General features: G+C 31.5%; 2 protein-coding genes across 2 annotated transcripts in view; both read left to right on the forward strand.

The window, feature by feature from the left end:
- The first annotated feature begins 18823 nt into the window (after window positions 1–18823).
- Window positions 18824–29102, forward strand: LOC114749508 (TMV resistance protein N-like). The gene is made up of 3 exons (XM_028937999.1): window positions 18824–19326; window positions 26870–27996; window positions 28528–29102. The coding sequence occupies exons 1-3, from the start codon at window positions 18824–18826 to the stop codon at window positions 29100–29102; spliced, it is 2205 nt and encodes a 734-aa protein (XP_028793832.1).
- Window positions 29103–69530: 40428 nt separating this feature from the next.
- The window catches only part of LOC114749509 (TMV resistance protein N-like), a 5282-nt gene continuing 2723 nt past the window's right edge, over window positions 69531–72089 (forward strand). Inside the window, exon 1 of the mRNA XM_028938000.1 lies at window positions 69531–70039. Within this exon, the coding sequence (XP_028793833.1) occupies window positions 69531–70039 (509 nt within the window). The remainder of the gene's footprint in view (window positions 70040–72089) is intronic.

Genomic DNA, 72089 nt, shown 5'->3' on the forward strand with positions numbered 1-72089 from the left:
AGAAAAATTCTACTTGTCCTTGATGATGTGAATCATATTGAGCAACTTGAAAATTTCACTCCAAGGCAAGGATGGTTCAGCAAAGGGAGCATAATAGTGATAACAACAAGGGATAAGCATTTGCTATCATCATATGGTGTATCTGATAGTGCTATATATGACATTGAATTCTTGACTGATAGTGAGTCCCGTGAACTTCTCATTCAAAATGCCTTTAAAGAAGGGCAACCTGATGAAATTTTTTTGAAACTTGCTACAAACGTCATTGAATATGCTGGAGGCCTTCCTTTAGCAATCAAAGTGTTAGGTTCATTTCTTTGCAAAAGGAAGATAGAGGAATGGGAATATGCACTGGCTAAGTTCAAGAACTATCCTCCAGAGGACATTTCGAAGATACTTGAAGTGAGTCTTCACGGATTAGATGACCAGGAGAAAACCATATTCTTGGATATTGCTTGCTTTTTCAATGGGATGGATGAAGATCATATCATACACATTTTAGAAACGTTCGATAAGGATCTTCACACAAAATTGGAATAAGGGTTCTTATTGAGAAATCACTAGTAATTAATTATGAAGGGCGTTTATGGGTGCATGAAATTTTGCAAAATGTGGCTAAGCGTGTTGTCTATCAAGAATCACCTGGTGATGCCAGCAAGCGTTCTAGGATATTGTCCTTGGATGATGCCAATCATGTATTAGGAGGAAATAAGGTGACATTCCAAAGTTCTTGTGTTTGTGCACTCTTATAATAATTTATTGCATGACTTTTATACATTTTTACCTTGACTTGTTTTATAGGGGACAGAAGCAACCCGGGGAATAATGCTAACATTAGAAAAGTCATGTGATGCATTTTGGCATCCTGAAGCCTTCTCAAAACTGAGTAATCTCAAGTTACTTATCATTTCAAGTCGCTCACATGTTTCACATTGCCAATTGAATCTTCGGCTTGGACTCAAGTCTCTTTCCAAAGAGTTGAAAGTCATAGAATGGGAGGGCTATCCATTATCTTTATTTGCCAAGTCAACCTCAACTCAATCATCTTGTTGTGCTAAAAATGCAGCATAACAAGTTAAACAACTTTGGACAGGAGGAAGGTAATCACAATCCTTTTATTTAAATTGTTTGTCCATAATTTAATAATTATAATTATAATTATAATTAGTCTCTGGCTTTTGATCTATTCTTTTTTCCTTTTCCCTTATTGTTAGTCTCTTCGAAGCTTGAAGTCCATTGATCTATCTCATTCAAAATACCTCATCGAAACCCCAAATTTTGATGGAATTCCTCATCTTGAAAAGTTGATTCTTCAAAGGTGTTCTAACTTGGTTAAAATTCACCAGTCTCTTGGGCAACACAAGAAACTTGTCACTGTTGACTTGAAAGATTGCAAAGAAGTTAAAACGCTTCCAGAAAAATTTGAGATGAATAGCTTGGAGACTTTTATTCTATCGGGTTGTTCAAAAGTTAGAAAACTTCCTGAGTTTGGAAAGATATGGCATGTCTATCGAAGCTTGATTTAGAGAAGACTTATAGCCAAACTACCTCAATCGTTGGGCAATTTGATTGGTCTCGTTGAATTAAATTTGACAACTGCAAAAAGCTGGTCTGTCTTCCATGTAGTGTTAGTAAGTTGAAAGCTCTAAAAGTTATAAAAATTTCTCAATGCTCAAAGCTTTCAAGGCTGCCAGAGAATTTGAATGAAAATGAAGCTTTGGAAGAGCTGGATTTGAGTGGGATTGCTATACAAGGGTTATCATTTAGTGACTACAATAGAAACACAATCTTCATCATCATGGAGTTGCTTATCCCTTCTTCAAAGGCCTTCAAGCTCAAAAATTTTATGTTTTGCCGCCGTTTGTCATCTTGACAAAATTAAGTTTAAGAAATGCAATCTCCAAGATGGATCACTTCCTGATGACATCAGCATGTTATCATCTTTGGAAATTTTAGCTCTAAGGTGGAAACATTTCATTGACTTACCATCTGGCCTCATTTCCAATCTTTCGAAGCTTAAGGGTATTTTCTCTGGAACTGCCCAAGGCTTCGGTCTTTGCCGCAACTTCCGTCAAATCTATTTAATGTAGGGCTCAAGGTTGTTCATCAGAAACATTACGGATGTGACAGATCAATTATGGGATTTCATTGAATCATTTCAACCTCAGGTTTATTTTATTTGTCTTTAATTGTTCTTTCACCTCTATCATTTTACTTCTTTAACACGCAAAATTGTTTCTTATAGGTTCACAACCACTTAAATATGAAGTCAGCAATTATAAGAGGGGATTCAGAAATTGTGAGTTTTTAGAATCACCTGTTTTTTTCTTAATTTCTTTGACAATAAATATAGTTTATTTTACTTGTACGTATATATTGCCATTTCTTACGTGTTAATCAACATACTTCTGATACAAACAATCTGTTTTTTTTTTTTTTTTGCCCCAGTTTTTTTCCCTCCGTCCACGTTCGCGCTCATTAACAATTCCAGGCAGCAGAGTACCATCATGGTTTTATAATCAAAACTACTTTTGCGCGAAAGAATTCTGGTGCTGTCCAAATGTGTGTCGTTCATAATAAATATATCCCCTAATTATTGTGGTTCACGTGAATGGTGGGGCATAGCCATATGCTTAGTCATAGAACGCGATCTCGTATTTGGAAAGGGGGGATGGAATTTGTTGGAGTTGCAGATTTCCTAATGATGAATTTCCAAACTCGTCTCGTTGGCATAGTCTTTATCTACATCCGGCTAAGAGTCCTCTGCTTTATATAAAATATATTCCTTATTCCTCTTTGGTTGTCAATGGACTTCAAATGGTATTTTTCTCTAGGAATGCAATGAAAAACAAGTCACCAAGGGTGAAAATAAGCAAGTGTGGGTGGCGAGCGGTGTGTAAAGAAGATGTTGAAGCATGGCGAAGAACAGGGGACGAAGGTTGTAGTATCATCAATAACTACGTGAAGATTGATCCAGACATCAACAGTGGAGGTTATAGCCCCGGCTGAGACTGATCACATTATTGTAGAAGTGGATGGCGCCTATTCTCATTTAGATGACAAAGCAGGTTGTGGAGGCATTCTTAAAGATGGCAACAATTGTATGAAGGAGGCTTTTCTTCTGAAATTAAGTGGCGGAGATACCCTCACAGCAAAACTATGGGGTTGCTTGATGGGTCTCAAAAGAGCTTGGGACACTGGTATTAGAGGTGTTGTCTTGAGCAGCGACTCCACCGAGGCTGTTCGATTGATCAAATTTGAAGTCCCTGAGATGCACAAGGATATTGCTCTCATCATGGAAATCAAAGGGATGCTAGAGTGGGATTGGTTTGTGGTATCCAGGTCTTTCACAGAGACGGCAATGGCATTGCTGAATTACTTGCTAAAAGAGCACTTCATGGAGCAATGGGTCTGCAAATACTGGGGCCCCAGGACAATTATGAAAATTACAGGCCACTGATGTTAATACAACCTGAAGTTGAGAAAGATGGAGGTTATACTCAATGCTCCAGACATCATGATCAGTCCGTTGTTGAAGAAGATGAGTCTATACTTCCAAGGTACGTAGATCAAGCCTTCTGGTTTTAGATTAAAATTTATATTTTATATTAATGCATGCTTGATGGATATTTAAAATTTTCCTGGATACATTAATTTAAATAATCTATGAAGAAGGTTTTACGTCATTTGTATGTATTAAAGACTATAGAAAAGGATTCAGGAGGAAGTGTTAATATATATACGATCCAATGGCCGTTGGTCAACTATCCATTATGCATATTCACTGTTCTTGTTTTGTTTTAAGCAAGTGCGAATGGCCTGTGTTGTGTAGAATGTTCAAAGATGGCAAAAATCCTGTAATGGCCTTAAAAGTAATGTAAAAGACCGTCTCTGATTTTAATATAAGAGTTAGTTGAAGATTGAATTTGGTCTTACATGTGAGACTGTAATTCACTTTGTCTCCTAAATTTATTATTTTTCCCCCCTAGAAGATCCCTATTGGTCATAAGGCGTCGTTTCCATCAAAGGATAGTTCCAGTGCATATGATTAAAAAAAGTAATTTGAGAAAGTCAATACATATTTGTTATAATTAAGCAACTTAACTAATTTTTTTAATCTCTTCAAATTAATTATTTAGGTCTCATACTAAAAATCAGAGGTATTAATTATTTAATATTTTGAGTATGTGTTGTAAATTTTTAATAAGGTCGATTGACAGTCTAGGACAAACATTTTTCATGGTTTGCTGTGAACCCTACCGATGTATGAGAGAAATTTTTATCATTTCAATTACCATTTTGTCTTTACACACACACACACACTTTGCAATCACCATATTGTCCTTTTTTGCGTGTATATATATGCTTTCATGATATTTTTCTCGGCTTGTTACGTTGAAGGGAGAGGAGAAAAAGGGAGAGGAGAAAAAGAGAGAGGAGAAAAAGAGGGAAGCAACCTATGGAGAATTAGAGAAAGGGGATCTCAGTCGCACTTCCTGTCAACCTCCATCCTTCTTATTCACCGCCGTCGGCCTCTTCTTTGCTTGCTGTTCTTGAGAAATCATCGTCATTTTTCTCCTCCTGCTGTTGCTGTCTGTCACCTTGGTGGTGTGGGGTGAGCAGTTCGCCTCTTGTTTCTTCTTTCCAAGTAAGGAATATAATCATCAAGAGCTGCTTCTTGATGATTCGTTTGAAGCTGGCATTGCTCTGTGTGTGTTCCTCTGTTCCTCCACATCTCTGTTTTGCTTGTTAGGCGTGCCCTCTTTTTATTCTTCTTTAATTGTTTCTGTTAGTGTTAATGTTTGAAATAGGAGAAACGAATTGAATTTGGGTGTCTCAACAAGGAAGGCAAAGCTTTTTCTCCATTTAATGCATTTTTTTTCATTTGGACTTCACTTAATCTATTCTCCTCCTTTTGTCACTTTCTCTATTTCTCTATATATTCTCTTTTATCGTTTTTATTGTTTATTATAAGGAAAAGCAAAAATATATTTCTTAGCTATATATTATTTTTAATTAATTTTAACTAATTTCTAGTTGTACAAAAATTAATTATTTAAATCTTAGAATAAAACAAGACAGAGTACCGATTAAAACAAGGAAGAAGTTCTTTCCGTAAGAATTTATTGTTGCATCGTGTGAATGTGACCCTCCTACAAATGCCATGTTAAGAATTCCTCTTTTTTTTTTTTAATTTTCTTTTAGGGGGAATTACTATGAAATTCCAAGTAAGGAATATAATCATTAAAAGTCCTAATAATAATATGAGTAGCTTGTAACAACAGATAGTAAATGATAATTGCTTACTTGTTATTAATACTAATGATAATTATTTGTTTTTTTTAGACCTCATTGTAATTCTTCCTTTCTTCTAATTTGACAGTTTTCTTTCAAATAAAAATGCATCGTATACACTGGTGACATTTATATCTTCTTGAGTCATAAGCTGAGGAGTGATGTTGATCAAAATTTGGATATCAGTTTACGAAACTCAAGGAAACAGTACGAGATGATCAAGATCGTAATTACAATTTTCCCCTAGTCCAATCATGATTCGATGGCAAAGCCTTATTGTGCATCAAGGGAAATAATCCATCAATAAATTTTACATTATTCCTTCAACATGGATGCTTAAATCTCTCAAGTTTACGGAGTATGATCATTTCGCAAACTCAAAACAAGAAGCAGAGTTTCAAAACTCTTATTATTTTGCACATAATGTTTCTAATAAATTTTTTATTATTAGGCTTATTTAAGTAAAAAATAATAATTTAGGATAGAAAATATGCATGCCTAGCTGCTATACATAACTCTATGCACAAGTTGATACTGTAGATGAATAATTTCTGCATAATTTTTTTATTCTGAGTAGAAAGGTTTGAAATAGTAAATGTATAATTATATGAAAATGTATAATAAATTTAATATAATTTCCACACAAAACTACTCTGCAACATTTTTTGCCAACAAAATATTTTTTTTGCTTGAATCAAAATCGTGATCACTTTCACAACAAATTAAGGGTAAATGACTCAAAATTTGAAGTTTTAAATATAATTTCCACAGAACAAAGGCTAGATATTATTAGAGGGTGCAATGATTTTAGCTTGAAGCGTGTCTTTAATAATGATTGATGTGGTGCTTTGTCTTCAAAACCGGAGCAATATATGAAGCTGCCACTTATCCCCCATCCCATCAAGATATATCTATATACACTTACCTATATAAAACGCTCTCATAGGTTTAAAAAAATAAAAGGATTAATTATGCTTAAACGACACAGGGAGTAAGAAACAAGGACACAAACGTAAAAGGCAATATTGCTTCATACATCAAGCCCAATACCACTGTAGAAAACAACCTAATGAACAACAAACACCCACTAAAGAACAGAGTAAAAGTGTAAAAAAAAAAAAAATACTTCATCCATTTAATCTAATATAGGTTCTAAGCTAAATCAGGCTCTTGCATGCGAACCTATTCAATATCTAAAACACAAAGGAAAACTAGCGGCTACAATCATCCCCATAAGGTAGTATTAAAAATTTTCTAATCCTAGAGTCCCTATGTCCACTGTTTAGCTTGTTAAAGCCCTCAAACTGAGACTTCAAAATACACTGTATTTTTTAAGTCCCAGGTTAAAATTTGTAAAAGCTGATCATATAAAATTTGTAAACGTTTATTGTAAGTATCAACTTAACTCTGATTATCATCAAATAAGCAATTCTTCCAAACAAGATTTTCATAACTTCCATGTCTGTATTGATTCATGTTTGATTATTGGTTTTCATAATTTTGTGAGATGGATTTAGCTCTTCGACATATAGTTATCACTGTTCGCGGTAACACCGGCAAAAAACTATTGATTCAAGTCACGTCCTATGGACTTTAAAGGAGGAAGGAGATACACACGAAAGCTCAAGTGCAGGAATCATAAGCCTCCATCTCAAAACACCTTATATAGGTCTGCCTTTAATTCGCACACTAAGGGGGGGGATCATCAGATTTCCACTGCATTTGCCTTTAGTGGGGTAAGGGGTGTGCAATCAGTTATTCGATTCGGTAACCAAATAACCAAACACCGAATTAACATATTTGTAAGCACCGAACCGAACCGAACTTCTATCACTAATCGAATAGGAATCAAATTTTGGTTCGGTTCAGCTGGTTCATTCGGTTAATGCCAAGAAACAAAAAACCAGACCAAACACTAAACCGGTGAGGTAATAGTTTAAGGGTTAGTTGTCGGACCGGGGTCAACTCGGGTCCAACCGGTCATATTAAAATAATATAATTTAATTAAAAATAACAAAATATAACAACACTATCAATCACTAATAACAAAATATAAGAAAATATGACAATAATTTGATTGTAATAATAACAAAGTATAACAACATTGAGAATTTTGATCTTTATGGTTCATCATTAATTAAAATTAATAATCATTGATACCAAAATTATCATTAAAATTCATTTAAATCTATAGAGGTTGATATATTAGGAGCTGCATGAGAAAAAATAGCACTAATAACAACCTAATTATTCAAACCGGTATTACCAGTTCATAGTGGTTTTTACTGGTTTTCACTGGTTCACACCGGTTTGACCGGTTCAACTTCCTCTCGGTTTAGTATATAAACCGAAACGATCCATTAACCAGTTTACCGGTTGAACTGGCCAGTCCGAACCAGTTTTTTGTTTGCTAGTTAATGCTACTAACTTTTTCCCTTGTTTAAACCCGCCTTAAAATCGCAAGTGGAGGGAGATGAGGTAGTAAGCACAACCACAGTAACAGAGACTATAGAGAGAACAGAAACGTCAATATGAAGATGAAATAGAGAAGAAAAGTGGACATGAAGCGGTAAGTAGAGACACCGCAAAGAAGAAGCGCAAAAGCATCAATATATTGTTTCTAGAGAGAGAGAGAGAGAGAGAGCACTACTATGACAACAATAAACAGTAAGAGGGCAGTATGAAGAGTAAGAGAATGTGAGGGGGAGGGCATTCTACCTGAGATCGACAAGAAGATGATGGTATTGTTTTTGAAATTGAGAGGACGCTAGGAGGAGGTTGTGGCAGAAGAGAATGAGAGATGATGCGCTATCTTACATTAGCTTAGGGTTTGAGATATATTGGGCTGGGTTTAGAAGTATACTTTGGGCCTATTAGTTGATTGCTAACTTATTTTCATATTATATATAATATTATATATCTTGGCAAAAAAATGTATAAATGCACACATATATTTTGGTTTTTTTGGTTTAAAACCATTTTTTTAATAAACCGAACCAAAAACTGAACACCAAAATTTAATTAAAAATAAAAAACGAAACTGAACACCGAAATAACCAAACTGTAAAACCAAAAATACATTTGGTTCAGTTCGGTTTTGCTCAGCCCTACCAATGGCCCATGGTTGTGCTTGCTAGATTCTCCTTCTCTTCTAGGCCTATTTATTAGCCCAATAACACAAGTTAGTATCTATACCCTTGTGTTCTTATACTCTTGAGCAATATGGGACTTGTTCTTTTTGACACACTCATGTCATATATCCAGCAATCACTTTAGTCAAGCTAGGATCTATTTTCTTCCTTGACAATTCATTTAGATCTCTATTTATGATAAATCCTGATTTTATATTGATTTTTCATATCTTATTTGAAATGTTTATCAATTAAATTGGGCTTAATTGCATTTATTATGATTATTTTGGAGTAATTGTGATTGAATGAAAATATTGCTAAAAAGGGCAAAAATATCATATTTTTATGATTTATTTTAACTGATTGATTTTTTTTTTGAAAATATATGATATCACAATATCTTAAATTTTATTATAGAAAATTTGGGAGAAATTGAAGAAAAAAAGCTGAGAGAACGAGCAGCGGCTGGAGACTGAGGCTCTTTCATCATCTTCTTACATACGTGAAAAACCATACACAGTGGGAGGCGGCACTGCCACATCACGGACAATCATCATCATCATCTTACGAAACCACCACACCCACACACCAAAATCTATCCACGCAGACGCGACCTTATTCCTTACTACCTTCATCATCGTCTTGGACCATCACCACCGTCCATCACCTTCTTCTGGAATGACCTTCATCTGCGAGAGAGAGATGGAGACAGAGCTGAGATAGCGAACAGCAACCGCTGAACCAGCGACATCCTCCTTTCCCTTTTTCTCCATGGCCGCAATGCATAGTGAATTTGTTATAGCAAAATTCAAATCCATGTGTAGCGAATCCCTTTGAGCTTCTTGGAGATGGAGGATTCGGTTTGAGTCTCAGAGCTAATTAGGAAAATTGTTATATTTCAATTCCTTTAATTTAATTAAATAATAGATTTTCTCAATTAGGATTGACATTATTTGATTAAATTTTCTGAGATTACTGGTCATATTTCTTAATTTGGAATTGAATTTTTGTGATTGGTATTAAATTCTATAGTTTGAGATTTATATATTTATATCCGGTTTGAAGTTCTGTATGCTTATATTGTTCTTTCATAGTTTGGATGAATTTTATAATTGTATGGTACATGTTGAATATCTCAAGTCGAGTGTTTTTTGCTAGAGACTCTACTTTTTTCAATGGTATTTTTAATTGGCGATTGTAGCTAGAGTTCTAGAACATCCATTAATTAAGATTATTTGTTTCTATTTTTCAAGCATTCTCTCATATTTTCCCAAAATCCAAATTTTTATCATTTGCTATCTTTTTAATTAATTTTCTTTCAAATTCAATTTCAAATTATCTTTTCATATTTTTTATATAAAATAAAATCCAAAAAAATATTTAGAATTATTTTTAATTTATTTGTAACGTAGTTTTTAACTTTTTAGATTTTAAAATTAAAAAAAAACCCTTTTAATAGTAATTTTGATTTTTAGTTAATTAAGGACCTAGTTAACTTTTTGCTTCAATAAAAAAAAGACTTTGATTTGCATTACTTATTGCATTCTAAATTTAATTTAATTTGACTCTAAAGCGATATTAAGGATCAATTTACTATCTTTGACATGCATTTTTAATTTATTAGTAAAATACTACAAACAGTAAAATAATTACCTAAATGCTACATGTTGAAAAAAATTTACCCAAATACTATATTACAAGTAATTGACACAAACAATTTGCGAAGTACTCGTTCACAACGTTCGCCTCTCACATTTTTTTGTCAAAAAAATAAAAACAATGAAATCGTTACGTTTTGCTGGTAAAAAAGAAAAAAAGAAATCGTTACGTTCAGGCACTAGATTCTCTTTTTCCTTCGGCGAAAGCTACAATTAAGGACCCCGTTCCATTACTTCCAAGCCATTTTTCCCTCTCCTTTTGACTTTTGGAGAGAATTACTGTTAATGCCCCCCCAACCCAAAAAAACAAAAAAAACCACCCCTTTACATTTAAAAAATGGATGGTCCGGATATAATATTTTATAAAATTATTGTTAAATATTTTATAAACTAAAACTTCTTGGACTATAGGTATAAATTGCCTAGAATAAATTTTAATAGTTTAAATTTATTTATTTATATTTTAATAATATTGTATAAAATATTATATCTAGACCCTTTATTTTTTATCCGATGGTGGAGAAGAGATTCTTAGAATATCCAAATCTATAACTCTATTCTTTCAGTATCTACTCCTTCCATTTTTCCCTCTGAATTTAATTAAGGGGATAAAAAAATATTCGTTTGGAAAAATCCACTCCTATCCTTATTAATTTATAGGGAATAAATAGAAAAAAGAGAAAATGAAGGGAGTAGATATTCAAAATCCTTTCTCCATCCTTAGAAGGAAAATGAATAGTTCAACTATAATATCTGAGACGATAGTATTAAAATATAAACAAACTTTTTTAATACATTCACATTAGTCAACTAACTCTTATATTAAGGACCGGAGGTAGCGTATTAATTTAATATAAACTCTCAATACATATAAATAGTGTTTCCTTAATTACATTCAATGTTCTTGTTTTCTTGTAATTGAACCAACTTCAAATATCATTTTACACTGAATATTAGGTCAGTACAGGATAAAACAAACAAGCGTGAATCCAAAGATGAAGTTGATTATGACTCAGATAACTTCAACAATACTAATGAAATCGAGAACCAAAAAACGCTGTAGCTGTTGGGAGTGATGCCAAGGCATATTTCTCGTTGTTTACATTGTGCGATATCTTTTACTACGTATAAAACTGTTATAGAAAGCTACTTTTCATTGCTGTAAAAAATTTATCTCTGCACTAGTGTCAGTTCTGGGTGCATGTTTTGTTTTCTTTCCCCCAGTAAGAATTTCTTGTAGCATATGAATGTGACCCTCCCAACAAAAGGGTTGATTTGTCTTTTTCTTTTTAAATTTTCCTTTTAATTATGTTATTTTCTTTAAAATAAAAACGCACCGTACTCTAATGACATTTATGTCTTGAGTCATGTTTGATCAAGTTCTTGATGTGCTGGAGAAACTCAATAAATTAGCTCCATGCGATGAAGATCATCTCAATGATACTGCTGCTTCTTGATACTATTTTTTTGCCTTGGTCTAGTCATGATTAGATTGCAAAGCAGTATTGTGCTACAAAGGAAATCCATCAACCCATTTTATGTTCCTTCAATATGAATGCTTAAATCTCTCAAGCGTACGCGAAATCATTTTGCAAAATCAAATCAAGAAGTAGACTTCCAAAACTCTTATTATTTTGCACATGTTTATAATAAATTTCTGATTATTAAGCTTATTTAAGTGTACAATAATTTAGGATGGAAAATATGTATGCATAACTGCTATACATAACTATATAGACAAGTTGATACTATATAGATGACTAGTTTCTGCATAATATTTAGGGAAAATTTCACTGTAGGACCGCACAAGATAATTAATCTCAAAGAGCCCCCAAAACTTTCTGAAACCTCACTGCAGGACCAAGGGGCCAATCTGATATTAATTCCACAAACGAAATGACGCCACTACCCTTAGCATCAGGTGAACCAGTCCACATGTGAACGGACTGATTCCACATGTGAATATATGTATTTCTTCTGCAAATTGGCTAGTTCCCCTTGCAAATGCGATCTCCCGCACTTGTTCCCTCATAAACGCATGCTTCAGGTGAACCAGTCCACATGTGAACGGACTGATTCCACGTGTGAATATATGTATTTATTTTGCAAATTGGCTAGTTCCCCTTGCAAATGCGCTCTCCCGCACTTATTCCCTCACGGACGCATGCATCAGGTGAACCGGTCCACATGTGAACGGACTGATTCCACGTGTGGATATATGTATTTATTCTGCAAATTGGCTAGTTTCCCTTGCAAATGTGCTCTCCCGCACTTGGTCCCTCATAGACCCATGCATCAGGTGAACCAGTCCACATGTGAACGGACTGATTCCACGTGTGAATATATGTATTTATTCTGTAAATTGGCTAGTTCCTCTTCCAAATGCGCTCTCCCGCACTTGTTCCCTCAAGGAAATAAGTTTCTACTAGGGGCAGTGGCGTCATTTCGTTTGTGGAATTAATATCAAATTGGCCCCTTGGTCCTGCAGTGAGGTTTCAGAAAGTTTTGGAGGCTCTTTGAGATTAATTGTCTTCTGCGGTTCTACAGTGAAATTTTCCCTAATATTTACTTGGCTAAAAGGTTGATCTTTCTTTGACTTCATTTATAGGTATTGTGTATACAAGTCAGGTGAAATCTCGTCTTAGAGCCATTCAAGAAGCAAGAGTTAGATAAAAGAGCAATTTTCAAAAAACATCCCCGTGCTGAAGGATGGATGTAGTATCAATGAGACCGATGCAGATATAGCTAATTAGTATGCAAAAGTCTTGCGTATTTCTATGAACACAGTTTAGGCTTTTCGCTTTTGCTCTGTTTTTAATGTTGTTTTGTTTTCCTCGTGTATCCAAAAATGAGGGGGGGGGGGACAAAACAAAAGTGGTACTTAAAAGCTTCTCATTATGACTTAATATATCTAAAATCATTGTGACAAGAATTCTTTACTCTAAAAAACCCCAACCAAACAATGGGTTACGAGAGGATGTATTTCAATCTCTTATCTGTAGAAATTGGGCTGAAATCAGTTTTGTGTACACGAGCAAAACAAAACAACAGAAAAAACAGAACAAAAGTTTGGAACTGCCCTTCAAGTTTGTTGAGGAAAAGTACTGAGGTCAAGTTAGTAATACCTGAGTAAGTGTGTCCCCAGTAAGCTTCTTCAAAAGTCCCTGACTTGGATCCTACTTTTCACAATTTTCCATGAACCAAGCCCATAAAAGGACCCGTCTCAAATGTAATGTGAACTCTCAGTCTAAGTCATTGTTAGTGTGCAGGATAACTTAGTAAACATAAAAATAAAATTCACCTCCTAGGGTTTAGTATCAATAAAATCCTGTTTTAAATTCTGGAAAATAGCTTTTATGAGCTCCAGTATCACTTATCCAATTCTTCTAAAGCTTTGATGAGAACACGAAATTCGTAGCAGGACCAACACAGTTGGGAAAAGTATCAGTCTAAACTCATATTTAAGAAATGCAAAATCTACAATGAAGTTTCTAAGCTCAATTAAAATGTCCTTGGGGACCATTATGTCCTCATATATCATTCTTTCTTTCTGCTTAGGCTTTCAGTTTATTAACAATTTGCTGACAATATTAACACTTAGAGAATGCATCACTTAAATGCTCTAGCTACGTATCTAACCATGGTTTGATTAATCCATTATTTTCTCCTTTTTCCTTCAAACATTTTGTGGGAAGATTATAAATCCTAGGGAGATCTGTATCCACATGCGGTGTGTTAAAGATGCTAAGTTAGAATTTCCTTAACTAATAATAAGTCAAGTATAAAGAGTAATATAGTCAAATGACCAATCATATGACTGTGAGTGATATAGCCTAAGTAACTTCTCTGCGCTCCACATTAGACATCTATGTCGTGCTTCACGATTGCATGAAATCTGAGATGCATCTGTCTCCTTAACTGCTTTGCCTATTAATTCCAGCCATGCCTGATAATTAAGGGTCATATAGAAAAGTGAGTATTTTATAGGGTAATATTTTTGAAAAGGAATTAAAACTCTGACCCTTAAAGCATCATATATTCCAGATATATCATAGTAAGAAAAGACCACAGTATTAACACCTTGTAGTAATCCTGGAATGCAGAATACGGAATATCATAGTTTTCCGGGCTTGAAGGAAACTTGGTCCATGTGACTCGATCGCTTGTGAGCTCCCCTCCCCATGGTAAAAGCTGCAAGAAATTTGTGTTCTGTTAAGAAACCCAGATCATTATAGAAAGAAGTCGAAGAATTGCTAAGCTAAACAGATCAAAAGGTGCACCTGATAACTTTAAAGTGGCAAAATAATATGTTTGTGGTTACCTCAGCATATTTTAGGCCAAGAGGAATTAAGCTCCTAAAGTACTTTTCCTTGTAACCCTGCTCATTAATAATATCATGCAATGGGTTAAGGTCCCTGAAATTTTTTATGCTATGCTCCAGAGTTAGTGATCCACATAAAACACTGTAATTTTTTTGCAATGTTTGAGCTTAGAAGTTACGAAAGGGAAAGTGCAAAACTCTTGTAATATTGCCAGTGCCGTCAGAAATAAAGGGGAGGCACAGTGTTATAATCGTAAAAAATGATGAAGCGAACCGAACAAGGTATCAGGCTATTCTTCATGTCTAACAGTTAAACTATTTTGACCAAGTTTTAATATATTACTGCACCAAAATGAACTTAAGTAAAACAAAGGAGCCATATTGCCCAAATTAAGCCCCGCCTGTGAATTTGATATGCTTGGAAGTTAGCACATTCAACTTTGAAAATGTATCAACCACTCCATACAGTACACTATTTTGAAGTAACATAAAGAAGTTTCATAGGGAAAACTAATCCAACAATACTTGTAGTTTTAATATGATTTTGAATTCCTCAACCTCTCTCCTTCAGTAAGCAGTGTGGCAACAAACTCTTCAATTCCCCAACCTCTTTCCCTCCTCCAGTCTTTCAGGAGAGTTGGGTGATACCTTCTTGGAGGAGTTTTTGGGCTTAATAATGGCTTTGTATAATGGAAACAAGCAAAAGTATATAGTTACTTTGTTTGCCCCGTTTTTGTTCATCAAGGGGAAAAAAAAAGAGGTAAAGAATAATATGGCAGCAGCAAATAATTTCTCATGTGGCATATATTCCTTATCCAGTTAATATTAACACTCCAGTAACCTGTGACAGGAGGAGGAGGAGGAATCTTGATTGTAGGGACTAACGGTGCAAATGGTGATTTATAAGCTTCTAAAATATAAGGACCACACTGAAAAACGAGATAAATTGTAAGGACTTTCAAATTAGTTTTTCCTAAAAAGTACTCCCTTATTATAAGATTTAAATAATCAAATTGCATGACTTAAGAAAACTATTAAAAGTAGTTAATAAATTAAAGATTAACCTGCATTCAGCATTCAAAAATAGTTTTTTGGGTGTATCCAGTATATTAAAGTATTTTGTGGTGCATTCATCATTTTAAAATTTTTAAAATATTTTGGAGTGCTGAACGCATCTGAAAAATATATTTTAAGATATTGGATGCACTACAAAATAATTCAAGATGCTGGGTGCACTTGAAAAAAATATTTTAGTATGCTGGATGCACTTTAACTCTAAATTAAATTACTCATAAACCTTGTTTTATAATTGCTTTGTGCCTGCTCATTCTTTATGAATTTGTTTATAGACATATTTTTTCTTCAAGTTTTAACTTGATTATAATCACATACTAAAGCTTGATAATTGCTCATCAGAATTACATACCCAGCAAATTAAAGTGGTCACTGTAACATCCTGAATTTTGGACTTAGAAATATCAGAGTTAGTCTAAAATGGATAGGCTACCAGACCCCTATTGACAGGAGTTCTAGAAATTCCCTGGAATGATGAGACGATTTCTAGGGACCAAATCGCAAAATAAGAATTTTTTGAAACCGTGAGACAAGCAAGTTAGAGATTTCAATAAAGCCTCAAGAACTTGAGTATGGGAATTGGAGATGATTAAGAGCCAGAAATTGTACTAAGAACCTCAGTGGAAGGATTTCTGATGTTAAACCCAAACAGGGACCTAAATATAAATTTGAAAAGTTTTGGGTTAGAAATTGAGCAGTGATGCTTGGGCTCGAATATTTCAAAAAATTCCAAAAAAATGAGAAATAAGATTTTGAGGCCCGTATGAGGTAAAAAAAATAACAAAAATATCCCTAGAACAAATTGATGAAATTCCCAGAGTTTTGGCTAATTATCAATAATGACTGAAATTGAATTATCTAAAATACGAAGAGGCATCAAATAATTGGAAATAAATGAGAAATAAATACTTAAGAAATTATCACAGGTTTTAAAAATAATTCTATTTCTAAGAAAATAAAGAGGTTATAAGTTAAGGTGTTATATCCACCATCCCATAACTTTGTCAGCTTGATAATTGCTACAGGAAGCTTTGTGCATAGGTGTGTGTAAAAGTATTAGAGCAGTATTTGTAAATTAGTTTTCAGCCCCGACATTAAACACCGGAGGTTGTATTTTCCTTGTGAGGCTGCAAACTTATGGCCCCCTTTTTGGGTAAGGAAATAAGACAGACAAACTAGTCTTTGGAACGTGTAGGTGGTTTTTCCCTTTGAGAATGAGAAGAAACTTTAAACTATTCCAAAATATCTTTAATGGGGGCAAGAAAGATAAATATAAAAGAAAAAGTATATTAAAATCTTATATTTAGGATAAAATTGAATCCTCAACTAACTTTTATATTTAAAACAGTTTATAAGTTCAAGAGGTTTTCTTATCTTGTAAAGCTAGTATTTAGAAATTAGATTCTTAAAAAGGGTACATTGTTACGAGTCTGTGAGTTCTCCCGCCTCACTAGCTAACTTGCCGGGATTGGATTTTTTTTTTTTTTTAAGCTTGCACTTAGTTGCTCTTTCTTTGAATGTGAATCCGAGGAATAAATTGGAAATTAAGAGAGGAATGTTCTGGTCTTCGCCTTCTTCCCTTGGATTCCAAAACGAAGCAACATATAGTAGGGGACTTGTAAGTCGTGCAGCCTAGAACACGATGATAAAATAAAAGCAAGTCTTTCCAAAGTCTTTTGGTCGTTCTCTCACACATACATACCTACAAAAGGTAAAATCGAATCTAACAAAGCACTGACGTAGGGTCACACGGTTCTGTCCTTCAGCAAATTAAAATGGAAAACAGTAGTTCCGTCCGTCACACGGTTTGAAATTTGAACGCGCAAAGACTGAAGAAAAGAGAAGACTTGGGCTCACACCCACCATTTTTAGTTCTCATTGTTTCTCCATTTTTCTTTCTATAAAATTTGTAACAGGCTGGTAGATCAGAGGTGTTTGGTTTAGCTTTTCAAAAGTAATTTTATGATATTTGAGATAAATATGTGAGAAAAATTTTGATTTATGTGAAAGCACTTTTTTTAAAGTGCTTCTACGACATTCCGGATACCGGGTATAGCCACGCGCTTAATCAGAGAAAATGATTTCGCATGGTGGATGCAATTTGATGGATTTCCTAATGAAAATTCTCTTGTATAGGATTAGTGAAAGTACCCTTTAATACTTTGCCCAAATTTGGCATTGATCTTCTCATACTTCAGAGAACTAGCTGAACAAATAAATCTGATTTAAATGAGCAAAGTATCACGAATTAGTCTGCATATTCATATAAACAGTTATCCTCCCTCATTTGTAAACATTTTTATGCCTGACATTCCTCTCCATTATTTTGCATATGTCTGATAATATTAAGTGGCATGAGCGGCAAGCTAAAGATATATATGATTTACCAATATAAATAAGTAAACAAATAAATAAAGACATTAATTAATTAGTGACATAGTATACATTTGATTCTTTAACTTTATATAAAGTTTTAATTTAATCTTTTAACTTTAAAAGGTATATTTTTATTTCTATAATCATATAATCATTAATCATAAATGATGATTTTTTACAACAATCATGTTTGTGTTGAAAATTATAGTAGTCTTTTTAGAATTGCACTCTCTCTTGAAAATCATGATAGGTTTCTCTATCTTTGAATGTGAATCTGGGAAGTACAGTGGAAATTAAAAGGGAAATGCTTTGGTTTTCCCTTGCTCCTATTAAGTCTTGTGACAAAAAAGTAAAAAGGAAAACCCAATAAAGCACTGACAGAGGGACCCATGGCTCTGTCCTTCAGCAAAATGGAACACTCTGTATTTTCGTACGTAACGCGGTTTCAAATTTGAGCTCCCAAAGACTGAAGAGAGGACAAAGACATGAGCTCATTACCGCCACTTTCCTTCTCACTGTTTCTCCATTTTTCATTCTATAAAATCATACCAGGCTGCTGGGCCTCATCTTATATCAGGCCGGTGGGAGTCGAACAAATCTTTTGATATTATTTCCTCTTTCAGGTTTCTACTTTCTCCCCTTCTCCTTTCTTCAATTATGATCACCGAAATGACCTGTTTAGATCTGTGAAATGTTGCTTTCAAATTATTCGTGAAGAGTAGATGACTCTTGCGGTGAGAAGAAGCTTGTCTGTTGATGTTTCTGTTATATCTTGTTTTAATATGCCCAATGCCTATCTCAAGGCTTCGCATTGGACTGATTGCTGCACTCTTTGTTGAAGCTCCTATTATATATGTATTATTCTTTCTTTCTTTTCTTTTCTTTTTTTTTGCCTTTATATATGTATTATTCTTTCAGTTTCTTGTGTTTTTACTTTTATACTTGGGTTCAGATTCCAAATCCTTGTGATGGCGCGTGATGCTGATGGAGTTGGCTGTTCTTCAAGATCTTCTGGTTCAACTAAGAGAAGGAAGTATGATGTGTTTTTGAGCTTTCGAGGGGAAGATACCTGGAAAAATTTTACTAATCATTTGTATGCTGCTTTAAAAAACGAAGGATTAAGAACTTTTCGGGATGAGGAAGGACTTGAAAGGGGAGAATCTATTAATCCAAGTTTAGTAGAAGCAATTGAAGAATCTCGTTTTGCAATTATTGTGCTTTCTCCAAATTATGCTTCTTCAACTTGGTGTTTGGATGAGCTTCAAAAGATCCTGCAATTAAAGGAAGAGACAAGTCTTCAAGTATTTCCGATTTTTTACGGTGTACATCCTTCTGATGTTAGGAAACAAAACGGAAGTTTTGCAGAAGCCTTCATAAGGCATGAAGAAAGATTTGTCAAAGACAAAACGCAGGAATGGAGGGATGCTTTAGAAAAAGTTGCTACTTTATCTGGTTGGGACTCAAAAAACCGGTAACTTCCACTTCTCTCATTAATTAACATCTCTCTGTTAAAAAAAATAAGAGGGTAGATATTCAGATATACCCTAAATTATAGTTTAATCAAGGTTTTTTTTTTCTTTTTTTTTTTTTCCATGGCAACCCACATCCCCTTTTATTGAGGGGATTGTGGGATCTATTCCGCTAAGTGTAAGGTATGTCTTATGTGGGGCGCCTGAGTCCCTAAAATAGGTAGGGGTGCCCCGCATGAAGATTTGACTGAAAAATATTATAAATATGATTTGCTTAAAAATAAAATATTTTAATTTATTTTATCTTAATTATATGGACTTTTTATCAGTTTATCTATTTTGAAAACATATATTTAAGTTTAAATTCTTAATTTTATTAAAAATATTTTTAAAAGATATTTTTAATTAAAATTTGTACTTAGATAATATTTATTTTCCAATTTAACTTTTATACTGAATTTCTAGTTTTGATTAAAATTATTTTGAAAAATTTAAGTGTTTTCTTTTTTTCCCATTAATTTTTTCTTACAAATAATTATTTTTTTAATGTTTTTATCATAATGGGATAAAAGCTGAAGTAATTTAATTAACATATATATACAAAAATTATGAATTAGAGTACTTTTTTTAATAAATATATATTTGACTAAATGCGTTTATAAATTCAGCCCAACAAATATATTTTTAAATTTATAGATGTTTATTACAAAAATATGTTTAAAAATTTTAACTTACAAATTTATTTTATTTATATAATCTCTTAAAACGTAAATAAGTATATTTCAATACATGCAATGAAAAAGATAAAATTATACAATTTCGTTAAATAATCAAAATTAATAATTAATAAATTTTATAACAATTTAGAAAGTTTGAAAATATATGAATTAACATTATTTTCGATTATATGAAAAATTATGTTTTTGACAAATATAAATATTTGAATATTTTTTTATGTCAAATAGAGGTATTTTTGGGTAAAACAAAAGTTTAAAAGTTAAATTTAATGGTTAATTAACAATTGACGGGATAAAAATAATGTATAAGATGCATTACAATTTTGAGCAAGTTTTATTTATGTTTTCAAAATATAAATGATGTTTATGTAAGTAATTGAGGTAAAACCAAGGTATTAAAAAGTAGAACGGTCAATAAGTCTGTTAAGACAGTGATTAAAAGGTCAGTGGTTCGGATTTAGGCTCAGCTGGGATATATAAGTGGTAGGGGAAACCATTTTTTCCGGTCGCCTTTTGCAAAGCTAATGTTAAAGTATAACCTGTTGAAGCTCAGACAATTCTCCACTCACTAACCTAACGCTCACAAGGAACAAATCGAACCTGAAACTTAAACGCTCCCCATGAAACTTTCGTAATTGGATTAAAATCTACATAAATATCAAGATTTAGTGATAAAAATAATATTTAAATAAAAGATGTAATATGTTTCCAATTGAACTCTATCTAAAAAATAAAAAACAATTAATATTAGCAGTAAAACACACATTAACAATTAAAAGAATAAATAAACAATTATATAGTTGGGAAAATAACAAAAAAAAGAAGTTAGAAATTGTAGTATTTTCATCTAAAAGTTTAAAATCTCAAGAAAAAAAATGATGCATGATCTGATATTTTACAAATATAGCAACTAATTAAAATGTTCTTGTATCAGATTTTTTACAAAAAAAAATCAAATTTGTCGTTGTCAGTATATTTCTTGTTATTGGTTATTCAATATTTATCATTATTAATTTTCAACTTATTAATAAATAACTTGTTATTATCAGTATATTTTTTCTCATTTGTTATTTAATACTTATTATTACCAATTCACAATTTGTTAATAAACGTTTTGATATAAGGACAATTTATCATTTAACTATATCTACACAACATCAAATCAACTTTTTTTTTTGGGTTGTCTTTTTCTCTATATAATTTGCATAACTTTATATTAGGGGTGAAAAAAAAACAAATCTTTCCCCTGCTTCTCCACTGGGCGCCAACAAAGTATATTACATAATAATAATATGAGTTTTCAATTTGGGAAAAAGACAGAAAAATGCACCTTTAACTTCAGAAGCCCAAAAACGTTTGCTGAATTCAAGAAATCTCATTTTGGTACCATGAGACCAAATTGGGATTATTATGTGAAAGGAAAAGACCAAATTGCCCTTCATTTTAAATATTATTTTTAAAATATCACAGCCCTTACTAGCCGGCCGGTCACCGAAGTTCCGGTGACCAACCGACAATTGCTCACCAGAGTTCCGTCGGTCGGAATTTTTTTTTTTTGAAAATTTTTACAACTTCAATATAACGGTTAACAACTTTTGTAATGCTATTAACAACTTCAGTATAGCAATTAACAACAGCTTTTCTGGGAAATTCAACAAACTCCGGCGACCGGAAACAATTTTTTTGAAAATTTTTACAATTTCAATATAACCGTTAACAACTTTTGTAATACCATTAATAACTTCAATATAGCAATTAACAACAGGTTTTTTGGGAAATTCAATAAACTCCGGTGACCGGAAACAATTTTTTTGAAAATTTTTACAACTTCAATATAACGGTTAACAACTTTTGTACTGCTATTAACAACTTCAGTATAGTAATTAACAATAGCTTTTCTGGGAAATTCAACAAACTACGGCGACCGGAAACAATTTTTTTTGAAAATTTTTACAACTTCAATATAATAGTTAACAACTTTTGTAACCCTATTAACAACTTCAGTATGTTAACAACAGGTTTTTGAGTTTGTTAAAGGCATTACTGAAGTTATAAAAAAGCCACTTTTTTAATTTTTCAAAAAACTTGTTGTTAACTACTATATCAAAGTTGTTAATCGTTATATTGGAGTTGTAAAAATTTTCAAAAAAACGTAATTGTTAACGTTATACTGAAGTTGAAAATTTTTACAACTTCAATATAACGGTTAACAACTTTTATAATGTTATTAACAACTTCAATATAACAATTAACAACAAGTTTTCTGGGAAATTCAACAAACTCCGGTGACCGGAAATAATTTTTTTGAAAATTTTTACAACTTCAATATAGCGGTCAACAACTTTTGTAACCCTATTAACAACTTCAGTATAGCGGTTAACAACAGGTTTTTAAGTTTGTTAAAGGCATTACTGAAGTTATAAAAATGTCACTTTTTGAATTTAAAAACTTGTTGTTAACTGCTATATCAAAGTTGTTAATCGTTACATTAGAGTTGTAAAAATTTTCAACAAAACGTAATTGTTAATGTTATACTGAAGTTGAAAATTTTTACAACTTCAGTATAATGGTTAACAACTTTTATGATTCTGTTAACAACTTCAATATAGCAATTAACAACAAATTCAACAAGTTCCAGTAACTGGAAATAATTTTTTTTTTGAAAATTTTTACAACTTCAGTATAACGGTTAACAACTTTTGTAACGCTATTAACAATTTTAGTATATCAGTTAACAACAGATTTTTTTGAAAAATTATATAACTCAAAAACCTGTTGTTAACCGCTATACTGAAGTTGTTAATAGGGTTATAAAAGTTGTTAACTGTTATACTGAAATTGTAAAAATTTTCAAAAAAATTGTTTTCGGTCGCCGGAGTTTGTTGAATTTCCCAGAAAAGCTGTTTTTAATTGCTATACTGAAGTTGTTAATAGCATTATAAAAGTTGTTAACCGTTATATTGAAGTTGTAAAATTTTCAAAAAATTGTTTCCGGTCGCCAGAGTTTGTTGAATTTCCCAGAAAATCTATTGTTAATTGCTATATTGAAGTTGTTAATGGCGTTACAAAAATTGTTAACAGTTATATTGAAGTTGTAAAAATTTTCAAAAAAATTGTTTCCAGTCGCCGGAATTTGTTGAATTTCCCAAAAAAGCTGTTGTTAATTGCTATACTGAAGTTGTTAATAGCATTACAAAAGTTGTTAACCGTTATATTGAAGTTGTAAAAATTTTCCAAAAAAAAAAATTCTGATCGACGGAGCTCGGTTGACCAATTGTCGGTTGGTCGTCGGAGCTCCGGTGACCGCCACTGCTGGAGGTCTGGTGACCGGCCGGCCAATAGGGGCTGTGATATTTTAAAAATAATATTTAAAATAAAGGACAATTTGGCCTTTTTCTTTCATACAATAATCCCAATTTAGTCTCATGGTACCAAAATAGGATTTCTTGAATTTAACGAACGTTTTTGGACTTCTAAAGTTAAAGGTGTATTTTTCTGTCATTTTCGCTTTCAATTTCCAAATGACTTAGGACCTGGAAAGCAAAAATGATTTCATATACAAAAGTGGGAGAGAAGGATGTGACATATGACTGTTGAATCGACTTCTTTCAATAAAAAGGCAATAAATCGTGACCATCCGTTTGAAATGAAGGGCGGCGATACAAACACTCCTCTTCCTTAGCACAGCCCTTTCAGTTCCAAATTCCAAGTTGCAGCGAAAAGGTGTTTTTGAAAAAGCTATTTTTTTTAAGTAAAACGAGATAAATTTTTTTATATATTTTTATTTTATACATTATAAAAATATTTTTACCCCTAAATCGAAAACCTCGTGCTCTTGCAACCTGGTTTTACATTTTAGAAAGTCGAAGGAATGTGCGAGGGACTCGGCGTTTACCCAGAAAGAAGAACGGCTCAATAAGATGACGAGGCCAAGGGTCCGAATGGTTTTTCCTCTCTCTGTTTTTTTTTTCCTTCTCAGTTCTTCATCTTTTTTTATCTTCATCTTTCTTTCATTTCTTCGGTTGTGTTCTTTTTACTGCCGACGTTTGGGACAAAAACAGACGGGTGATTAACGTTTTTATCTTTTTATTTAAATCCAAAATATAAATAAGTATCCTTAATTTTTATTGTTTGATATTTAACCCCTAAAAATATTTAGTAGATGACATGCAATTTTTACTAATTTATTTAAATTTAAAACTCATAATTACATCAAGAAATATTATGGAATTCTGCCAATAATAACTCTAGTCCCAATCTCACCCAATCGTGTGGTTCTTTTAGCCTACCCTCGCTAGCAAGTCCTCCCATTTTGCAACGTCTTTATTCATCTTTTTGTCATTTTGTATATATAAAAAAAAATCCATCATTCAAGCTTGCTTGTTTAGAGTCTGTTAATATCAATCTAGATTCTTTAATTTTATATGAGAAATGCATCACCTAATGTCATTGGCTTCCCAAATGCAAATACTCCATATCCCAGAAGCTGCGTTTTGGCACTTGAGATTAATTTTTAATTAGGGTGTGTTTGGTATGAGGGATTTGGGAGGAAAGGAAGGGAAGGGGAAGGATTTTAATCATTTTTTTTTTGTTCAGCAACACACAAATTTTAGGAGGGGGGAAAATTTTAAAAAAAAATTTCTCCTCCCCCCTTTTCAACCTCTCCTCCAAGATTGGGAGGATTTAGAGGAAAAAGGTAATATTTTACCATGTTGTGACTATTATATCTATATTTTGCCATATTGTAACTATTATGCTCATATCTTAAATGAAATAAGGTCAAAATTGTCCATGTTAAAATATTTTTCCCTCCCCTCCCATCATAAACCAAACAAGGTAATATTAAAACTCCCCCCTCACCTCTTTTTTTTATAAATCCAAACAAGCTCATATTGAAATCCTTCCACTTTACTTCCCTCCCCTTCATTCCATTAAAATTCCTCCCTTATCTTCTTTTTATTGAGCCAAATAGACCCTTAGAGTCTTCAAAATCAGTTTGCTCGCTTAGGACCTATTTGGTTTGAGGGGACGGTGGGATAGGGAAAGGGAGGGGAGGTTTTATGCTCACCTTGTTTGATTTGATTAAAAAAGAAGAGAGGAAAGGATATTTAATTAATCCCTTGTTTGGTTCAAGGAGGAGAGGAGATGGGAGGGATAGTAATAATCAATTTACCATTTTACCCTTACATATTAGTTTATATTTTTTATTGATATATTAATATTATACAAATTAATTTACATTTTACTTTAAATTATATAATTTAATGAAAACTCAGTCTTATCATGTTAATATATGTATTAAAAATTGGTACAGTAATTTTTTATTCTAATTAATATAATAATATATTTGAAATAATCAAATTAACAAATTTTATATGCTCTAAGAAAAATGAAATTTTATTCTCTTTGGCTATCCTTTTTTAGTTTTAAAATATATTTAATAAATAATATATTTATAAAAAACAATTAATTTTATAATTTCTTATTTAAATAATTTTTTATTTTTAATTAATTTTTGTAATAATATATTTTTATTTATAATAATTTATATTTTTTATTTTTTACTTAGGATAATATATTTTTTATTTGAAATAAATATTATACGAATATATTTTATGAGTAGTCGTGGAATATTAAAAAAACTATAAGGATACAATGACCCAAAAATTTAACTCCCCTCTAAAAACTCCCAATTTGAGGGGGAGCTAAAATGGAAAGGAGGATGAGGGGGAGGGGACATTTTCCTCCCCTCCCCTCCAACCAAACAAACCCGCGAAGGAGAGCGAATAAGGCGATGTGTAGGATTAATCAATTCTCAATTGAGTTTTCTTTCATGTCCTAGAATTTCAGAACCTTGCTAGCCAGCTAAACCAAGACAAGGTGGGAATGCCCGAAAGAGCAAAATGATTAGGCGAGAGTAGAATTAGGAATAATTATTAGTAGAATTACAAAAATGTTCTTTAGTGTAATTATGAGTTTAAAATTAGGATAAATTAGTAAAATAATAAAATTATATGCACATCTATTCTATGAGATTTAACCGTCTTTTTAATGGTAAAGGGTTAAATGTCAGACAATGAAAGTTGAGGGCATGATTTTTAAACTTGCAAAGGTAAGAGATGTTGTATGTAAGAGAATTAAAATTGAGAGGAGTTATTTATATTTTGGCCTTTATTTAATTGTAGACCTGTGTTTATACTTCTTAGTGAAATAAATTTCTAGTACAACTGTAGTACTTTATTGGTCGTAAATGATTTAGGTTTTGCAATTAAACTCAATTAATGATGGAATTCTGAAATGGTCATTTTCTTGAATATATATATATATATATATATAAACACATACATACAATATATAGTAAAATTACAACACAATAATTATTATGTTTTTGACGGTCGAAAACGTTAATGGCGTTAAATTTGAACTTTTAATCTGACAATGTGTTCTGTGAAAAGTTGCTTAAATAAAATTAAGGAAAAAAATACTCAAATATAAATAAAACGGATTACCAAAAAAGAGGAACTCAAACTATGATGTGTTAATTAAATGATTTGAATATCTAGGAGTTATTAATGTGTGGACAAATAAACATAATCGTCTGTGTCTGTAAATACTAGAGGCAATGTACAACTCTTCTATAAATGAAATTATCGCCTGTTCCCTACTAATTTAAACTAAGTTTCATGGTAAACTTGAAACTGCTAAATTTGTGGTCATGTTTTCTTCACATCTCACATTACCTAGTTTTTTTTTTTGGGATTGTTTATGCAAAAAAATTTACACTTTATAATTTTATTTTCATATGCAGGTATGAAACAGAATTCATTGAAAGCATTGCTGATGAAATCGGGTCAAAGTTACTTGATAAATCAGCATCTGATCTTGGCAAGTTAATTGGAATTGAACCAAAATTAGATGAACTGAATTCAATCATAGCAAGGGAATCAGAAGAAGTTGGGTTTATAGGAATATGGGGTGCAGGAGGCGTAGGCAAAACAACTCTTGCTAGAGCCTTTTATGAGCGAGAGCAAAAGCGAAAGAGCAAAAACTTTGAGATTCACTGCTTCCTTGATAATATTAGAGAGACATGTGAAAAACATGGTTTGATTTCGTTGCAAAGAAAACTTCTTTTATCTTTGTACAAAAGGAGTATAGAAGTGGCTGATTTTTATGAAGCAATGGAGTTAATAAAAAGGAAGTTAACCGACAGAGAAATTCTACTTGTCCTTGATGATGTGAGTCATGTTAGCCAACTTGAGAAGCTGGCTCCAAGGCAAGGATGGTTCAGCAAAGGGAGCATAATAGTGATAACAACAAGGGATAAGCATTTGCTATCATCATATCGTGTATCTGATAGTGCTATATATCACATTGAACTCTTGAGTGATAGCGAGTCCCTTAAACTTTTCATTCAAAATGCTTTTAAAGAAGGGCAACCTAATGAAGATTATTTGAACCTTGCTAGAACCGTCATTGAATATACTGGAGGCCTTCCTTTAGCACTCGAAGTGTTAGGTTCATTTCTTTGCAAAAGAACGATAGAGGAATGGGAAGATGCACTAGCTAAGTTCGAGAAAGGTCTTCCAGAGGACATTTCCAAGATACTTGAAGTGAGTCTTCACGGATTAGAGCTTAATGAGAAGACTATATTCTTGGATATTGCTTGCTTTTTCAATGGGATGGACGAAGATCATATCATACAAATTTTAGAAACATTGGATAAGGATCTTCACCCAAAAATTGGAATAAGGCTTCTTATTGACAAATCACTAGTAATTAATTATAAAGGGCGTTTGTGGGTGCATGAAATTCTACAAAATATGGCTAAACATGTTGTCCATCAAGAATCATCTGGTGATGCCAGCAAGCTTTCTAGGATATTGTCCTTGGATGATGCCAATCATGTATTAGGAGGAAATAAGGTGACATTTGAAAGTTCTTGTGTTTGTGCACTCTTATAATAATTTATTGCATGAATTTTATATATTTTTACCTTGACTTGTTGTTTTATAGGGGACAAAAGTAACCCGGGGAATAATGCTAACGTTAAAAAAGTCATGTGATGCATTTTGGGATCCTGAAGCCTTCTCAAAACTGAGTAATCTCAAGTTACTTATCATTTCAAGTCGCTCACACGTTTCACATTGCCAATTGAATCTTCGGCTTGGACTCAAGTCTCTTTCCAAAGAGTTGAAAGTCATAGAATGAGAGGGGTATCCATTATTTTATTTGCCAAGTCAACCTCAACTCAATCAGCTTGTTGTGCTAAAAATGCAGCATAGCAAGTTAAAAGAACTTTGGAGAGGAACACAGGTACTTAAAGTCCTTTTATTTAAATTGTTTGTCCATAATTTAATAAATTATAATTATAATTAGTCTCTAGTTTGTGATCTATTCTTTCTTTTTCTTTTTTCCCTTATTGTTAGTCTCTTTGAAGCTTGAAGTCCATTGATCTATCTCATTCAGAATACCTCATCAAAACCCCAAATTTTGATGGAATTCCTCATCTTGAAAAGTTGATTCTTCAAGGGTGTTCTAACTTGGTTAAAATTCACCAGTCTCTTGGGCAACACAAGAAACTTGTCACTGTTGACTTGAAAGATTGCAAAGAAGTTAAAACGCTTCCAGAAAAATTTGAGATGAATAGCTTGGAGACTTTTATTCTATCAGGTTGTTCAAAAGTTAGAAAACTTCCTGAGTTTGGAAAAGATATGGCATGTCTATCGAAGCTTGATTTAGAGAAGACTGCTCTAGCCAAGCTACCTCAATCACTGGGCAATTTGATTGGTCTCGTTGAATTAAATTTGACAAACTGCAAAAAGCTGGTCTGTCTTCCATGTAGTGTTGGTAAGTTGAAAGCTCTCAAAATTACCAAACTTTCTAATTGCTCAAACCTTTCAGGCCTGCCAGAGAATTTGAATGAAAATGAAGCCTTGAAAGAGCTGGATTTGAGTGGAATTGCTATAAAAGAGTTATCATTTAGTGGCTACAATGGTGAAGCACAATCTTCATCAACATGGAGTTGCTTATCCCTTCTTTAAAGGCCTTCAAGCTCCAAAAAGTTTTTGTTGCCGCCGTCTTTGTCGTCCTTGAAAGGATGAAACTTAAGTTTTTGCAATCTCCATGATGGATCACTTCCTGATGACATCAGCATGTTATCATCATTGGAAATTTTAGATCTAAGTGGAAACGATTTCATTGACTTACCATCTGGCCTCATTTCCAGTCTTTCGGAGCTTAAAGATATTGCTCTCTGGAGTTGCCCAAGGCTTCGGTCTTTGCCGCAACTTCCGTCAAATCTATTACTTATAGGGACTGAAGGTTGTTCAACACTAAAACATTACGAATGTGCAGATCAATTATGGGATTTCATTGAATCATTTCAACCTCAAGTTTATTTTATTTGTCTTTAATTGTTCTTTCACCTCTATCATTTTACTTCTTTAACACGCAAAATTGTTTCTTATAGGTTCACAACCATTTAAATATGAAGTCAGCAATTATAAGAGGGGATTCAGAAATTGAGAGTTTTTAGAATCACCTGTTTTTTTCTTAATTTCTTTGACAATAAATATATAGTTTATTTTACTTGTACGTATATATTGCCATTTCTTACGTGTTAATCAACATACTTCTGATACAAACAATCTGTTTTTTTTTTTTTTTTGCTTTTTTTGCCCCAGTTTTTTTCCGTCCGTCCACGTTGGCACGCATTAACAATTCCAGGCAGCAGAGTACCATCATGGTTTTATAATCAAAACTACTTTTGCGAGAAAGAATTTTGGTGGTGTCCAAATAATGTGTCGTTCATAATAAATATATCCCCTGATTATTGTGGTTCACGTGAATGGTGGGGCATAGCCATATGCTTAGTCAAAGAACACGATCTCACATTTGGAGAGGGGTGGGATGCAATTTGTTGGAGTTGCAGATTTCCTAATGATGAATTTCCAAACTCGCATTGTTGGCATGGTTATATAATATATATTCCTTATTCCTCTTTGGTTGTCAATGGACTTCAAATGGTATGTTTCTCTAAGAATGCAATGGAAAATAAGTCACCAAGGATGAAAATAAGCAAGTGTGGGTGGCGAGCGGTGTGTAAAGAAGATGTTGAAGCATGGCGAAGGACAGGGGACGAAGGTTGTAGTATCATCAATAACTACGTGAAGATTGATCCAGACATCGACAGTGGAGGTTATAGTCCCCGGCCGAGACCTGATGATTGTATTGTAGAAGTGGTGGATGGCGCCTATTCTCATTCAGATGACAAAGCAGCTTGTGGAGGCATTCTTAAAGATGGCAACAATTGTACGAAGGAGGCTTTTCTTCTGAAATTAAGCGGCGGAGATACCCTCACAGCCAAACTATGGGGTTGCTTGATGGGTCTCAAAAGTGCTTGGGACGCTGGTATTGGAGATGTTATCTTGAGAAGCGACTCCGCTGAGGCTGTTCGATTGATCAAATTTGAAGTCCCTGAGACGCACAAGGATATTGCTCTCATCATGGAAATCAAAGGGATGTTAGAGTGGGATTGGTTTGTGGATATCCAGGTCTTTCACAGGGATGGCAATGGCATTGCTTATTTACTTGCTATAAGAGCACTTAATGGGGCAATGGGTCTGCAAATCCTGGGCCCTGAGACAATGATGGAAATATTGCAGGCAACTGATGTTACACGAACCGACGTTGAGAAATATGGAGGTTATACTCAATGCTCCAGACATCATGATCAGTCCGTTGTTGAAGAAGATGAGTCTATACTTCCAAGGTACGTAGATCAACCCTTCTGCTTTAGATTAAAATTTATAATATTAATATTTAAAATGCTTGATGGATATTTAAAATTTTCCTGATACATTATTTAATACTCCCCCAGTCCTTATTAAAGACCCAATTTGACTTTTTATTTGGTCCTAATTATAAGACCCAATCCATTTTCTCTTTTATATTTATGCATTTTTTCCAAGATAATCCTTCTAATAATGATAGTTTTAGCCAATATACTTAATTAGCAAGATTATTTTAGGAATAACAAACTTATTTATTAAAATAACCAACTTAACTTACTTCCTTAATTTCCTCAAATAAGTCAATTGGGTCTTATAATTAGGACCGGAGGAGTATAATCTATGAAGAAGGTTGTTACGTCATTTTTATGTATTAAGGACTATAGAAAGGATTCAGGAGGAAGTATTAATATATATACGATCCAATTGCCGTAGGTCAACTATCTATTATGCATATTCACTGTTCTTGTTTTGTTGTAGCAAGTGCGAATGGCCTTGTGTGTGTAGAAATGTTCAAAGATGGCAAAAATCCTGTAATGGCCTTAAAAGTAATGTAAAATACTGCCTATGGTTCTTAATATAAGAGTTAGAATTTGATCCTATATGTAAGACCTCAATTACTTTGTCTCTCAAATTTATTATTTTTGTTCTAAAAGATCCTTATTGATCATAAGGCGTCATTTCTATCAAATGATAGCTCCCGTGAACATGATTAAAAAGAATAATTTAGGAAAGTCAGCACATGTTTCTTACAATTAACCAACTTAATTAATTTTCTTAATCTCTTTAAATTAGTTATCTAGCTCTCATATTAAAAATCGGAGGTATTAATTATTTAATATTTTGATCATGTGTTGTAAATTTTTAATAAGATCGATTGGTAGTCTAGGACAAACATTGTTTATTGTTTGTTGTGAATCCTACCGATGTATGAGACAAACTTTTATCATTTTAATTCTTTACACACACACACACACTTTGCAATCACCATAGTCCTTTTGTGCGTGTATATATATGTTTTCATGATATTTTTCTCGGCTTGTTACGCTAAAGGGAGTGGAGAAAAGAGAGAAGCAACCTATGGAGAATTAGAAAAAGGGGATCTCAGCCGCAGTTCCTGTCAACCTCCATCCTCCTTATATTCACTGCCGCGGTGGTTGCGCCGTTCTCCTTCCGCCGTCGGCCTCTTCTTTGCTTACTATTCTTGAGAAATCATCGTCATTTTTCTCCTCCTGCCATTGCCGTCCGTCACCTTGATGGTGTGAGGTGAGCAGTTCGCCTCTTGTTTCTTCTTTCCTTGCTGCTTCTTAGTGATTCATTTGAATTTGGCATTGCTCTGTGCGCTTTCCTCTGTTCCGCCGCATCTCTGTTTTGTTCGTAGGTGAGCCCTCTTTTTCTTCTTCTTTAATTGTTTCTGTAAGTATTGATGTTTGAAATATGATAAATGAATTAGATTTGGCTGTCCGAAGAAGGAAGGCAAAACTTTTTCTCCATTTAATACATTTTTTTTCCATTTTGCCTTTAATGAATTTATTCTCCTCCTTTGTCACTCCCTCTTTATGATATTTTTTCATATATTCTCTTTCATCTTTTTTTCTCCTTTATTATAAGAGCAAACAAAATATATTTTTTTAGCTATTTGTTACTTTTAATTAATTTTTTGATACATGAAAATTAATTATTTAAATGTTATAATAAGAACACAAGGGAGTACTGATTAAAACAGGGAAGAATTTCTTCCAGTAAGAATTTATTGTTGCATAGCGTGTGAATGTGACCCTCCTACAAATGCTGTGTTAAGAATCCCTTGTCTTTTTTTATTTTCCTTTTAGGAAGAATTATTATGAGTCTCAAGCAAAGAATATAATCACTAAAAAGTCTCAGTGACAACATGAGCAGCCTTGTAATGACATGCTCTAAGATAGTAAATGACTACTATTCACTTGTCATTAGGATTTACTGGTAATTATTTTCTTTCTTTGAGATCTTATTGTAATTCTCCCTTCATTTTGATTTTACAATTTTCTTTCAAAGAAAAATGCATCCTATACTCTAGTGACATTTATATCTTCTTCAATCATAAGCTGAGTGGTACTGTTGATAAAAATTTTGATGAGTTTAAGAAACTCAAGAAAATAGTACGAGATGATCAAGGTCTTAATTACTATTTTCCCCTAGTCCAATCATGATTCGATTGCAAAACATTACTGTGTATCAAGGGAAATAATCCATCAATGAATTTTACATTCCTTCAATATGGATGCTTAAATCTCTCAAGTTCACAGAATATAATCATTTTGCAAAGTCAAAGCAAGAAGTAGAGTTTCAAAACTCTTATTATTTTGCACAAAATGTTTCTAATAAATTTGTGAGTATTAGGCTGATTAAGTAAAAAAAAAAACTTGGGATAGAAAATATGCCTGCCTAGCTGCTGTACATAACTCCATGCACAAGTTGATACTGTAGATGACTAATTTCTGCATGACTTCTTTTAATTCTGAGTAGAGAGGTTTCAAATAGTAAAAGTATAATTATATGAAAATACATAATAAATTTAATATAATTTCCACACAAAACTACTCTGCACCATTTTTGGCCAACAAAATATCTTTTCTACTTGAATTAGAATTGTGATCACTTTCACAATAAATTAAGGGTAAATGACTCAAAATTTAAAGTTTTAAATATAATTTCCACAGCACAAAGGCTAGATATTATTAAAGGTTCAATGATTTTAGCTTGAAGCATATCTTTAATAATGATTGACGTGGTGCTTTGTCTTCAAAACCGCAGCTATATATATGACGCTGCCACATATCCTCCATCTCATCATGATATATACACATACCTGTATAAAACGCTCTCGTAGTTTTAAAAAAAAATAAAAGGATTAATTATGCTTTAAACAACACAGTGAGTAAGAAACAAGGACACAAACATAAAAGGCAATATTGCTTCATACATCAAGCCTAATACCACTGCAGAAAACAACCTGATGAACAACAAACACCCAATAAACAACAGAAAAGTGTGAAAAAAAAAATACTTCATCCATTTAATCTGATATAGGTTCTAAGCTAAATCAGGCTCTTGCATGCGAACCTGTTCAATATCTAAAACACAAAGGAAAACTAACTATAATCGTATATCCCAATAAGGTAGAATTAAAATTTTTCTAACCCTAGAGTCCGTAGGTACACTGTTTAGCCTGTTAAAGCCCTCAAATTGAGACTTCAAAATACACTGTATTTTTTAAGTCCCATGTTAAAATTTGTAACAGCTGATCATAAGATCACAAGTATCAACTTAACTCTGATTATCATCAAACAAGATTTTCATAACTTCCATGTCTGTATTGATTCATGTTTGAGACTTGAAAGGAATCTCCTTTATTGGTTTTCATAATTCCACCAAAAATCACCTTTACTTTCGATGCCATTGGATGCTGGCCCCAACAAATTTTCTACTTCCTATTAAAAAAAAAAAATCAAATGTTAAAAATGTGCTGAGATGTTGCTGTTTAATTATGTTCCTCCAGAATAAATAAGTTTGCAGAGTGTCAGAGAGCAGCGCGGTTTTGAACACGTTAAGAATAGGCTTGAGCTGACTCCAAAAGCTTCATCGTCAAAACTATGCAAATTTGTGCCCAACAGCTTCATGGCTACCGTTCTATTATTCTGTTTTAATATGTTCTATGAAATGGATTTAGCTCTTAAAGCATTAATTTTGTGATCATGCTTTCTTTGAATGCAAAACTTTTGCTTGAACTATGAATAGACAAATAGTTATCAATTCGGTCAACCTGGAATGTATTTTCTTCCTTGCCAATTCTTTTAGATCTCTATTTACTATCTTTGACGTGCATTTTTAATTTATTAGTAAAATACTACAAACGGTAAAAAAAAAAAACCAAAATACTACATGTTAAAAAGAATTTACCCAAATACTATATTACAAATAATTCACACAAAGAATTTGTGAAGCACTCGTTGAACAACTTTCACCTCTGACGTTTTTTTTTGTAAAAAGACAAAAAGAATGAAATCGTTCAGGCACTAGACCTATTTCTTCTTTTTTCTTCAGTGAAAACTACAATTAAAGACCCCATTCCACTTCTAAGCCATTTTACTCTTTCCTTTTGACTGCGGCCCCGTAGACATTGAATTCTCTCAGCATCCTCTCACCTTTTCTTCCCCGTCCCTTCCAAACCCCCCCCCAAAAAAAAACCTCTACATTTAAATAATAAATAGTTTGGATTTAATATTTTATAAAATTATTATTAAAATATTTTATAAACTAATTTTTTTGGACTATAGGTATAAATTGCCCAAAATAAATCGTAATAATTTAAATTTATTTATTTACATTTTAATAATATTATATAAAATATTATATCTGAACCATTTATTTTTCATTTAATGGTGAAGAAGAGATTCTTAGAGTATCCAAATCCATAACTCTATTCCTTCAATATCCACTCCATTCATTTTTCCCTCTAAATTAATTAAGGGGATAAAAATATTCATTTTGAAAAATCAACTTATATACTTATTAATTTATAGGGAACAAATAGAACAAAGAAAAAAATGGAAGGAGTAGATATTCAAAATCCTTTCTCCATCCTTAGATGGAAAATGTATAGTTCAGATATAATATCTGATACAATATTATAAAAATATAAACAAATAAATATTGTTATAAATAAAGAAGAAGAATAGAGAGGAAAAGAATATCAATAAGAAAGAGTATTTCTCATTCCATTCAAGGGTGCTGAATACATTATACATGGTTTTTATTTATAGACATAACTTTACATCTTTGACAGAATCTACAGATATAATAATAAAAGATAATGGGGATAATGGGAAATATTGAGGATACTGGGAAATAAGAGAGATAATGATAGATACATGGACATCCATAAAGATATTATATTCATAACACTCCCCTTGATGTCCATAACTAAATATGTGCATCATTAAAAAACTTCTGCAAAGAAAACCCTGTGGGACAAAACCTAGTAGAAGAAAAAGAGTGCAACATTTATTGATATATATTTCATAGTGCTGCCTCGTTAAAAACCTCGCTAGGAAAACCCAATGGGAAAAACCATAGACAAGGAAAAAAGAGTACAACATACATTTACTCCCCCTCTTGACGATGTCAATTGACATCTCTAAGACTGCGAAGCCCAATGTCATGAACAAGTCTCTCGAACGTGGTGGCTGGAAGTGATTTGGTGAATAAGTCTGCTAAATTTTCAATATAATGAATTTGCTGGATATTGATTTCACCATCCTTTTGAAGGTCACAAGTGAAGAAAAATTTTGGGGAGATATGCTTTGTTCTATCTCCTTTGATGTACCCTTCTTTTAGTTGGATAATACATGCAGTATTATCTTTGCATAGTGTTGTTGGGATCATTTTACCAGAAGACAAGCCATAAGTAGTTCGTATGTGATGTATTAAGGACCTTAACCATACACATTCCCGACTTGCTTCATGCATTGTTAGAATCTCTGCATGGTTAGATGATGTGGCTGATATAGTTTGTTTCATAGATCGCCATGAAATGGCTGTACCGCCACATGTGAATAGATAACCAGTTTGTGATTTACCGACATGTGGGTCAGACTGAAATCCAGCACTGCATAGCCAATAAGATCAGTCTTGGATGCATTCGAACAAAATAATCCCATGTCCATCATACCCTTAAGATAACGAAAGATGTATTTAACTCCATTCCAATGCTCTCATGTTAGTGAAGAACTATATCTTGCTAGCAAGTTACTTGCAAATGATATTTCAGGTCACGTATGATTAGTAAGATACATTAGTGCTTCAATTGCACTCAGATATGGTACTTCTGGACCAAGTAGCTCTTCATCACCTTTTTTCCCAATTTTTCAAGGTCTAAAAGGTCCTTATCCACCCCCAAAGATCTTACAATTATTGGAGTACATAATGGATATGATTTATCCATATAAAAACATTCTAGGATTTTTTTTGTTACGTTTCTTGATATACAAAAATTTCATTTTTCAAATACTCAATTTGTAATCCAAGGCAAAATTTTGTTCTTCCTAGATCCTTCATTTCAAATTCTTTCTTTAGGCAATTCACTGCCTTTTCAAACTCTTTAGGACTTCCAATAATATTTATATCATCAACATAGACAACAATTATAATGAACTCATTTCTTGATCTTTTCATAAAAATGCATGGGCATATTGTATCATTTTTATATCCTTCCCTGAATAGATACTCACTAAGCCTGTTATACCATGTTCGCCCTGATTGCTTTAATCCATATAGGGATTTGTTTAACTTAATTCAGTAATCTTCTCGAGAGTTTGAATTATATGCTTTCTGGCAATTTCAGCCCTTCAGGGAGTCTCATATAAATGTCATTGTCAAGTACGCCATACAGATAGGCTGTGACAATATCCATTAGATGTAAATTGAGGCCTTTATTTACTGTGAGGCTAATCAAGTATCAAAAAGTAGTTGTGTCCACTACAAGTGAATAAGTTTCTTCAAAATCAATACCAGTTCTTTGTGTAAACCCTTGGGCAACAAGTCGTGCCTTGTATCTTATGATTTAACCCTTTTCATTTCTCTTTCACACAAAAACCCATTTATATCTGACCGGTTTTACATCTTCAGGTGTAAGAACTACTGGTCCAAAAACTTTTCGCTATTCTAGCAATTTTGATTCTGCGTCAATTGCATCTTTCCATTTTGACCAATCCTTTCTTTGTTTAGATTCACTAATTGACTTTGGTTCATGATCTTCATTATCATTCATCACATCGAGCACTACATTATAAGAGAAAATATCATCAACGTCGACTTCACTTCCGTCCTATCTTATCCCATTCATAACATAATTAATTGAGATATCATCATTTTCACATATTTCAAGTACCTGACTGTCTTTGAGAATTGGGACGTTAGCATTGTCTAATGACTCCTCTGGAGTTACTAACTTTTCTAAATTATTCTCGACTAGGCCATTTATACTTTTAACTCCTTTTTTCTTTTGAGGATTTTTATCTTTAGAACTGATGGGCCTGCCACGCTTCATGCATGCTTTAGAATCATTCACAATTGGTTGTCCATTAAGAACATCAATTTTAATAGGAGCATTAACAACTAGAATATGTGATTTTGTTACTCTCTTCAGGTCAGTAAATGCATTTGGTAATTGATCAGCTAAACTTTGTAAATTGAGTATCTTTTGAACTTCCAGTTCACACTCTTTTGTGCAAGGATCCAGATGAGATAGTGAGAATTCTTTCTAGCTAATGTCCTTTTCCAACTTGTTATTTTCTCCCCTTATTGTTGGAAAAACTGACTCATCAAGATGACAATCAGCAAATCGAGCCATGAACAAATCTCCTGTTGACGGTTCTAGATATTTTACTATAGCCAGAGACTCATATCCAATATATATTCCCATCCTTCTTTGAGGCCCCATCTTGGTACGTTGTGGGGGAGCAATTGGAACATATATAGCACACTCAAAGGTTCTTAGATGGGATATATTGGGTTCCTGACCAAAAACCACTTGTAAAGGGGAGGACTTGAGATAACTTGTTGGCCTGATGTGAATTAACATTGTTGCATGCAAAATTGCATGTCCCCAAGCAGAAATTAGGAGATTTGATCTCATAAGTAATGGTCTTGCAATTAATTGTAAACGTTTGATCAATGATTCTGCAAGTCCATTTTGTGTGTGCACATGAGCCACAGGATATTCAATATCAATCCCAAGAGAAATACAATAATTATTGAAAGCTTGTGAAGTAAATTCACCAGCATTATCAAGACGTATTTTCTTGATAGAAAAATCAGGAAAATGCGCTCTTAATTTAATTAATTAAGCCAATAATCTTGCGAACGCCACGTTACGCGAAGATAATAAACAGACATGCTACCATCTTGTTGATGCATCAATTAGAACCATAAAATATCGAAATGGTCCGCACAAGGGGTGTATCGGTCCACAAATATCTCCCTGTATACATTCTAGAAAAGTGAGAGGCCCACTTTTTAGTTTTCCTGGTGATGGCTGAATAATTAACTTTCCCTTGGAACATGCATTACATGAAAAAACATTGGATTGTGGTATTTGTTGACTTTTCAATGAATGTCCACATGAATTCTCAATTATTTTTCGCATCATAATTGTCCCGAGATGGCTTAACCGGTCATGCCAAACATTAAATTTGTTATCATTTATAAACTGCTGGTTTATAATGATGTGTACTTCAATTGTACTTATAATTGTGTAGTACAAGCTAGAAGAAAATGTAGGCAACTTTCTAGTGTGCATTTTTTACCTGAGGTTGACTTTGTAATTGCAAGATATTCTTGATTTTCCTCAATTGTTATTTCGTATGGTATCCATTCTGATGGATATCCTTAAAACTCAACAAATTTCTTTTAGACTTAGTTGAGTAAAATACACTATCAATGTATAATATTGTTCCTCCAGGTAATAATATATTGGCTCTTTCGAAGCCTTCAATCAGTTCTGCACTTCCAGATATAGTTTGAACGTTGGCTTCTTGCATTACCAAAGAAGAGAAATATTTTTTTTCTAAGTATTGTATGAGTTGTTGTACTGTCAACAAGACATAAATCTTCATGATTGACATCGATAGGAGACATTCTTCGTTACAAGGAACATAGTCAAGAGAGGGGGGAAAAACAAAATTAATAAAAGGAAAATACTCATAATTTTATTAATTTGGAAAGATAACAACATTGAAAGTAGAAACTTTATAAAGAAGATGACAAAGGAAAAAATAGAAGAATTTAACTTCACTAAAGCAATTTATTGTTGAACATTCCCATCACCAATTAGGTGATCAATCTTTCCATTAAGATCAGCAAAGAAATTAGCAATATCCAAATGAGTGATATCCATGTTGCCATAATCAGAATCGCCCTCTTCATCAGCAAAATTGGTTTCTACCCTTGGCATTTTTCCGTTGCCTTTACTTTTATTTTTAAGCGATCATTGATAAAGGTCAACCAAATGTTTCGGTGTACGACAAGCACATGACCAGTGACCATTCCCACCACAACAATAACACGAGTCTTCACAGTGGTTATTACTTCCACTAGTCTTTCTTTTGCGATTCTCATCATTCTTTGCCCTCCTTGAGTAGGAATTTGAACCACCTCGATTATGACCACGACCACGTCCACGGTGAATGTGATGACCTCATGCACATCCATGTCCTCGTCCACGACCACGTGTTAGTCCATTTGCTACTACATTAGCTTCTGGGAATGGAGTGGAGCCGGTTAGACGGGATTCATGATTTTTCATTAAAAATTATTATTTTGCTCAGCTACAAGAAGGCAAGAAATTAGTTCAGGATACTTTTTGAAACCTTTTTCATGGTATTGCTATTGCAGGAGCACATTGGATGCATGAAATATGGAGAATGTTTTCTCTAACATATCTTCATCAGTGACTTTTTCTCCACATAATTTCAGTTGAGAATTGATTCTAAATATCGCAGAATTATACTCAGTAACAGATTTAAAATCTTGTAGGCGCAAGTGCATCCATTCATAATGAGCTTTTGGGAGAATGACAGTTTTCTGATGATCACACCTTTCTTTCAAACTGTTCCAAAAAACGAGTGGGTCTTTAATAGTCAAATATTCCATTTTTAGTCATTCCTGTAAATTATGGCGTAAAAATGTCATGGCTTTAGCCTTTTCTTGATTAGATGCCTTATTTTTTGCCTTAATTGTGTCTCTCAAACCATTAGCATTTAAGTGAATTTTCGCATCTAGTACCTAAGATAAGTAGTTCTTCCCAATAATGTCAAGAGCCACAAACTCAAGTTTTGTAAGGTTTGACATGATGATAATACCACAAAAGAATATAATATTAAAAAAATTGGAATGTATGAAAATTACATTGCTCTTCGTTAATGAGAAGAAAAGAAAAAGAATCATAAATTACAAAAAGAAAACAAATGAAAAGAAAATTAAATGAGAAAGGGACAAAATTTGGTATATTGTCTCTGTGGATATAAGCAGTTTAAAATCATATCTATCAAATCAAAATAAATATATACATGGCTTCCAGCCATTTAATCAGATAAAATCAAATTTAAATGACTTCTGGTCATGAGTTAAAAATTATATAGCTTCTGGCCATATGTTAGAAAATCAAAATTATGACTTCTAGTCATTAAAGTAGAAAAATCAAAATTATAGCTTCTGGCTGTAAGAAAGAAAACAAAGTTTTTTGGCTTCTGGCTATAAAGTAGAAAATAAAGTTTTATGACCTTTGGCCATAAAATAGAAAAACAAAGTTTTTATGGTTTTTGGCCATAAGAAAGAATAATAAAGTTTTATAGCTTCTGGCCATAAGAAATAATAATAAAGTTTTATGGCTTCTGGCCATAAAGCAGAAAACAAAGTTTTATGGTTTGTGGCCATAAAATAGAAAAATTTAAACCATATGGCTTCAAGCCATTTAAGAAAAGAAAAGAAAAAAAAATACTCATAGTGTAGAAGAGTATAGAGGATAGACGATAAATCATGAAACATAATACATAGTAATAATAAGAAGGTCAGAATATTATACGGTCGTTAAAGCATTTGTGCTGATAACATGTTATAAATAAAGAAGAATAGAGAAGAAACGAATATCAATGAGAGAGAGTATTTCTCATTCCATTCAAGGGTGCTGAATACATTATACATGGCCTTTATTTATAGGCACATCTTTACATCTTTGATAGAATCTATAGATATAATAATAAAAGATAATTACACATAATGGGGATAATGGGAGATATTGAAGATACTGGGAGATAAGAGAGATAATGAAAGATACATAGATATCCATAAGCATATTATATTCATAACAAATTTAAAATATTAAAATTTATTCTGGTGAATTTATACTATAGTCCAAGAAAATTTAGTTTATAAAATATTTTAATAATAATGTCATAAAATATTACATCCAAACCATTTATCGTTTTAATGCAAGGGAGGAGAAAGGATCAAAGAAGAAAAGGTGCAAGAAGATGGTGGGAGGACTCACGTCTGTGGGGCCTTAGTAGTAATTCTCTCCGAAAGAAAAGCAGAGAGAAAAGTGGTGAAGAAGTTGTTGAATGGTCCTAATCGTAATTTTCACTAAAGACAAAAGAAAGAAACGACTTCATTGTTTTTTTTCTCCCCCAAAAAAAGAAAAGGCCTGCAAGGAAAAGCAGTGTTGAAGCCGTTCAGAAAACCAAAAGGAACGATTTCATTGTTTTTTTCCCCAAAAAAAATGTTAAGAGTTGAAAGTTGTCCGAGTGTGAACAAGTTCTTCACAGATTGGAACTTGTTCTTTATGCGAATGATTTGTAACATAATATTTGTGTAAATTCTTTTTAATATGTAGTATTTTCGTTATTTTTTTTATTGTTTCCATTATTTTGATAACAACACCACTTTTGAAATTATTCGGAGCTTTAAATCTGAGCTCTATTTTCTATCTAAAGTTTTTTGTTTCACAAAGCAAACTACTAGCTTTGAGGACTAAGTCATGCGCAGTCATATATTTAGCCTGATCTATTGGATTAGGCATTAAACTAACATGATTTTATCATGCATAGCGTTTAGCTTAGTTTAATTTCGTGCATGAATGACAGTCTATATCATTTGCCTTATTATATACTATTTTTGGTCTTCTGTAAACATATTTCCAAACACTTATACCAGAACTAAGTAAGAAGGATAGCTAAATCATTAGATTTGTTTAAAAATAAAAAAATTATAAATTTAATCATATTTAAAATCATGAATTATACCTTGGATTAACTCGTACTTGCTAGTATAGAATTGCTGAAGCTATTAGTCTGAACTCAGTGATGAAATAATGAGGTGCATCCGTATTATTGGATTTTTGAAGAGGCAGGAAGAATTCTATACAAGGATTTGTTGGCTAGGAGAGCTCTTTGCTAGTTTGAGTTGGTTTTTATGACGTCCTCGTCCGGTTCTTAATATAAGATCTATTTAATTAATTTGATTGGATTAAAAAAGTTAGGCAAGTTCTTTAATTATAAAAAATATGATATATTTTTCCTAAAACATCATAATCATCTTTCTTAATATCTTTTCTCCGTCTTCTACTTGATTATGGTTGAAGGAGTATCCATAAGGATAATTTTGAAAAATTGATAAATATAAAAAATAAGTCTTATATTTGGGATTAAAATCAATTCAATAATTAGGTCCTATATTAAAGACCGGTAGAGTATTATTTAGTGTCTAGTAAAAACAAATATGATTCTGTTGTTTGAAGTCTAACTGGGCATATGTAATTGATTTTGGATTTTAAAATACTACCTCGAGTCCTTAATATAAGACCATGTTTGACTTTTATTTTGGTCCTAAATATAAGACCACAATCCACTTTGTCTCTCATATTTATGCATTTTTCCCAAGGTAGTCCCTCTAATAGTTATAGTTCTAGCCAATATAATTGATTAGTAAGGATATTTTAGGAAAGACAACACATATTTATTATAAATAACTAACTTAACTTCTTTCCTTAATCTCCTCAAATTAGTCAACTGGGTCTTATAATTAGGATCGGAGGTAGTATGATAACTTTAGGAAATTCATATCATTTTGGCCCAATTTTCTCATATTTTGACACACTTTATGAGTTGAATTGTGCATAAGTTAGTTTTATACAATGAAAATGTGCATTCATTCTGAGCTTAAGAAAATTATTTAAAACATTCTTGGTGTAAATGTCAATATATTGATCTATCTTGGACAATTGAGAATTTTCACAGAATTTTGTGTTTTGTAGATAGAGAGAACACCATTTTTGAAAGCTTTGAAGGACCATAGGAAGCAAGGAACAAGACATACATGATTTTGAATTCCCCAGCCTCTCTCCTTCAATGAGAAGTTTAGCAACAAACTCTTCGGTTCCCCAACCTTTCTCCCTCCTCCAGTCTTTCAGAATTCAGAAGAGTTGGGTGATGCCTTTTTGGAGAGAGTTTTTGGGCTTAATAATGACTTTGTATATTAGAAACAAGCAAAAGTATATGGTTACTCCGTTTGCCTCTGTTTTTGTTGGCAGAAAAGAAAGAGAGCCAAACATAAACTTTTCATATGGCACACTGATTCTGATTTTTACTACAAGGCCCAACTGACTAATTTAAAAAGATTAAAAAGTTATTAAATTATTTAATTATAGTATATATTACATAATCTCTCTAAAACATTTATATGTATCATTAGATTACATATATCCACTTATAAATGGACCAAATTAATTTGGGAAAAAAAACCATGAATATAAATATTGTAAAGTACCCCTTCATCCCCTTTTATAAAGAACCTTGGACTCTATCATGTATATCAAAAAATTAGTTTAATATAATAAATGGGTACAAATCAAAAATTCTTTTTGCAAAATATTCTTATTTATAGGAGAGAGATTATAAGAAAGAGAATAAAAAAATTATAATAAATAGAATTATGAAAAGAGAAAATGTAAGATAGAAAGAGATGATAGTTTGGAAAATAAGATAATAAATATATTGAATATTAAAATAAGTAACTAATGAGGGCAAAATAGAAAATCTGTCACAAAAATTTAAGACAACTTACAAAAGTGTAGCGAGTGATTTATAAGCTTTTAAAATGTAAGGACCACATTAAAAGAAAAGATCAACTATAAGGACTTCGATTAGCTTTTCCTTTAAAGTACTTCATCCATTATAAGATTCAAATAATCAAACTATCTAGCTTAAGAAAACTATTAAAATTAATTAAAAGTGAGAACTGTACTTTTTATTTCAAATATATTCTTATTTATATGTGGGTAGGTGAGGGTTAAAAAAAAAACAAGATGAAAGAGAATGCATGAGGCGAAAAATAATGATAGAATATTAATTAAGAATAAAATACGGTTAATATTCAAACAAATTAAAGGGTATTTTATTAAAAAAATACTAATTCAAAAATTAAATCTTAAAATGTTCTTGTGCCTTCTAAGGGTATGTTTGGATTGGCGTTGGGCAAAACTGACTTCTAGTCCAACTGACTTTTGTAACTGAAGTTAGAGTAAAAGTCAGTTATGGTATGTTTGGATAGGTGTTTTTAAAAGGTCAGTTGGAAAAGTTAAAAGTTGTTTGGATGAGTAAAAAAGTTAGTTCAATTGTAAAATGACTAAAAAGGACATATACTTTATTAAATAGTAGTGTTTGATATTTTTAATATGATAATTGTTAAAAAATATCTAAAATTATTATGATAAAATAAAAATAGTTTATTTGTGAGATTATAAGATAAAAATATTTGTTACCAAGACAAATTTAAAAACACATTGTAAATAATTAATTAAAGGGTTAATACAATGATTAGTCCTTACACTTTTCATTCATTTTGGTTTTGGTACCTGAAGTTTGTAACCTCCAGTTTTGGTCCTTTAAGTTTGCTCCGTTTAAAACGTTAGTCCTTATATTTTTAAAAGGACTTGGTGTCACCTTTAACACTATTAAATATGCTGACATGTCCCTAACTCTGTTAAATATGCTCATATGGAACCAAGTGGACGAGCTGAGGTGGCTTATAAAAGATTAAAAAAAATTTGACGATTAAAAAGATGGTAGAGAAAGGAATAGGCGGTAAAATGTAATACGCAAGTCGAAAGGCAAAACCATTCTTTCCAATAGAAAAAAGAAAATGAGAGGGTTAGGTCAAAAGGGGTCCCACTTGGTAGTCGTCGGAGTTGAGCTGCCGTCGCAGAAGGTGGGGAACTGACCGATCAAGGTGTGACAGTGAAGGAGGAATCGCATTTTCAATTATATTCTTGAATATGTTCTTGAATATGTTCTTGAATATATTCTTGAATACATATTAGAGAAATGCATTTGAAACGTTGGAAAAGTTGCATCTGGGAGCGTTCAGAAATAAGATGCTTTTTTTCAGAAGTCAGGTTGAAAAGCTACCTATCCAAACGATGAGTTTAGCTCAGAACGCTCCTAACTGGCTTATTACAATTTCCAAGGCACGTTTGGATCTCAAAACGGAGATCCAAACATACCCTAAATATTCGGCGTTGCTCCAAAGCCCAATGAGCTTTTCTCATCCTTGGTATTAATCTCTAAGTGGGTCTTTCGATCCATATGATTATTGGGCCTGTTCATGATCATAAACAACAATGAGCTTTAAGATTCAGTCCGGCGCTGAAATTACTCTCACCTCATTGACTAATGTTTTCTCACATATAATAAATTAATGGTGGGTTTGAATACAAAATTGAAACCAATGTTTTCTTAAATAATTGTAACATAATAACGATATATAGTCATAAAAAGTAAAATCGAACCAAATAAAGCACTGAAGATAATTTTTTAACTATCAGTTTTCGAAAAAAATTATTTTATTATATAAAAATCATCAATTGAAAATTTTAAATCTAGACCGTTGAAATTGTTTTTGGGTGGTTTCAATCTGACTACAGCAATGAGCCTATGGTATTTCACGGTTCTGCTGGACTGTATATCAAATCTAAGTGAATGGTGAGGCAAAGCCACATGCTTGGCAATAGCAAGTGATTTCGCATTTAAAGCATGTTGTTTGACATAAAATATTATATGTAAATTTAGCAAAACTTTGAAAATATAAATATAAGTTACTATTACTTCCTTAAAAGATCTATACATTTAAAACTCAAATGAATAATGGAACTAATTCCAGTGCTCACCCTAAAGAAATCCGTACCGTTCTACTAAAATTTTTAATGATTTAAACTAGAAATCTTCTCCCCATTTAAATAGTTGATACTGCTGAAAAAGATATTCTATTATATCCTTCCCCCTTCTATTATAAAGCAAATTCATGTTTTGATATTTATTTTTGAAAATATAATTTGATCTGAATAATTCAGATTTGATACTCATCAGTTAGGTGATGAACACCCAAACACAATCCAATGAATGGGTTTAGTGCTTATCATATTAGATGAGTATTAGGGTGCTCATCATAATAATAAGAAGTCATTTTTTTTTTAAAAAACTCATAATTAAAAGACTATCTTTATTTTAAATTATGTAGTCCTCCAGTCTTTAATATAGGATTTAATTGTTGAATTGATTTTGATCTTAAATGTAACACATATTTATCATATTTATCATTTTTTTAAAATTATCCTTATATATATATTTCTTCAATCATAATCAACTGGAAAAGGGAGAAGGAAGATATTAGGAAAGATGATTATGATATTTTAAAAAAAACCTGTCATATTTTTTTATAATTGATTAACTTACCTAACTTCTTTAATTTAATCAAATTATTTAAATAGGTTTTAGATTACATTAAGAACATAAGGAGTTTAGAAAAATATTTTTTAAAAAATATAAAAATGAAAAATTAAATGTGAACAATTGAGGTTAGATCTGGAGGATCCAGATTCTAGATGAAAATAAAATTGACAGGTTAAAGCAAATGATGATTGATGTCTTGCATCAAGATTTAGGGTGCCTCCTATCCCTCCCATCCAAAATTTTACTCCTAATTAATTTGTTATCCACTCTCTCTATCTTTTCCTCATGTTACACTATCATTTATCTCATTGTTAGTATTTTTTTTCTCTTATTTGCCTCTCATTGAATAAAGGCAAAAATCAATTTTTTACATATTTATTATTTTTAATTGATTTTAACTGTTTTTTTAACTGCATTATTTAGTTAAAAAGATTTATTTTATAAAAAGGACCTGAGCGAGTATATAATTTCCAACTCCTACTCATTAAAAATAAAAAATTATAAATTTACAAGTCTTCCGACCAACTCCAATTTGCCGCAGTGGAGCCCGAACCGAGGACGTCATATTTAAACAACCCACTCGTCCATCAATTGCGTCAGATTTTGTTGTTTCAAGCCTTTGAATTTGCGTACTTTGAGGTTTTGGCACATTCAATTTTGAAAATGTATCAACCACTCCATGCTCTGTCTTGACGCGTTTCATTCAAAGTATTATTCTGGTATTAATTATAAGATTTTATTTATATATTACAAATCAGGTTTTTTAATTAGGATCAGAAGCAGTATAATATTATCTCTAGTTCTTAATATAAGAATTAGATAATTAATTTATAAATATTAAAAAAATTTATTAAATTAGATATTTATAATAAATATATATTATTTTTCTCAAAATATTCTTATTAATGATGTGCATATGAATTACCCCTAGATAGATATTGGAAACAAAATAGATTTGAAATTTTATATTTAGGACCAAATTAAATTTTTAATTAGTTTTTATATTAAGAATGAGGAGTGGTATGATATAACAGAAGTTTCACAAAAATTCTTTACAACCTTCACAATGCGCTCTCCCTCTCTTCAAATTGCTCATTATCCCAAGGCCAAATAGTCCTGTAACGCCTCAAATTTTTTGATTCGGAAAAAAATAGAAAAATTTATTTAAAATTATTTAGAGAATAAATAAAATGGGGAAATTATAGAATATTAACTTTGAAGCTTAAAGATTTTTATGAAAAATTTTATTTTCTCAAAGATGGTTTAAATAATTTTAAATTTAATTTTTTAGAGCAGAAATGACTTATTTTTCCATAAATTTATGAAAAAATACTTAGAGATTTCTAATTAATGTGAAAATTTTACAAAATTATTTTAAAATAAAATTCTTAAAATGAACTAAGGATTAATTTCTGAAATAAAGATTTTTAAAAAAAATTAGGAAAAATAGTTAGGAGTTGACTTTTGACTCAAAATTTTAGATAAATTATTTTATGGGGTCAAAGAAGCTAATGAATAATATAAATCTATATAAAAAAGTATGAATTAATTTTTGGATTTATCTTATGTTTAAGAAAAAAAGGAGGAAGGGTGGAAATGGACGAAAGTAAAGAGATGTCCTCACGTGAAACCCACGTGCGCCACACATTCTATCTAGCTTCAGAAATTTTTCTCCCCACCTCATTTGCCGCCAGAACGCGAAGAAAGAGAAGAGAGAGAGAGAGAGGGGGGGGGGGGAAAAGAGCGACGGCGGAGAGAGTGAGCTCCCCAGAAGTGGTGATCGGAGGAGCTATATTTCAGGTCTGTGCAGAGGGTGGCCGAACAGTGGCCATGATTCTGCAAGTTTGAGCTTCAATTCTTTGCTCTGTTTTGTGGCCATGGATTGCATGTAGTTCTTCTTACTCTGTTATGATTACAGAAAACAAGAACCATAGTTGATGGTAGCTGTCGGATTTATGGGTAAAAGAAAGATTGATAATATATTCCTATATATGCTGGTTTTTGCTGAGAGCTTTGGTGGTGATTGCTCTTTGGTTGTTGTTCTGTGTTTGGCCGAAAGGAAGATTCTGTATGTGTGTGTGTGTGTGGCTGTCATGAGGATTGAGACTCTATGGTGGAAGTAAGTGTTAGCAGTGGTGAAATGGGTCCAAGCCAAATAATTTTGATTTTCAAAGGGATCAGATTTGTTTATAAAGAAAAATAAAATAAAAGTATAGTAATTAGGCTTTTTGAAAACTATAAATACTATAGATAATATAGTTTAGAAGGCTAATGATCCAAATAACTTGTATTATCAGAAACTCTTAGACTATAATAAATGATGATGTGGTATGTTTGTTTAAGAGATTCATGTTCATTAGATAAAGACATCTGTGTGTGTATATATATTATATTCCTTACTTTTATTATATTTGTGTTTATTTAAAGTGTTAGCCTTATTCTTATGATTATAATTATCTTAATTTGATATCAGTTGACTTAATATGTCAGAAAGCACAATAATAAAGTAACTAGTAGTTATATTAATTTCATATAGCTTCAATTTGTTGAGAAGAAACACGATGCTACAATTGAGATTCGTATTCCTAGTATATAAAGTACGAGAATTTACTTTTTCTTATTATTTTATATTCATATTTCACATTTCATTAATTTAAAGTTTAAATTTTTATTCTCATATATTTGTAATATTCAATTTTATATATGTTAATATTATAATTTTATATTATTAAAAGAGTTTATATTTTTTTCCAAAATTTTAAAAAATAAATTACAGTTACATACCCCATTTCTTTTCACAAACAATTATGCTCTGTACCCCTTTTTTTTTTCCTAACTGATATCCTCTCTTATTCTTTGAGGGGAAATTATAACTAAATATCCCATCACTCAATTTCACTTGTTTTATTCAATAGAAAAGATATGAAAAAATTTTATAAAAAGATATCTTTTATCTTTATAATTAGATTTTGGGAGAAAACATTAAAAAAAATAAATTGATTATATTTGACTCATTATAATGCATCTCTCTTTACAGTCCACTCAAAACTTCTTTAGATCATAAAAAATTTACTTATTTTATTTATATGGGTAAGAATATAATAATGAAAATCACATACTGATTGAGACTTTAGAAAAGTCAGAAGTATTAGATTTAAGTAATCTCTTAAACAAGATGTTGTAAATTTGACCTTTGAACGGTATGTGAATTTCTCTCATTGGATAAAAAATAATGATATAAGGCTCAAGAAGAGCGATGTCATGGTTTATTATTCCTATTAATGATTGAGAATAATAATACATGAGTGAGTTTCTTCTATTGGGTGAAAGATGGAAATATGAGGCTCCAGAAGATCTATATCATATTTTATTATCCCTATTGATGGTTGAGAATAATATTACAATGGGTGAACTTCTCCCGTAGAGTGATAGATGAAAATACAGGCCCTAAAAGAGTTATATTATGAGTTATCATCTCTATTGATAAGTAGAAGTTTATCAATATTTGAGAATAATATTATAATGAATCGAAAGTTCATATGTATTGTTGACATGACCAGTTAGCTCATTCCAGATTATAATGATGCAAAATGTTATGAAGAATGTGTATTGAAATTTATGTGCTACTTCTTCTCAAAAAAATTAACTAAGAAAACATCACTAGATGTGCTTGTAATCAGATTCGTGCATATATATATATATAGTGGATCAAGTTTATATATTGGCCAATTACATTTGGTGCATAAATGCATAAGTCCTATATTATGCAAATGATTCCCGTTGAAATAGTAGTAATTGTTCCTTGACTTCTCAATGATTATATGTTTAGTAAAAGCTTTCATAAGTACTTAGAGCAAAACTTATGAGAATAAAATTCCCATTTTAGTATTGGGATGATTGATTTTATATATTTTTACATATAAATATATCAAGCCAACAATATATTATGAATTCCCCATCATAACTAGCTTTTGGTTAGGAGCTAGATATTTTCCATCTTACAATATGTAATATCTATTATTCAACCACAATAATGCATACAAATGGATACTAAAAGTAAGTTGAGATCAATGTTGAATAAGAATCCCCTTATTCTTGTTTGTCTCTAAATGAAACAAAATAATATTTCTAAAGGAAACTCATGGATTTGGGAGACCTATACTGCATGTTTCCAACATGAGAGGGAGAAAATGAGTAGCTATATCAAAGAGAATACATAGAATGTACTTTTACTATCAAATATAGATCCTCAAATACAGTAGTATGAACTAAAAGTCCATAAAGTATCGCATTTATAAAATATTACTAATACATGTTATATGTAATTATTGACTCAAATGAGAATTTTTTATTCTTATATTCCAACTAAAAGTGCTTCTATGTTTTTAAGACATACTAAAAGTATGAGAGTAAGATCGGTTCCAAAAGAAAAGAAAAAGGAACAAATGATCAAGATGATCATACTAAGGAGGCATAAATTGCAAAAGAGATTAAGACATAACTATTTGATCCTTGAAGAGGTTTAAGTATCTGAAAGTAATAAGGAGACTTCAGTATGTTATGTCATAAAAAAAAAGGGGACCAATAAAAGAAAAAAATGGTTGACAATAATTTTAGTAATCATATCACATGATCAAATAAGGATCTTATATATAAATTTGTCATGAGATACAGACAGAAAGATGGTTGGCCTACAGAAAAAAAATGCAATATAACAGGGATTTGTGTATCTCTAGCCCAAGTACCTGAAGTGTAATGTTAGTGTTATTTAAATAGGCATTCGTACATGAAAAGTGAAATGCAATCTTATGTGGATTTTTTGTGTATCTTATCAATCAGGCAATTTGATAATGGATGAAAATATTTCATATGCGTCTAGAAAATATAATGACTCACTATATAGTGAAATTTTACATGAATCTCAAAAGATTCAAATCCTTGTGTGAGTTTAAAATGATCCAATATACGAATAGATTTGGGTCATAATATATGAAAATTCTTGAAGGATTCAAGTTTTGAGAAGCATACAATTATGTTCTCAAGAGCACTACCCAATTATGTAAAAATATTTCAAATTGTCCATGTATATGAAAAGATCTGAAAATGGGTTTCTTACCATTGCTGATATAAATAGCATCAAAACTTCTGGTTCACAAAAACTGAGAATTGCTTAAAGAAAGAATTTGAAATGAAAGATTTGGAAGGAATAAACATGGATAAATCACATCCATTATGTGGATAAGTCACATTTCTTATGTACTCCGATAGTTGTAATATTTTTAGATGTGGTTTAAAGATCCATTTAGACCTCCAAAAGGTGGTAAATAAATAATTGGTCAAGAAGTACCATATCTCACTGTCACTAGAGCACTTATGTATCTGGTTAGCCACACAAAACCTGATATATCATTTGCTAATTAGCATGATATAGTTCTTCAGGAATATAAAACGTTGGAATGAAATTAAGCACAGTTCTTCATTATTTTAAGGATAATGTGGAGGTGATATTACCTGAATATACTCAAGGCAAATCTTATTAGTTATATAGATAAAGGATTCTTATTTGATTCTTATGTCGAGAGATCATAGTATGATTCATATGTTAGAAGACCACAAAGAGACTATTTGCCTCATAATTTTCAAAAATTATGAAATTTATATTTTATGTTTTTATGTCACTATAATATGCAATTATTGTGTATAAATGGAAATTTTGTCCAACAAAATAAAGGAATTAGAAAAGAAATAGGATCATAAGAGAATTATCAAATTTAAAGTATTAACATGTTTCGTAAGGGTTGGGGATGAAAAGCTTGCTCGTTATATTAGGCTTTATAGGTTTGAATATGTCAACTGATATTGTCAAGAGAGGAAATTGATATATGCTGTACTCTTTTTTCCTTATCTATGATTTTATCCTACTAGGTTTTTCTAGAAACTTTTTTTAATAAGATAGCATTACATAATAGATCAATAAATGATGTACTTTTTTTCTTTCACTAGGTTTTTGTCTCACAAGGTTTTTTCTAGTTGAAGTTTTTTCAATGAGGCACGTTCATATATAATAGACATCTAAAAAGGAGTATTATGAATATAATAATATCTTTGTGGATGTCCATATATTTCTCATTATCTCTAGATCCCACAATTATCTCTTATTATTATATAATATGTAGATTCTATCAAAATGTAAAACCACGCCTATAAATAGAGGCCATGTATCATGTATTAAGCAACCTTAAATAAAATAAGAAGTACTCTTGTCTTCTATTCTCCCTTATCCTCTTTTCTTAGTCTCTACTTTTTCTTTAGTTTTATAACGGTAAACAAATAAATAAGGCATTGATTAAATAGTAAAAAATATATATTTGGTCCTTTGACTTTAAAAAGAATATTTTTATTCTTTTAACCCTGAAGTCATTAGTCTTAAATGATGATTATTTGCAAAATCATGATTGTCCTGAAAATTAAACTTAATATGTTAATATTTGAAAATATTTTATCAACGTTTAAAATCTTAATGTCATCATTTTTTCCCTTAACAGTTATAGGATTAAAGGAATTAAAAAAAACCTTTTAAAGTTAAAGGAACAAATCCAAACTTTGTATAAAGTTAAAGAATTAAAAGTATATTTTATCTTAATTAATTAATTAATTAATTTTACCAGGGGCATTCGTCATTAATTAATTGATACATTGGAATTTTGTCTTTAAATTTGGCCCAGGGGCTTTTTCTAAGCATTTACAGTTTCAAATGGCTGGTAACATAAGATAAAGATAGACTTCTTACTAATATTGAAGGCCGAGCAAACCGTTAGCTCTTGATAGTAATGTGCATTTTTGGGTATGCGGTGAGGAAGAGACACTTCTTCAAAGAAACTTAATTTTATCAGAGAAAATAGAATATAAATATCTAAAGTCAGAACTTGAATATTACCCGCCGGAGGTTTATTTTGATTTTCAATTTATAATTTGATAAAATTACTTCGCCAAGATCAGATTCAGTATAGTCAGGTCGAGCCAAGGGAGTGTCACGAAGTAAGGTTATAGGGTGGCTATGGATAAGTCCATGGAAATGGTAATATAGGAATTGGCTTTTTCCCTATTAATTTCTTTCATTTTCCATATTGGAATGCCTCGCAAGGCAAGGCTAGTTTGTAAGTTCAAGCTGTTTCCTAGCTAATATTTTCTCTAATTCTATTTTAAGTTTTAAATTTTGAGAGGAGTGCAGTTCACTTTTATAAGCTTTATTTGGGTTCTGGTTCGTTTAATCATTTAGTGTATTTTTTATTTTTCCATTAACTAGTTTATTTCTCTCATTTGTTATTCTCCCTCATTACATTTTTCTGTACATTTTTTTCATCTTTTTTTCTCATTTATTAAAAAAACATATTTAGAAACAAAAATATATTTCTAACTTATTTATTGTTTCTAAATAATTTTAATTAATTGTTCAGTATATGTAAATCAGTAATTTGAAGCTTATAATAAAGATCTGGAAAAGTATCTTGGGTCTTTGGAGTTGAACTCTCAAAGAAATACTCCTTCGATCCTTAATACAAGATCTAATTATTGAGTTAATTTTGATTCTAAATATAAGATCTATTTTTTATATTTATCAATTTTTTTTATATTACCCATGTGATTACTCTCTTAACTATAATTAAGTAGAAAAAAAAATGATATTAAGAAAGATGATTATGGTGTTTTAAAAAAAACATATCATATTTCTTATAATTAACTAACTTGCTAAATTTTTTAATTAATCAAATTAATTAAATAAGTCTTATATTAAAGACTAGAGAATATATTGTCATCTCACCTAATATATTAATCTTTTAGAATTGAATTCTGTATTGAAAATTATGATGGGAGAATTTCACTCAAGTCCCATGGAAGGGACTTTATCAAAAATAAGACCCAAAACATTCTGAAATATTAATGGAGTCTTTAAGGCCTATAATGAAATTAAATTAGAACGTTAAAACATTATGTTGGCCTTAATATTTGAAAAAAAGAAAGGGGTCAATATTAGATGGCATAATCTTTTTACGTATTCTTAATTCAGATAATAGAAAAATAACAACTCAAAATTTGAAAATTTACAACTCAACTTACAAGAATTAGGTAAGTTATAATTGGGATACAAATTTTAACAACAAAGTACATAAAAATAACAACTCTATCTCTACAAATTTACAATTGCTCAAGTAAGTTGAGGATGCAAATTTTAACAACAAAAAATAGAAATAAAAGTTTTCTATATAAAAATTTACATATAGAAAAGTTATATACGAAGATTTACAACAAATAGTAAAAAAGTAACAATTCAACATATAAAAATATTCAAATAAAAAAATAGAAAAACAATAACTCTACATAAAGAAATTTACAGCTCAATTTACAAAGTAAGTTACAAGTAGGGATACCAATTTAAACAATAAAGAATAGAAAAATAACAACTTTACATATAAAAATTTATAATTCAATTTACAAGTACTCAAGTAAGATACAAATGACACTACACATTTTAATAATACAGCTTTGAAAAACAACAATTACAAAGGAAAATTTACAACAAAAAATAGCAACATAACAACTTTATATGTGAAAATTACAACTTAATTTACAAGTAGGAATGAATTTTTCTTATCCACTGTAGATGTTAAAATTGTCCATGAATAACTATCTATCATTCACAATCCAGTCACGATGCTTGTTTGAATTTTTTCCCTGCCTTACCCTTCACTTTATGAAGCAAATTTGTTTCTACAAGATTTCTTAATTCTCATGTTATTTTGTTAGCAATGTTTCAATTATAATCTCATCCTCATACATCGTTTTTTCATATATAAGTATTCACATATTCTTGCTACCATATGGCATGTGTCTTTATGATTCATAATTATGTGAATCTCAATCACTTAGCAAAATCGAAAAAAGTTAGAAATTCACAACTATAGTTAGCATATTTACAACATAAAATTAGCATTTTTCACAACACAAATTCTGGACAAGTCATTTTAATATCATCAATGCTCACCACCTTCATTAAACTACAAATCAGATAAATTTTAGAACTGCTAGTGCTTCCCATATGCCATGCGTCTCTACACTTCATTATTATGTGATTTTCAATTACTTGGCAAAACTTGAATAAACTATCAACTTACAATTATAATTAGCATATTCACAACATAAAATTAGCATTTTCACAACTCAAATTCTAAACTAGTTTCCATCAATGTCCAGCATCTTTCCCAATTCATTTAACAGTCTAGACGGAGAAAAGAGAGCTTTCTAGAATCCAAGTTTAAAATTTACCTCAACCACAACACAATTTCCTATTGATCCTAGAGCTCAACCCTGTTGTAACTGGAGTTCGCACAATGACGCGATTTCAGACATAATAAAAAAAACTCTAATTCATACTACCTTAAATGATTATGGAACGAGAATCAAATCGGAGAAATGGCAGATCTATGTTGAGTTGTATTTCACGCATACATGCTTCTTCTTTTCCCTCCTTTATTCTTTCTTTCAACTAAGGCATTTCTGCAAAAAGACTTACCAAATTAATTTCATTATAGGACTGAGAGACTAATTTGAAGTTTCAGAATATTTTGGGACTTCTTGTTTATTAAGTTCAGATTGTGGGACTTAACTGAAATTTTCCCAATTATGATAGGTTCCTCATCTTTGAATGTGAATCTGGGGAATATACTGGAAATTAAAAGAGTAATGCTCTGGTTTTCCCTTGATCCTATTAAAAAGAAAAACCCAATAAAGCACTGACATAGGGTCACATGGTTCTGTCCTTCAGCAAAATGGAACGCTTTAGTCCCTTCCGTAACACGGTTTCAAATTTGAACTCTCAAAGACTAAGAGGCGACAAAGACTTGAGCTAATTCTCACCACTAAGAGTTAGATACAAAAGCAAATAGGAAGCAATTAACAGACAATGACTAATTGAGAGAACCATAAGACTGTCCGTCAAAGAAAGTCACAAATTGATTCATATCCAATTAGAATGCAAGAAGATATTTTAAGGATATACATTATTGAGTGTTCAAGTTTTTTATATGGCAATTAGAAGGAGAATGCTGTTGGTCACAAAAAGATGTTATGAAGCAATTTTAAGGAAATAACTTATTGAGCGGGCAAGTTTGTCACATGGCAATTACAAGGAGGACACTGTTGGGGTCACAAGCAGATGTTATGAAGGACCTCCATTAACAGGAAGCAAAGAGTTGAAGCCACACAGACACAAATATACTAAGAATAATATGGATAGCTCAGTAATATTGACGCACGTTTTTAAATGATAGAAGAAAGAAAGATAGACATACTTTGATACATAAATTGCCAGTGCAAATGATGTGCTGGATCTTGCCAGGAACAAGCATGGATTTGAACTTCGCTGGCAGATCAGGGGCCCTGTGCGGTATGTGCAAATCCCCCAGCGCCAAGACAAGTACCATTCTTAACAATCAAAAACTGAAAGCCACTTAGGGAACCTGCAGAAACAGAGTATTGCCTGAAAACAGAAACAATGACTCATTTCAAATGTATCCAGACCAGTGGCTATTCAGATTACAGAAACAAAACAGAATATAGGGCTCTGTGTCATCAATCATCAGATAAAACTTGTTCATCAATAATTATTAGCTAATGAACTAAATATCGGGTTTCTGTGCACAATTTATTTGATAAAGCTCGTGATAGAACAATCACCTAAATATTACTGAATCAACAGAAATACTAAGAGAATTCCCATTTAGAGTTGAGATATAATCCTGATACAAAGCAAGTAGTACCAGCCAAGAAAACATAAAAGAAGAAAATGACATCAAACCACAGTGGCAGGAAAAACAGCAGAAACAAAGAACTAAAACACTGCCTATCTTTTGAGAAGCAAAAATCACAGTCACAACTCTCCTAGATTTATCCACACTGGTCACCCCTTCAAAGATCAACCCTAAAGGTTCCCCTGAGGCCCTGATAACTAGCATCTTCTCACTCCTCCAGCTCAAGCTGCCATACAAAAGTAGTTATTGCCCTTGTAATTCCCTTCCTGTCCCTCTAACACCACCTTGTCTTTACCCGTCGAGAACATGTTTAAAACTATTGGCTCCACTTTTTAATTCACTTCCCGCAGACCTCTTTCTCTTCTCTTTTTTCCTTTTGCAATATTATTACATATATTAACAAAGGCTACTCAGATTTCAACAAAAGATGTCGGTAATAGAAATTTTCTCACTTATCCATAAGCTTAAATTCAGTTTTCTGCCTACACCAATTTTACTGTTAGCGGAAAAAACTGACGCCTTTCTTTGCAATATGTAATTTTCTGCTCATTAGAGAGTGCGACTCCATCATGTTGATTTGCACTAAAATGCAATGTAATGCTTATAATCACTTTTCCATTTTGCTATATTTTTCAAGTATCACTTGTCTCCATTTACAGTGAAAAAGAGGATGTGCAATATTGAGTTGACTAGAGTTAAAAGCTATAAAATTGAATAACAAATCAAGAAATAAAATTATGGAAATTTACAGGGCGTTGTTGGGAAATGAAAAAACAGGGGACAGGATGATGGCCATGAATGGAGGCAACCATACCGGACGTTATATTACGCACAGTGGTGGCAGATGCCCCACTGGATATATATCCTTTTCATTTTTGTTCCAGATACTCTGACTAAGATGCCTTAGCAAGCGAATTGATTGAGGCAACTCCTCCAAGCCACTGAATGATGATCACTTAAACTCAACCTTCTAAATTGTTAGACACAACTCGAGCCAAGTCATTTCCCAGATCATGCATCACAAATAACTTGAGAATTTTCTAAATAGATGATAATATACAGTGCGAATGCACAACAAATCCAACATTACACATCGAATCAATCCAAAAAATATAAGTCGCTGGTAATCAAAATGAAGAGAGAAGAAGAATAATAGTCGATTACACGACATTGAAGCAAAACCTGGTAACAAAAGTTTTTTCTTTTAAAAAGTGAAAGAACCTTTATTCAAAAGCATCGATATTCGAACGATCACACGAGCAGATTCAAATCTAGAGTCAAAGCCAGATTGAATAGATCAATCTCACAGGATTTTGGCAGTGGACAAAGCCCTAGGGTCCGAACCTTCTTCAATACTTGGCCGAGAACAACCACGCAGGGCTGACAACGGCAGACGGCGTCCGACGACGAGCTCGACCAAGCATGGAGTGCTTGCTCGCCAACGAAGAAAAATGGATTTTAGGTGACATTATATATGAACTTTTGTATAGGATATGTAGTCATCCTCATAATTAGATAATATTAAAAATATTATTAAATTAATTATTTATAAACATATATTTTGATTTTGATAGAGTACCTTTTTAATAATTTGCATTAGATATTAGGTGTAATTTCTTGACTTTCAAGATATTAAAAAAATTAGGAAGAATTATGAAGAAATAATTATTAAAATTATTTAATGTCCAAGAAAATTGAGAAAAAATTATGAAATATTAATTTTGAGAGTTTAGGATATTATGAAAGAGTTAATTTTCTCAAAAATAATTTAAATAATTTTGAAACTAATTCTCGGAGAGAGAAAAAGGCTTATTTCTCATAAATTCAAGAAAAAATAATTAGAGAATTATATTTGGATTGAAATTTTTAGGATAATTATTATATCAGTTAAAGAAGCCAATTGAGGCAGAAAATTTTTAAAATGAATTAAGGATTAAGTTTTAAAATTTAGAAATTAATTTTTGATCTGGATTTTTAAGAGAAACTATTTGATGGGCCAAAGAAACTAACGGACAAAGAAAATTTATTAAAACTATTGAGGATTAAATTTTGAAATTTTAATTAATTCTGAAAATAGAGGATTTAATTGTAAGCAAATGGTGATTAAGGAGCATATTGATAATTTCTTTTGCTCTCTCCCACTTAAACCATAGAACTAGTTTTAGCGCTGATCAAATTGATGAGCACTTTAAATTCATTACATCTGAACTGTTTATATATAATTTGAACAATTCAGATTTAAAATTTTTAAATAATTATTTTTAAATATAAAACTATTTTTTTAAAAAAAATAATAGTTAAGAGATTTTTTCTATTTTGGATTTCATTAGGAGTGTTCATGGGACGGAACGGGACCGGAACAAGCCCGTCCCGGTAAACAGGGACGAGACAGGGATTTTGTCCTGTGTCCCTTCCCGTCCCGGTTTTGTCCCTGTTCTGACAAGACCGGGACGGAATCGGGACGGGACCGGGACATCCCGCTTCCCCTTTTTTTAAAAAAAAAAAAACTATAATTTTTTATATGAATTTTTTTATGTTCTAATACTTTTTTTTTTTGGCTTCTAAAGATAAAAAATATTACGTAGAAAGCTCAATTATATAGCATAAAAAGTGTGTAAAAATAATACTGTAAACAAAATACCGTAAAAAAAACACTATATAACGACTTTGTGAATTATTTGATTAAGAAAAGAAATTTTGTTGAGATAATACTACAATTTAAGAGCTACAAATCACCATGAAAACAAGAGTTATTATTAATAAATAAATTGAATAATCTAATAATAATTATTAATAAATAATTTTTAAAAGAAAAAAAATCCCGGGACGGGACGATCCTGTCCCGCGTCCCGTCCCATCTCGGTTACTGTCCCGTCTCGTCTCGAAATTTTTTTTGTCCCGTCCCGTCTCATCTCGAACTCACTGGGACTGGAACGGGACGACCGGAACGGGACAAATTGAACACCTCTAGATTTCATACCTGTTAAAATAATTATTTTAAATAAATAAAAATAAAATAATTAAATTTTGACTATCTAAATCAGATATGAACGGTCCAATCTGATCACTGGCTAGTTTAAACCATCCCATTCCCTTCCCATTTTCATTTCTTGCGACGCTGAACCAGAGAGAAGGAGCGAGAGAGTCCGAGAGAAATATCTCTCATGCAACCGGTGATCTAGAGTAAGGTAAGCCTCCTGAATCTTCTCCTTTCTTCATTTCTCTCTGACGGGGTATGTTTTGTAACTGTTAAAGACGGTAAAATCTGGTTGTAAGAGACAGAAAGTGCCAGTTTTAAGAGAGAGAAAGTGCCGACATAGGCTGTGTTAAACGGTCATAATGGAGTTTGTTGAAGGGGTTTATGCTCATGCATGTCTATTATATGCTCTGGATTATTGTTGCAGAAACAGGGGTAATGACTTAGAAAAATGGCGTCGGACATAGCTTGTGAAAGTGAAAAACAATGATCAAGCTTGTAGTGTTGGATTTAAGGGATTGCATGTGATAGTTTGGATCTTTGTTGGGTGTATTTTGGATCTGAAAATTTTCAGATTCATTGAATAAAGTTGTTTGAGAATTTCAGAAGATAAGGGCGTGAATGAGAAGAATGAAGCATTGTGGTTGGAGGGTGTGTGTATTTGATTACTTGTGTTTTGACCCTGGAAGCTGGAAGTTAAGTGTTCTAATTAAGTAGATGATAGCGGAGACAATAAAATGATGGTTAAGGCTCATGGTAAACATGCATAAATATATATATATGTGTATGTATATTATCGGATGTATGTGTATATATAGGGCTTGGGGGTACTGTTAGGAAATGGTTATTGTGGAAGTATGTGTGTGAGACGTGATAATGATCTTGGAAGCTTTAAGGATTTAAGAAAATACCTCTGGTTTGGTTGTTAGATGATTAAGGAAGCCTAAAAAATGTGTGCGCGTATAAGTTGCTGCTGTGTTTTGTTAATGAGGAGTCTAAATGCAAGATGCTTTAATAGGAAGTTTACAGACCTATAAAAATGTTATGTTATAGATATGTATATAAAAAATGAATCTTAAAAGGATAAGATTTAAGAATAATGCCCCTGTTTAAATGATCACTAAGAATAAATTATAGGGAATTGAGAATCAAGTGTAAATATATGGTATGTTGGAATGTTAGAGTTTGAGTTTGTGGATATCTTTTTTCCCCTGTTTTGGACAGCATTGTATAACTGGGGGGAAGTTGAATTTGATTATATTTTTGAAGCTTCAAAATGCATTCAAGGTTGTTTGTTTGATGTTCCAAATGCTTAGTAATTGAACGAACTACATTTGGGAGCATCAAGGTGAGGGTTAAATCAAGTTTGAGATAGTTGAATAAATGCGGTGGTTTGACTATGATTTTGGAAGTAAAAAGATAAGAAATGCTATAAGATTGTAATTGAATGAGCATAGAAAACATAGGATTTTAGAATTTATAAAGAAAAGTTGTTTGAGGAATGTTAAAGTTTGAAGGGATTAGGTGAGTAGAGTAGATATTTGAAGTTTGGGATTTTGAGTTTGAGGATGAGATTGATTGAAATTCAAGTATGAGGTTTTAATATATTAGATATTTCATTTTGGTGGCTGTTTTGGGGACCAAAGTATTTAAGCTAGGAATTGACCTGAAATTATTGTTTGAGGTTTCCAAATGGTGGATGGAAATTTTAAATGGGTAGATTAAAGATTAGTGTTTGGAAATCATTTCAAAGGTATGCATTAGGAAAATTCTTAATGGCACAGTCAACGATTAAGGTATGGGATAAAATTGATAATTGATAGAATTTGTTAGAAAGGTTGTTGGAGGAATGTTAGACCAAAGTTTAAGAAAATTAATAGATAATTAGAAATTGAAATTGCTTGGCTTGGAAATGAGATAAAATCAATCGGTGCGATTATATATATATAATGGTTTATGTGTCTTGGCCATGCGTGCAAAATTAGTGAAGTTGGGATTGGATGATTGAGGCATAGAGGGCACCTTGTTGTCCATAAATGTAATATATATAAATAGTATATTTGATCAAGATGACTTGTTATTAAGTAAGATAACTGATTGGAATTAAAAAAGGAAGGAGAACATTTCAAAAGGTATATTATAAGTAAGAATTATTGTTCAGGATAACCAACTATTAAATAAAAGGAATATAGTTTATTAATAGGTCAAGAGAAGTTATATCTTGATAATAAAAGTTTAATGGACTAAGCATTAACCCATTTATATATGAAACTATATTATAAGATTTGATATTTGTTTGAGCCCACCAAGAAAGCTAGTAAAGCAAAAATCTGGACAAGATACCACCTCCACATGTCACCACCTCACAGGCCACCTTATACCATCACATGTAACTATGATATAATTCCTCCTCAAAGTGACTTCTTCACGGGTTGAACTAGGGGTCCCGTGTGTGCGTGCACACGACTTCACTAGTTGATCTGCAATAAACTTACAAACATATTATGCAAAATTTAATATATATATATATATATGTGTGTGTGTAAAATATTCTTTTACACAAACAATTATATATACACATAAATTATTAAAAAACAAAAATAACACTAGATGATCATTTTAATGATAACTATTTTTATGACAAAATAATTTTAAAATATTTGTTTTACTATTTATTTTATCTTTTTTTTAAAAAAAATATTTTAATATAATATTAATTTCTAATGACACTAATTTTTAATTTTAAATTGCACATAATGTTTTCATAAATATATTTTTTTTTAATATAAGTCATGGGTCCTACATCTTTTTGAAAAGATAGATTCATTTTCCCCACCATGACCCATGAAAAATAGAATTTTCAACTTTCACCAAAAAAGGGGCTTCAATTCAATATACACATCCAGGTCAAAAGAAAAAAATCACAACAAAAAAGTTCGAAAATTTAAAGCAAGAATGCGATTGACGCGGCATAATGATGACTTTTTGAATGAATAAGGCTAACCCTATGTTTGTTATGAGAAAATCAAAGGAGAGGATAAATTTTAATGAGTTTGATTAGAAAAATTGAAGAAGTGAGAATCTAAAATTTTGATAAACAGGAGATGTAAGATAAAAGAAGAGGAAAATTTAATTAAAATTTTTTAAACTCTACTTCTTTAATTTTTTTAAATCAAACTCATTAAAATTTTCTCTTCCCTTTCTTTTCCTTAATTTCTTTCTTACCAAATGGGCTCTAAAGGAAACATTGCAAAGAGGGAGGATGTTGTTTCAGCCTTTATCAGGACTTGCACAGGAGTTAAAGAGGATAATGCTTACGCTATAAGAAAAAACGATTTCGCAAAAAATGTTTCAGATTTGATGATGATTTGCACGTGGGGATGACTTCAAGCTGGGGTAGACGGAAAGAACAAGAAGATTAGGTGAGGCTAGCATCCAAGGATTATTATTAGTAGAATCACAAAAATGTCCCTTAGGGCCATTATGAATTTTAATCAAGAATAAATTGATAAATTAATAAAAATAACATGTGATCTCCTAAATAATTGTTTAATAATCTGATGTGGTGGATCTGATTCTCTCGTAATCCTTCTTTTTTCTTTTCTTCTCAAAATCTCATTTCTATCTTTGGATTAAATAATAGATGGTTTGATTTAATATTTTAAAGAGCAGATGTCCATCTTCTCTCCTATTTATGTAATGTTATAACAATAGTTTTATAAAGTATAAAATCTGGATCATTCATTACTTGATCCAAATGTGGAGATCAAATTCTTAGAAGAAAAGAAGAAAGAAGGATTCTGAGAGGATGGGACTGTGACGTGGTTTGTCTTACCAACTAGGAGATGGAAGCTCTTTTTAGGCAAGGTGAAATAAAACTCAATTCATATTCTTATATTATATTTTGTAAATCACGATCATTTCGCCTTTAATATATGGGAGGGTAGGTGGCTTCGACACCGACACGGTTGGTAAAAAGTTACCAACTCCAGAATGGACCGTGTCTAACGCGTTATGGCAGGACGGAAGCCGGGATTGGTACAAGGCTGGTGACTTGCTTTTTGTGATATCCTAAATTAATTTTTAGGATTTATGTAAAAAATTATTATTATTATAACAAAATAATAATATTTTAATATATTTTAAAAAAAAAAAGGAGACAAGCTGAGCCCTTGACTAAGAAAGAAGAATTTGAGGGGAGAAGAAAGATTTGAGGGAGGAGGAGTTAATGCAAAGAGAAAAAATTGATGAAGGGTAGTTGGAATTGAAGATTAAAAGAGAGTAAGGCAGAAGGTGAGAGTGCGTGAGAGAAGGAGGAAAAGAGAGAAAGAGTGCGGAAGATAATGAGCAGAGCTGCGGTCATTTTGAAAAAGAGAGCAAACTTTAAAGATAATTTAGGTACATAAAATTACTTTTTTAATCAAATTTTCTTCACGAATATTTTTTATATATTTTAGGCTTCCTAATAATAGTATTATTGTAGTGCTTAGAGAATATTTTGAGACTTATATATGATATAAATAGGGAGTTTTGGTAAAATATGATCATCGAAATTTAGAGATAAATGAGTTGTTAATTTTAATCGGTTAAATTTGTCCATTTGTTGGTTTTTAGTACTTAAATTAATTTTTCTATTTGAAAAATCTGTTGTATATGATTTATATTATATTTTTACCAATTAAATTTAAGTTAAATAATTTATTTAGGTTGTTTGACATATTATTGAGATTTAATCGGTTTAGTTTTATTTATTGGGTGACTGAAGTTTTAAAATAATTATTTTAACTAAAAAGTTTATTATTTATGGAAATATATATATATGATAGTTATACCATTAAAATTTTGATTAGATTATTTATTTATAAATATTTGAGGTGATATTGAATTTTTGATAGTTTGATTTTGAGATTTAAATTTAAAATAAGATTTTTAGAATTTAGAACATAATAATTTTATATTTGAAAATTTTGAAAAATCCTTTTTATTAAGATAAATAATTCAGAGGTTGTAAATAAATAATTTGGCTTATTAGAAAATTTTAAGTTATTTTTAAAATACTTAATTTTGGGTTATGAGAGTTGCAAAAATTTAGAATAAAAATTAAATTAAATTAAAAATCTAACTAATATATATAAGCTTAATTAATTAATTAATTAGATTATATTAATTTTGTGGTTATATTAATTGTGTAGATTAATTATGGGTTGAGCAAAAGATTGACCTTGTGGTAATTCTTTTTATTGATTTGGCGAGAAGTAACCACTTTCCACTTATTATATGTGCTAATATGTTGTTTGTGAGTATTTGACTATTTTTGGAATAATAATGTGTTATTTAAAAGCCAAGGAGATATGTTATATTTTTGGGCTATGAAAATCTTCTTGTGGGATTTTTTGGATTTGTGATTGAGAAGTTTGAAAAAATATATGACTATATCTTATGGATTATACTGAGAAAAGATTGAGATATTTTTATTATATTGTGAATAATTGGTTGTTATTTAGATTTTGGATTAAGTCCGATCCTACCACATGATAAAGCCGCCATTGGTGCACATTAATTGACTTCCTTGGTCCCCTATAGTGAGGGATAAGCTTTTGTGGCTTCTTACTCCTCTCCCAAAGTGAAAGATAAGCCTATATGTCTAATTAATCTCCCATAATGAGGGATAGACTTATGTGGCTTGTGTGTTGGCCACTATAATAAGGTTTGGATGATTGAAGTTATGTTTCTATGGATATATCTATATTTCTCGAAAATTAATAACTGTCTCACTTAACACTTCACGAGCACGTGTTAGTATGTATGATAAGTTGGAAAGTTGGTTACTGAGGTGTTTTTCTCACATCGTGGCCTATCAGGGAAGGCTCTGGAGGCATAATGTGCTGTTATAACTTATATAGCCTCCTGGCTTTTGTTTTATGTGCTGATTTATTATATATTGTTACATAGGGCTCATCTACTTTAATGTTATAAACTAATACTTTTAATTATTACTATTTGATATGAGAGGGCCGCTAGAAGGCCAGAGACATCTTAGACTCTGCATGTGACACTCTTTGAAAGTGTTGACTTTTGACTAATAGGCTTTATAAGCTTATATTAAAATACTTTATTAGTTCGTAAATTTGAAAATATGAGTTTGGTTTGGGTTAATAATTTAATGGTATTTCTGGACTTTAGAAGTTCGAAGCCCAAGTTAACGATCGATATTACTTATAATATAAGTTTATTTTTTTTAACCATGATAGCGATTTTATAAACTTAAAGTTTTTTCTTTTCTATCATGATTAATTTTGCGAATAAATTGTTAGATTTAATATAAATTTTTTTGAAAGAACAGTCATCACACTTTCCAATTAGATCAGATATGAAATACATAGATTTGGACTGCAGAGTCTCTTTTGGTACTTTTCTCTTGTAGTACACGTCAAAAAAGTTATCTCTGTTTTCTAAAAATAATTAGTGCATCAAATAAAATATAATTATCAAATTTTAAAAAAAATTATAGCCGGCCCAAAAAAATGAAAATTATTATTATCCAAGACAAGAATGATCTCTTTATTTCTTTGGACTGCTAAATCTTGCAATTTCTGCCTTAATAGAGACTTTGGTTTGAGAAACTTGAGCACAAAGGATGAGACAAGGCCTTGTATTTAATTTATTGGGAAAGATGAAGTTGTGGCTGAGATGGCTCTCGTAGTCTGATTTATTATTACAGTAAAAATGCCTGACAAATTGAAGGAACTTTACTTAACTTGGTAAAAATAACATAAAAATCAACTAGAAATTCTTTAAAAAGAAAGAAAGAAAAGAAGTCGTGTGAAATTCTTTCAAGTAGAAATGCTGCCATAACTTTGATCTGATACGTAATTCCAGGCTAAATCAGGCTCTCTCTCTCTCTGTTTTTTTTTTTTTAAATACTATTATCCGGTTTTTCTTTGATCCTATTACCAGCTATTCGAACAATCTACTAATCTAATTCGGGGTTTGTGGCTACTCATCACAGCACAAGTATCTCCTCTGAAACTCAAACTTGAAACCCAAAAAAATTCTAGTGGAGCACTGCTAAACCAACTCTGTATTGCCGTGTGGTAGCTAAATCAGACTCTTACAAGCAGAAGAGTACAAGGTCTATTATACTCTTCCGACCTTTAATATAGGACCCAATTCTTGAGTTAGTTTTGGTTCTAAATATAAGACCTATTTTTCATATTTATCAATTTTCTCTATATTACTCCTATAAATACTCTCTCAACCATAATCAAGTAGAAGAGGGAGATGGAGTATTAAGAAAGATGATTATAGTGTTTTAGAAAAAATGTGTTATTTTTTTATAGTTAATTAATTTACTTAACTTCTTTAATCTAATCAAATTAGTTAAATGAGTTTTATATTAAGGATCGGAGGGTATAAAGAATAACAAACCACAATCATCCTAATAAAGTATTAAACTTTTTCTAATCCTAGCGTCACTTTAGTTTGTTAAAGCCCTCAAATCGGGGCTTCAAAGAGTTTTTTCTATGTCCCAATTTCAAAGAACATTCGTCAGCTGATCAATAATAAAAAATTCTTGCAAAGTGGAAGACAGCCACGCGGTTTGAAAAGAACATTTGTAAACGCTTGTTAAATTAAAGAGAAGCCTTGAGTTGACTTGAAAAGCTTCATCCTCAAAAATGCAAATCTGTGCATAACGGGGTTTCATCTTCTTCCGATCAGGTCGCAGATCAAAGAAATCTTTCACTTATTTCATCCATCAGGTTCCTGTTTTCTTCCTTTCTAATTAAGTTATATATCTATTTTCTGTCATGGCTACCACTGTCAGCTTAAGATTAGTTTCTATTATTTTGGTTTTTTCTTTTTTTTCCTTCTGTGAAATGGATTTAGCCTTCAAGCATTAATTTTGTGATTATGCTTTCTTTGAATACAAAACTTTTGCTTTGAACTATAAATAGACCATGAGCCGTAAGAAATATAAGCATAGTTAACCACTGTGCGTCAGCTCTCCCGGCTACACTCCCAGCCACGCCTTAATTTTGGGGTCCTTTCTAAATGTTTCTTTTTAGTTTTTTTTTGTTATTAGATTTTGTATAAAATGAACGATATTTTGATATCTTACGGGCCAAAACTTATTCATTTTTCAATTTTATACGATTTTTGAAATACTGAAAGAAATTGGAAAGGGCACCCAAAATTAAGGAACAATGGGGGCACAGCTGAGCAGGTCAACCCCTAGCTCGTTAGTTATCCATTCAATTAACCTGGGATCTATTTTCTTCCTTGCCAATTCTTTTAGACTATCTTTGAAATTTTCATGAACTTTTGAATCTGCGAACTAGATTTATGTTCTGCCTCAAAGTTTTGCCAGATTCATAGCAGGCTGGATCAAATCACGCCTCTCATATATTTAGCCTGATCGAATCGTCAAAAATTGGTCCAATTTCTTCCGTCTTCAGTATCCCCCTCGCTGGTTGCTGCCCTGTTTCTTGAAGGTCCTATTATATATGCATTATTCTTTCTATTTTTATGTTTTTACTTTTGTACTTGCGTTCAGATTCCTAATCCTTGCGTTACAATGGCGCGTGATGCTGATGGAGTTGGGTGCTCTTCAAGTTCTTCTGGTTCAACTAGGAGAAGGAAGTATCATGTGTTTTTGAGCTTTCGAGGGGAAGATACTCGGAAAAATTTTTCTGATCATTTGTATGCCGCTTTAAAACGCAAAGGATTAAAAACTTTCAGGGATGAAGAAGAACTTGAAAGGGGAGAATCTATTAATCCAAGTTTAGTACAAGCAATTGAAGAGTCTCGTTCTGCAATTGTTGTGCTCTCCCCAAATTATGCTTCTTCAACTTGGTGTTTGGATGAGCTTCAAAAGATCCTGCAGTTAAAGGAAGAGACGAGTTTTCAAGTATTTCCGATATTTTATAGTGTAGATCCTTCTGATGTTAGGAAACAAAAGGGAAGTTTTGCAGAAGCATTCAAAAAGCATGAAGAAAGATTTACCGAAAACAAAAGAAAGGTACAAAAGTGGAGAGATGCTTTAGAAAAAGTTGCTACTTTATCTGGCTGGGACTCAAAAGATCGGTAATTTTCACTTTTCTCAATAATTATCATCTCTCTTTTTTGGTTGAGAAACAAGGGTGTAGATATTCAAATGTACTCTAAATTATATTTAAATAAGGGTGAGTGAGTAGGTCCCTTCCCTCCCTAAAATGGGTAGGGGTGGACTGCTTGAAGTTTTAACTAACAAGTATTATAAATGTTATTTACTTAAAACTAGAATACTTTAATCTATTTTACCTTTAATTACATTTTTCTTTTTATCTATTTTGAAAACATACACTTAAGTTTAAATGATTAATTTTGCTAAGAGTATTTTAAAAAGATATTTTTAATTAAAATTTGTACTAGAATAATATTTATTTACTAATTTATCCTTTATCATACTAAATTCCTAATTTTGGATAAAATTATTTTGAAGAATTTAAATGTTTTCTTTTTTTCTCTTAATTATCTCTTGCAAATAAATATTTTTCTATGTTTTTATCATATTGGGATAAAAGCTTAAGTAATTTAATTATTATAGATATAAAAAGCTTTATTAAGAATTTCAGTAATTCCTTTAATAAATATACACTTCACTAAATGTTTTTATAAATTCACTCCAAAAAATATGTTTATAGATGTTTATTACAAAAATAGTTTAAAAATTTTAAATTACAAATTTAAGTTATTAATATAATCTCTTAAATTCAAATTATTTATTATATGTATTATGAATAAAATAAGCTTTTTAAATATGATCTTAGACATTTAAAAGAAATCTAAATAAATGTATATCAATACATGCAATGAAAAAAATAAAATTATACAATTTCATTATATAATCAAAATTAATAATTAATTAATCTGATAACATATTAGAATGTTTGAAAACATATGCAGTAGAATTATTTCCTATTATAAAAAAATTATGTTTTTTGACAAATATAATTATTTAAATAATTTTTATGCTAAATAAAAGTATTTTGGTCAAAGCAAAGGCTTAAAGTTAAATTTAGATAGATGAAAAATAAAATCTCAAATATATAAGAGAGGGTTGTGTAAAATACATTGCAATTTGAAGCGAGGCTTAGGTATGTTTTAAAAGATATGCAATATTTTTGTAATTGAGATAAAGTAGAAGGAATGAATATTATTAAGAGAATTGATTAGACATGAATATAGAGATTAATGTCTCTAGTATTGATTATAAATGTCTAATTTTTTTTTCTGTTTTTGTTTATTTTTTTATTAATGAATTTTTGGATTATATTTTTATATTGATTGTTAACTATTTTAACTGTAAACAACTTTCTTAATCGCTATAATAAGAAATAATTAGAAAAATTAATGTAGTAGTTCTTAAGTTTTGTCTGATTTTAGTTAGGTTCCTCTAGTTTCTTTTTTCGTTTTGAATTTTTATAATTTGTTATATAAATGAGCAACTCTTTCCGTAAAAATACTCTCAACGCTATTAATGCTACGTGACATGGCATTAAAAAGGCTTGCTTTCTCTTTCTTTCCAAGGCCAATCATGAGCTTTTTCTTTCTCTTTCTTCCACGTAAAAGATCGTGGCTCTCTTTCTCTCATTAATCAAGGGCCAAACACACCAGTCGATAAGAAGAAGAAAAGCTCCTCCTTAAACTATATTCACACATTTGAAGTCAGCTCATTTAAAAAGTTGAAAACATCTGCATATTTAATATATGAATTTGTTTACATATACTTCCTCTGTTTTTTTATTATAAGATCTAATTTTTTAAATGGGTTTTTTTTATAAGATACTCTTTGAGTTTGTCTGAACATTTAATGCAGCATTATCTATTTTATTCCTAATTTAGTGTATTTAATACATTCTCTTTTTTTATTTATCTCATTATTATTCTTTCATATTTTTCTATTTATATATAGGGGTATATTTAGAAAAAAACTGCATTTGTTAAATATTAATTGCTTTTAACTAATTTTAATTATTTTTTAAATTACGTAATTTAGTTAAAAATATCTTATAATAAAAGACGGAATAGTATATCTCCAGCGGCATATGGAAAGTGAATACAATTTAAACCTTTTGGCATGAGACTGGCGTGG

This window comes from Neltuma alba, unplaced genomic scaffold (assembly GCF_004799145.2).
Source record: "Neltuma alba isolate B1F8T4 unplaced genomic scaffold, ASM479914v2 tig00006071_pilon, whole genome shotgun sequence".
Classification (NCBI taxonomy): Eukaryota; Viridiplantae; Streptophyta; class Magnoliopsida; order Fabales; family Fabaceae; genus Neltuma; species Neltuma alba.

Bases quoted from the DNA above. Each gene is read 5' to 3' on its own strand.
- LOC114749508 (XM_028937999.1), top strand. From the start codon at position 18,824: ATGGCGCGTGATGCTGATGGAGTTGGCTGTTCTTCAAGATCTTCTGGT. The intron at 19,327-26,869 runs GTAACTTCCACT...TTTCATATGCAG, and splicing joins GGTTGGGACTCAAAAAACCG to GTATGAAACAGAATTCATTG. The intron at 27,997-28,527 runs GTTCTTGTGTTT...TATCTCATTCAG, and splicing joins AAATAAGGTGACATTTGAAA to AATACCTCATCAAAACCCCA.